Here is a 72,089-nt window from a genome sequence, read left to right as displayed (position 1 = left end):
CACGTTCGGCTTACTCTAGGGATAGACAGCCTTTGGCCCGGCCAGACGAGAAATCTGTAAGGGTGGGTGCCGTGTGATGCGTTCCCCTGTTACAAATCAGTAACACGAAGTAACAGGCAGTTCACAATATGCAATTAAACGATTGAGCTTTATACTTCTTAATTTCATCATTGGATGGCCCACATTCCAAAGCCTCCGTTATCTGCAGTAATAACCCAAACATTGCTGCTATAGGGAAATCATTAAATGAGCAGTGAAACATGTAATGATTAATGTAAACATTAAAGCGAAGCCATTACGTTAGCAGCGAAACCTTACAGCGCGTTACAGACCAAAGACATAGCTGGATGACACGTTCACTGTCCCATGTGAACATGGGTGACAGAAGGAGGAAAGAGGCGATGGGAGACAGGTAAGTTGCCGTGGTCAAGATCCGGGCCATATCCACGACAGTTATGTCTTTCTGAGACTGAGCCCTAGTTTCCAGTTAGAATTCGGAGTTTGCTCTTCGATGTGGAGCAGGTAGAGAAGTGCCAGATTCCTGGAGCAGTTTTCACCGTGCTCAGAACCAGTGGAGTTGCTCCAGTGTGTCAGGGTGGAAATGCGATAACATTCACAGAGGGCATTTCTGCCATTTTGTTCTGTCTTGTGTTTGAGAAGGACCTCTCAGTGGAGCGAGAATTATACCTGATTGTTGGTCAGTTCTGTAGCAAAAGTAATTTCGTCATGGACAGTCCTGTGAGATTATGTTACACAGACAGCTGGTGCTTAGATATCCCACGCAACATGTATAAATGACAAGAACTCATAGCTTTGCTGATCTCAGAGTGCCTTTAATCACGGTCATAGGAAATCGCAGCTTCTGCCTACTCGTCATGAACTATGTTGTCATTCGACCACCGTGCAATGACTATCTTTTACAGGGCAATGGACAGGGGCTGAATTACGTTCTCACCTTCCTGGTGACTATTCCAGACTTACCGTTCCTAATAAGATAGTCTGGTGTGACTTCATTTTCCTTGAAGGACAGGTAGATATGAGTGGTGATTGAGATTTAAAAGTCGTGAAGTTTATAGATGGATAACGGTAAACTTTCTCATTTAAATTTGGAGGGTGCATGTCCATGAGAGCATAAGATATAGGAGCAGAAGTAGGTGGAATGTGAAGACATAAGGAGGGGCAGGGGCATCTGGGACAGATCTCAGCTTCCTACTCAACAGATTTATAAAAATAAGGTTTAGTTTGGTCACTCACTTAGCAGATGGGTGGTGATCTGTCTTTGTTGCGTGAATGTACTTAATACCAGAGCAGAGAGGTCTAATTGAACTATGGAAACACAAGCTGGGAAAAACCTGATGCGCTGTGGTCATTACACCGGAGGGATACACAGAGACACAGACACAGACATGAAAATTAGGGGGAGAAATCCCCACTCCGCTGTGCAAGAGCGCTTTTCTTTTCAATATGAATTGCATGAATTCATAAAAACCTTGACTCCATACCCCATATACCCACAGGAATCGTTTACCCCTTTAATTGTTAAGTACTCGCCAAGCTCGGTCTTAAAGATATTCATTTCTAAGCTCCCACCTCCTTTTTGGGAATAAAGTTGCAAAGACACAGGAATGGCCCTGAAAGCGCACACCTGGAGACTCCGTGAAACGGTGGTCACACTGCTTTAAGACGAGTAATATATAATGGACTCCTGGCCTCACACTCCTCCTCCTTAAGACCTTGTACCTTTCTCTGCAGCTGTTATACTTTATTTTGCGTTCTGTTATTGTTTCAATTTGTATTACAACAATTAACTGGATATTACTGAACAGTTTGACAACCCACAGCTTATTAGGGAAAGTGAGCAGAAGATAAGAGAGTTGGTCACCCCGAGACTGCAGGAGTTAGACAAGTGGGTGACTGTCAGGGAAGGGATGGAAAGAGCTTAGATAGTAAAGAGCACCCCTCTGGCCATCTCCCTTAGTAATCACTATCTCCAGGGGGACGACCACGGTGATCGTGTCGCTGGCACATAGCCTGGTTCCGTGGTGCAGAAGGGAGAGAAGATGACGAATGCGGTAGTCATAGGAGATTCAATAGTGCAGGGAGCGGCCAGGGGATTCTGTCAGCCTTATAGAGATACCCGCATGATGTGTTGCTACCCAGCTACCAGGGCACGGGATCTCTCAGATCAGGTGCAGAGTATTCGAAAGGGAGAAGGTGAACAGCCAGAAGTCTTGGTGCATATTGGAAAAAGTGAGGAGGTCCTGATGAGGGAATTCAGGGAGTTGAGTAGGAAGCTGAAAAGCAGGACCTCCAGAGTAGCAATCCCGTGTCACGTGCTAACTAGCGCAAGAATAGCATCACCAGGCATAGTAATGGTTTGCTGAGAGGCTGGTATGGGGGGGGGGCAGGGCTTTGGGTTCCCGTATCACTGGGGCCTCTTCTGGGTGAGGTACGACCTATACAAAAAGAACGGGTTACACCAGAACCCAAAGGGGTCCAATACCCTAGCAGACAGGTTTAATAGAGGCGTTCGGGAGGGTTTACACTAATTTGGCAAGGGAGTGGGAACCGGAGTAATAGGGCTGAGGAACGGGATAATAGAAGTAAATCAAAGATAGCGTGCAACAGAGATGATAGAGGACAGGTAGGAGATGAGGCATAATCAGAGCCAGTGGGATGAGTTACAAAGCAATAGAGGTGGGGTGCACTTAAACCAGAAAGCAACAGATACTGGACTGGAAGTGTTATATTTGAATGCACGCAGCATCAGAAATAGAATGGAGATCTTGAAATTCAGCTACAGATTGGCAAATATGACGTTGTGGCCATCTCTGAAATTTGGCTAAAGGATGGCTGCCATTGGGAGCTGAACGTCCAACGACATACAGTGTGTTGGAAAGATAGGTTAGAAGGCAGAGGGGGTGGTTTGGCCCAGTGTATAAGAAATAATATTAAATCAGAGAGAGTACAGAGAAGATTTACTAGAATGTTACCTGGGTTTAAGCACCTAAGTAACAGGGAAAGATTGAACAAGTTAAGTCTTTATTCTTTGGAGCGTAGAAGGCTGAGGGGGGACTTGATAGGGGTATTTAAAATTATGAGGGGGATAGATAGAGTTGACGTGGATAGGCGTTTTCCATCGAGAGTAGGGGAGATTCAAACAAGAGGACATGAGTTGAGACAGGGGGCAAAAGTTTAAGGGTAACATGAGGGGGAATTTCTTTACTCAGAGAGTGGTAGCTGTGCGGAAAGAGCTTCCAGTAGAAGTGGTAGAGGCGGGTTCGGTATTGTCATTTAAAGCAAAATTGGATAGGTATATGGACAGGAAAGGAATGGAGGATTATGGGCTGTGTGCGGGTCAGTGGGATTAGGTGAGAGTAAGCGTTCGGCACGGACTAGAAGGGCCGGGATGGCCTGTTTCCGTGCTGTAATTGTTATATGGTGATATGGTTAAATCATTAGAAAGGGAAGACAGGATTGGAAGGTGTAGAGTCTCTATGGGTTGAATTAAGAAATGACAAGGGTAAAAGGCCCCTAATTGCAGTTGTATACAGGCCTCCAAACAGCAGCCAGGAGGTGGATTACAAATTACAGCAGGAGATAGAAAAGGCATGTCAGAAGGGCGATGTCGTGATGATCGTTGGAGATTTAAACATGAAAGTGGATTGGGAAAGTCAGGTCAGTACTGTATTTGTCTTCAATCGGCCCAATATTACATCGGAGACAATGGTGTTGAATTAAAGTGTTTGTTCAAGGAACTGTAACTAATGAAGTCAGACGGGTGTATAACCATTTCTCTGGAGACTGAACCTCTTTATAAATCAGGTTCGTTTTGAATTCATCAGCTCACAGTGTCTGCCGGAACTGTGAATTCAGGAGCAACAGAAGTCGCAGATTCTCACTGAAATGGAGCACCCGGTCATCTTGCGGATTGGAGTCGTTTACTATCCTTTTATTTCAGCCTTTGGAATTCCCGGTAAGCGGAGCGTCACCTGCCGTTGGTGGGAAATCGGGTTTAATTTGAATGTTGTGATTGTCTCCGACGCTGGTTTCCACTGCCACATGTCCAGTGCCAGTACTCCGCATTTCAGGACTGGAATGCAAACACGGTGTCTCAGCGAATCAGCCAACGCCTGTGGGATTCAATGGGTCAGGCGGCTGTCTTCCAGCGGTTTGAGTTCAATATTGCGACGTTCGGGTCTCTATGTTTCTGGTCTTGTAGCAGCCGCACTGCATTTACAAGTATTGTGTTTATACAGCCCGCGGAGATTATACCAACTGATTGTCTGCATGGGTATGAGAGCGGTTGTCCAAGTTGGGTGTAACAACCAAACCATCGACTGGTAGTAACACTTCAGCAAATGTGAGGATTTCCATGTTGTAGCCTGAAACATGAGGATTTTTAATAAATGCGTGCGCTGTGATTGCATGTGAAATAGTTGATGGACAATATAATGAAGTCGCTGCCGAGCCAGTTAACAGAACCCGTTGCTTCATAGTTATCAACACTGAGAAATGTGTTCAATTATATCTACATCCGATACCGTTACAGACATCTGTCTACGGCACCGAGCTTCTGCTGAACGTTGAATTCCTCTCCCCTGTCTCCTTGATGGATCTAGTGGGAGGTGTCGTGTCTGTTTGTGAGGTTGTGTCAGTTTGTGCTGTCTCTGTTGGAATAGGTCGATGTTCTTTCGGGTAAATCGAGCTCGTCAGCCTGGAAATGCAGTCCATCTAAGAGAGGGAAAACTCTGATTTCAAATCTCCGCTGCCTACTGACCATACCCACTCATGGGAAAGGCTTCGGGAGTAAACCCTGAGGACAAATCCGGAGCTGGAGTCCCTAAGGCAGTCCGACGTTGCCTTCAACCTCGTTCAACGACGACACCGGTGCCAAGTTGTATCAGCCCTTGCCCTTCCCTTGGACAACATCGGTGGCGTGGAGAGGGGAAACTCGCTGCATGGGCAACTGCCGGCTTTCCATACAAACCTGCCCAGGCCTGCGCCCTGGAAACCTTCCAGACGCAGATCCATGATCTCGCGAGACTAACGGATGCCACCAAGTCGAAGTTCTGTTGTAAAGTCAGTGAGGTGGCAAATGCTGGAATAGGAAGCCAACACGGGGAATGATGGAAGCATTGAGACCCAAGCAGCTTGTATAGAAAGAGAAACCATTTAACACTCGAATCAGGCGCCTCCCTGAGAACAGTTCAGGGATGAGAAGCTTTAACTGTATTTCCACGTATTTTGTTTTGTTAGGATGAGCGTTTCCAGCATTTCCTGTTTCTGTTCCGTCCTTCGACTATTCTGCTGACTGGGAGTCTAATGGAAGAATCCTCTCATCAGCGTCCGGATTTATTCATTTCATCCATGGAAGGCGCCGACAGAAAATCTTTCATTCAGTGGTACAGATAGACAATTCTGTGGACGTGAAAAGGAGACACGAATGACAGTTTGCCTTCCAGATGCCAGGGTCCGAAATATTGCTAGACACGTGCATAATATCCTTAAAAAGGAGAGAGAGAGTGGTACATAATTGTACCAACGACATAGGAAGAAAAAGGGAGGAGATCCTGAAAAAAATAATATAGGGAGTTCGGAAGGAAGCTCAAAGGTAGCAATCTTCTGTTTGCTGCCTGTGCCGTGCGATATTGAGGATAGGAATTGAATGAAGTGGCAGATAACTGCGTGGTTGAAGAATTGGAGGAGGGGACAGGGATTTAGATTTCTGAGTAATTGGTACTTCGTCTGGGTCAGGTGAGACATGCACAAAAGGAAATGGGTTGCGCTTGAATCCGAGGGGGACCAATATTCTTCCCGGCAGATTTACTGGAGTTGTTGGGAGAGGCTTAAGCTAATATGGCGGGGGCGGGGCGGTGGGGACCAGGGAGATCGAGTTGAGGACCAGCCAGGAGGTTTATAAGTAGATGATGGGTGTAACATGAATGTAAGGAAGGACAAGCCAATGATTGGGTACAAATGCAGACAGAGCAAAGAGTTACATTGTACCACAGAGGCAAAATTCAAATAGGGGAAGAGTGCAGGACTGAAAGCACTGTATTTAAATGCGCGTAGCATTTGGAATAACGTGGAAGAACTTGTTGCCCAATTAGATATTCGTCGGCATGACGTTCTGGGCATCAATGAGTCATAGCTGAAAGAAGGCCATAGATGTGAGTTTAAGATCAAAGGACATACTTTGTATCGAAACCACAGACAAGAAGGCATAGGCGACGGTGTGGGGCTTTGGGTAAGAGGTGGAATTACATTTTTAGAAAGAGCTGACACAGTGTTAAAGAATGTTGAATCTTTGCGGGTGGAATTAAGAAATCATAGGAACAAAAAAACAATTATGGGAATCATATATACGTCTCCAAATAGTAACCAACGTGTGGGGTTAAAATTTCAAAAGGAGCTGGGAAAGGCATGTAATGCTAATGATACAATGGTAATGGGGGACTTCAATAGGCAAGGGCATTTGGGAAGATCAGGTTGGTATCGAATCACCAGAAAGGGAATATGTTGAATGAGTACGGGATAGCTTTTTAGAGCAGCTTGCGCTTGAGCTGACTCGTGAAAAGGGTTTCTTAGACTGGTGTTGTGTGATAATCCAGGTCTTATTAGAGAGCTTAGCGTAAAGGAACCCTTGGGAGTCAGCGATCATAATATAATTCAATTCGAACTACAATTTGAGAGGGAAAAGCATATGTATCAATATCGCAATGGAATAAAGGAAATTACAGAGGCATGAGAGAGGAGCTTGCCCAAATGGATTGGAAGGGTATACAGCGGGGGTGACGGCAGAGCAGAGATGGCTGAAGTTTCTGGGAAATAGTTCACAAGGCACACAACAGATATGTCCTGCAGAGGAAAAGGTTCTCAAATGGCAGAGTCTGGCAACCGTAGCTGACTAAGGAAATTAAAGACTGCATAAAAGCCAAGGGAAGGGCATACAAGGTAGCAAAAGTTAATGTGAAGTTGGATGATTGGGAGGAATTTAAAATCCAACAAAATTTAACTAATAAACTATAAGAAGGGAAAGATATATGAAGACTGACGATCCAGCAATATAAAGCAGGATACCAAAAGCTTTTTTTCAGATATATAAGGAGTAAAGGGGAGATGAGAGTTGATATTGGACTGTTGTAAAATGATGCTGGTGAGATAGTAATGGGGGGCAAAGTAATGACAGATGAACTTAATGGATACTTTGCATCTGTCTTCACTGTGGAAGACACTAACAGTGTGCCAGCGGTCTGTGAATGTCAGGGAACAGGAGTGGGTGTCATTGCTGTTACAAAGGAGGAGTGCCAGCTGGCCCAGGTGGAGAGGTCACCTTGGCCAAATAGACCACATCCAGAGCCCCGAAAGGGTTCCTGAAGAGATAACGGATGCAATGGTCATGATATTTCAATAATCATTGATTCTAACATGGCCCTAGAGGCCTGGAAGTTTGCAAATGTCACTCCACTCTTTAAGAAGGGAGGAAGGTAAAAGAGAGAAAATTACAGGCCAGTTATCCTAACCTCAGTGGTTGGGAAGGTGTTGGAGTCAATTATTAAAGATGAAGGTTCGACGTACTTGGAGACAAAGTCAAAGTCAGCGTGGTTTCTGTGACGGGAAATCACGTCTGACAAATATGTTAGAGCTCTCCAAGGAAGTAACAAGCAGGGTGGTCAAAGGAGCGTCACTGGATGACATTTACTTGGATTTTCAGAAGGCGTTTGATAAGGTGCCATGCATGAGGCTATTTAAAAAGTTAAAATCCTATGGCGTTACCGGCATGGACAGAGGAATGGCTGACAGGCAGGAGGCGGTGAGTGAGAATAAAAGGGTCCATTCGTGATTGGCTGCCGGTTACTAGTGGTGCTTCGAAGGGGTCAACGTTGGGATTGCTACTTTTCACATTGTTTGTCAGTTTGTTCAAGAGAGGAGGCAGTTTGACTACCTGGAGTAAAAGAGAGGCAAGACTGTGCAGGCGCATGCCGTCAACCAGTAGAGCACGAAAGGTTTTAAAAGAAGACCACCATATCAGCGGGCAGTGGAGTGATAGGGCTTTGACTCAACGAACTTAGGCGGTAACGGGACGAGGCGAGGTAGGTCTACCTGTGTTATTTACGAAAAGGAGGAAGTATGTGTGTGTGTGTGAAGCCATTTTTCTGTGCTCGGTGTCAGATATGGGAGATCCTGGAGTCCCCCAGCCATATCTTCAGCAGGTGTGTCGAGCTGCAACTCCTAAGGGACCGAGTTAGGGAACTGGAGATGCAGCTCAATGACCTGCACCTGGTCAGGGAGAGTGAGGAGGTGATAGAAAGGAGTTATATACAAGTGGGTCACAGTCAGGAGGGGAAAGGGGAGAGTCAAGTACTAGAGAGTACCCCTGTGGTTCTACTCCTTGACAATAAGTACTCCTGTTGGGGGCAACAGTAGCCGTGCCTCTGGCACAGAGTCTGTCCCTATGGCTCAGACGGGTAAGGAAAGGAAGAGGACGGCAGTAGTAACAGGGGACTCTATAGTTAGGGGGTCAGACAGATGATTCTGTGGACGCAGGAAGGAAACTCGGATGGTCATTTGCCTCCCAGGTGCCGGGGTCTGGGATGTTTCAGATCTCATCCAAGATATCCTGCAGTGGGAAGGAGAACAGCCAGAGGTCGTGGTACATATTGGTACCAATAACATAAGTACGAAAAGGGAAAAGGTCCTGAAAGGGAGTTAGGACGGAAGTTGAGAAGCAGGACCGCAAAGATAGAAATCTCGGGGTTACTGCCTGTGCCACGCGGCAGTAACAATAGGAATAAGATGAGCTGGAGGTTAAATGCGTGGCTGAAGGATTGGAGCAGTGGGCAGGGATTCCGATTTCTGGATCATTGGGACCTCTTTTGGGGCAGGTGTGACCTGTACAGAAAGGACGAGTTGCACTTGAATCCCAGGGGTCAGTATACTGGCGGGGAGGTTTGCTTGAGCCTACTGGGGAGAGTTTAAACTAGAATTGTTGGGGGGGGGGGGTAGGAACCGAACTGAAGAGACTGGGGAAGAGGAGGTTGGCTCACAAGTAGAGAAAGCTTGTAGACAGTTCAAGAGGGAGGATAGGCAGGTGATAGAGAAGGGACGCGCTCAGACCGAAGGTTTGAGGTGTGTCTATTTTAATGCAAGGAGTGTTGTGAACAAAGCGGATGAGTTTAGAGCATGGATCCGTACTTAGAGCTTGGATGGCTCAGGGACAGGAATGGTTACTTCAAGTGCCGGGTTTTAGATGTTTCTGAAAGGACAGGGAGGTAGGCAGAAGAGGTGGAGGCGTGGTAATGTTAATTAGAGATAGTGCCACGGCTGCAGAAAAGGTGGACGCCATGGAGGGATTGTCTATGAACTCTCTGTGGGTGGAGGTTAGGAACAGGAAGGGGTCAAAAACTTTACTGGGTGTTTTTTATAGGCTGCCCAATAGTAACAGGGATATCGAGGAGCAGATAGGGAAACAGTTCCTGGAAAGGGGTAATAGTAACAGAGTTGTCGTGATGGGAGATTTTAGTTTCCCAAATATCGATTGGTATCTCCCTAGAGCAAGGGATTTCGATGGAATGGAGTGTGTGTTCAGGAAGGTTTCTTGACACAATATGTAGATAAGCCTACAAGAGGAGAGGCTGCACTTGATTTGGTATTGGGAAATGCACCTGGTCAGGTGTCAGATCTCTCAGTTGGAGAGCATTTTGGAGATAGTGATCATAATTTATCTCCTTTAAAATAGCATTGGAGAGAGACAGGAAGAGACGTTAGAAAAGCGTTTAATTGGAGTAAGGCAAATTATGAGGCTATCAGGCAAGAAATTGGCAACATGAATTGGGAGCAGATGTTCTCAGGGAAAAGTACGGAAGAAATGTGGCAAATGTTCAGGGGATATTTGTGTGGAGTCCTGCCTAGGTACATTCCAATGAGACAGGGAAGCTATGGTAGGGTTCAGGAACCGTGGTGTACAAAGGATGTAATAAATCTAGTCCAGAAGAAAAGAAAACCTTACAAAAGGTTCAGAGAGCTAGGTAATGTTAGAGATCTGAAAGATTATAAGGCTAACAGGAAGGAGCTTAAGAAGGAAATTAGGAGAGCCAGAAGGGGCCATGAGAAGGCCCTGGTGGACAGGATTAAGGAAAACCCCAAGGCATTCTACAAGGATGTGAAGAGCAAGAGGATAAGATGTGAAAGAATAGGACCTATCAAGTGTGACAGTGGGAAAGTGTGTATGGAACCGGAGGAAATAGCAGAGGTACTTAATGAATACTTTATTTTAGTATTCACTATGGAAAAGGATCTTGGTGATTGTAGTGACGACTTGCAGCAGATGGAAAAGCTTGATCATGCAGATAGAAATAAGATGTGCCGGAACTTTTAGAAAGCATCAAGTTGAATAAGTCGCCGGGACTGGATGAGATGTACCCCAGTCTACTGTGGGAGGCGAGGGAGGAGATTGCTGAGCCTTTGGCAATGTTCTTTGCATCATCAATGGGAGCGGGAGAGGTTCCGGAGGCATGGAGGTTTGCGGATGTTGTTCCTTTATTCAAGAAAGGGAGTAGAGATAGCCCAGGAAATTATAGCCAGTGAGTCTTACTTCAGTGGTTGGTAAGTTGATGGAGAAGATCCTGAGAGGCAGGATTTATGAACATTTGGAGAGGTATAATATATGGCTTTGTCAAGAGCAGGTTGTGCTTTTCGAGCCTGATTGAATTTTTTGAGGATGTGACTAAACACATTGATGAAGGAAGAGCAGTAGATGGATTTCAGCAAGGCATTTGACAAGTTACCCTATGCAAGACTTATTAAGAAAGTAAGGAGGCATGGGATCCAAGTGGACATTGCTTTGTGGATCCGGAACTGGCTTGCCCACAGAAGGCAAAAAATGGTTGTAGATGGGTCATATCGTGCATGGAGGTCGGCCACCAGTGGAGTGGTTCAGGGATCTGTTCTGGGACCCTTACTCTTCATGATTATTATAAATGACATGGATGAGAAAGTGAAGGGATGGCTTAGTAAGTTTGCTGATGACACAAAGCTTGAAGGTGTTGTGGATAGTGTGGAGGGCTGTCAGAGTCTATAGTGGGACATTAATAGGATGCAAAACTGGGCTGAGAAGTGGCAGATGGAGTTCAACCCAGATAAGTGTGAGGAGGTTCATTTTGCTAGGTCAAATATGATGGCAGAATATAGTAGTAATGGTAAAATTCTTGGCAGTGTGGAGGATCAGAGGGATCTTGGGTTCCGAGTCCATAGGACGCTCAAAGCAGCTGCGCAGGTTGACTCTGTGTTTAAGAAGGCGTTGGTATATTGGCCTTCATCAATCTTGGGATTGAATTTGATAGCCGAGACGTAATGTTGCAGCTATTTTGGATCCTGGTCAGACCCCACTTGGAGTACTGTTCTCATTTCTGGTCGCCTCACTACAGGAAGGATGTGGAAGCCGTAGAAAGTGTACAGAGGAGATTTACAAGGATGTTGCCTGGATCGGGGAACATGAGAATAGGTTGAGTGAACTCGGCCTTTTCTCCTTGGAGCGACGGAGGATGAGAGGTGACCTGATAAGATGATGAGAGGCATTGATCATGTGGATAGTCAGAGGCTTTTTCCCAGGGCTGAAATGGTTGCTACAAGAGGACTCAGTACGGAGGAGATATCAGGGGTAGGTTTATTTCTCAGAGAGTGGTGAGTGCATGCAGTGGGCTGCCGGCAATGGTGGTGGAGGTGGATATGACAGGGTCTTTTGAGAGACTTTTGGTTAGATACATAGAAAACTAGAGGACTATAGGTAAGCCTAGTAATTTCTAAGATAGGGGCATGTTCGGCACAACTTTGTAGGCCAAAGGGCTTGTATTGTGTTGTAGGTTTTCTATGTTTCTATGTAATTTAGATAATGGTATTGATGGCTTTGAGGCAAAGTTTGCCGATGATATGAAAATATGTGGAGGGGTAGGAAGTGCTGAGGAAGCAATGCAATTGCATCATGACAAAAAACTGGCGTTGGGAAATGTGTTAATACGTTTTGGTAAAAGGAACAATAGTGCGGACTATTACCTAAATTAGGAGAAGGTTCGAACATCAGGGAGGCAGAGGAACTTGGGAGTCCTCGTGCAAGATTCCTAGAAGGTTAACTTACATGTTGAATCTGTGGTGAAGAAGACAAATGCAAAGTTGGCATTTATTTCAAGGGGAATAGAATATAAAAGCAAGGAGATAATGCAGAGCCTTTATAAGACACCATTTGGAATATTGTCAACAGTTTCAGGCTTCATATCTCAGAAAGGACGGGTTGTCATTGGAGAGAGTCCAGAGGAGGTTCACGAGGATGATTCCGGGAATGAAGGTGTTAACATATGAGGGGAATTTGGCAGCTTTGTCCCTGTATCCACTGGAATTTAGAAAACGGCGGGAGGATCTCATTGAAACCTATCGAATGTTGAAAGGACTAGATAACGTGGAGGTGGAAAAGATGCTTCCTATGGTGGGGGTATCCAGAATAAGAGGCACAGCCTCAAAATTGAGGGGCGACCCTTTAAAACAAAATTAAGGAGGATTTTTTTTTAGACAATATTAAATCTGTGGAATGCTCTGCCACAGGCTGCGGTGGAGGTCAAGTCCGTGGCTATATTTGAGGGGGAAGTTGATCGTCTCTAATCGGTCAGGGCATCAAAGGCGAGAAGGAAGGTGTATGGGGTTAAGTTGGATATGGGATCAGCCATGATGGAATGGCAGAGCAGACTCGATGGGCTGAATGACGTAATTCTGTTCCCATGCCTCATGGTCTTATTGACTCCGAGGTGGTAGTTGCCGAGTTTACATCTTTCCACTGCCACTGCGTTATTAAGGAATCCGTATTCAGAACATACTGATTTCATTTTACTGTGTAAATTCCTGCTCTGTCTGCGCCCTCTCTCGACCCTTCCACCACTAAATGCAACTTCCTGTTCCCTGTCTCTCTTTCAGCGAACGTGCTGGCGATCGTGATCCTGTCCCGGGGTAACTGCGGCCTCTCCATATGTGTCACTCTCTACCTGGTGGGAATGGCCGCAGCCGATCTCCTGGTCGTTATCTCGGATCCACTGCTGAGCAGGACTGCTTGGTTTTATTTTCCTGGATCTTTCCTGTCCATTACTCCTGTGTGCAGACTCGGTGAAGGGTGGGTTTTGGCGAGTACTGGTTGACTGTCGCTTTCACCGACGATCGATTTGTGGCTATTTGCTGTGAGAAGCTGAAAACAAAATATTGCACGGAGAGAACGGCGGCTGTGGTTATCGGGACAGTGAGTGTACTGGCCTGTTTGGAGTGTGTGCCCTGGTACTTTATATACGGGCCTATGGTAATAATTGACGTTGTTCCCTGGTATTGCACGGAGAGAACGGCGGCTGTGGTTATCGGGACAGTGAGTGTGCGTTCCCTGGAGCTTTACTTTGGAGCCTTTGGTAACGATTGACGACGCTCGACGGTATTGTGTTTATACACCGAGCTACAAAAACTCTCCCTCATGGGCGGCATTTGAGTTGTTCCACCGCATTTTAACCCATTGTCTCCCGTTCTTTCTGATGTTGCTGTTCAATGTTTTGACGGTCAGGCGGATTCTAGCGGCCAGTCGAGCCCGCAGGCGGCTCCGGGGACAAAAGAGTGGAGAGAATGACAAGGACCGGGAGATGGAGAACCGACGCAAATCCATCGTTTTGCTCTTCAGCATAACCGGTCGTTTCATACGGTTGTGGGGAACAAAGGTGGCATTTTCTATTCATCAACGGATTTCAAAGAATTATGTTTCCTCTGCCAGGGATCTCCGTTTCCTCACAGAACTGACATCGGTAATGCTGCAGGTTCTCAGTTCCTTCACCAACACGTGTATTTACGCCCTGACTCAGAGCAAATTCCGAGAGGAGCTCAAGAATGAGGTAAGATACCCACTAAATCGGTTTCTGAAGTTCATTAAACGCGAGATATAAATGCGGTAACGTATTGCAATTCAGCTGCCTTGACGCTCCCTATTCTGTCCGTCCGCTTGTGGGTAAATGGAAACAACGTGATGAACAGAGTTACAAAACAAACAGGAGAAAATCTGCAGATGCTCGAAACAGCACAAGCAAAATCAGAGTCCTGACGAAGGGTATCGGTCCGAAACGTCGACCCTTTCTATAGTCGCTGCCTGGCCTAATGAGTTCCTCCAGAATTTTGTGGTGTTGCCTTAGAGTTACTAAACAGCTGATCCCGACAGAATCACTGGCTTCAGCATTCCAGAGAATTCTCCTTTGCCCCTCACTTCTCGCTTGAGGCGAACCTGTTCCCCCTTCTACCCGGTTCTGACAAAACTGCCTGATTCTGGGGTATATTTTCGTCTCTATCTACCACTCCTGGTCCCGTCATAAGCTGTCCTGTCCTTCGCCCTATTTTTCTCCTCTTTCTCTACCTGCCGGTTCTCCTACCTTGAACTATCTTCCAGTAACAGATGTTGTAAAGATGACGACAAGAGTACCAGTACCTTTACATATAACTGAGAGGGAGAGAATGGGGGGAGAATGGGAGAGTCGGAGAAGGCGAAAGAGAGTGGGAGAGAGGAAAAGAGAGAGGGGAAGAGCGAGTGAGATAGAAAGACCATAAGACCCTAAGACCATCAGATATAGGAGAAGAAGTAGACCATTCGGCCCATCGAGTCTGCTCCGCCATTCAATCATGGCTGATCCAATTCTTCTAGTCATCCCAACTCCCCTGGCTTCTCCCCATACCCTTTGATGCCCTGATTAATCAAGAACCTATCTATCTCTGCCTTAAAAGTACACAATAACTTGGCCTCCACAGCCGCTCGTGGCAACAAATTCCACAGATTTACCACCCTCTGACTGAAGCAATTCCTTCGTGTCTCTGTTCTAAATAGACGTCTTTCAATCCTGAAGTCATTCTCTCTTGTCCTAGACTCCCCTACCACGGGAAATAACTTTGCCATATCTAACCTGCTCAGGCCTTTTTAACGTTCGGAATGTTTCTGAGATTCTCCCTCATTCTCCTGAACTCCAGGGAGCTGCCAGGCGTTCCTCATACGATAAAAAGAGAGGGAGAGCGAGAGAGACAGAGAGAGACTGAGACATTGCAAGAGAGAAAGGAGAAGGAACGAGCGAGATGGAGAGAGAGCGAATGAGACATCGCAAAGGAGAGAGAGAGTGACAGAAAGAGAGAGGGGCATATATAGTGTGTGCACTGTGGACCCCAGAACAAAAGATACAGTGAAGCGAAATGGGAGCTCATATGGTCTGATCCTAGCCAGTAGCAATGTGATATTCGGCTGTGCCAATACGGAGCAGACCCTGGACAACGTACAAGAGAATAACGGATGAAAAGGACAGTCTGATAGTTTGTAAAAGCAGAAACAGAAACACGATAATTAATGGGACAATGGCTCAGTTAATCTTGAAATCATGAAGGTGGGAAGTTGAATGGTTACTCTAAACAAACACGACCGGGAAGATTATTTTTTTTAATTAGCAAGATGACAAGCTGAGCTGCATTTTGTATTCAGGTATTTTCCGCTGGAGATGAAGCTGAATTTAAGAATCCTTCTCCGAGTCCTTCAGTCAGGAAACTGCTCTTCGCTGTGGAGTGCATTCAAGGTTGGGTTAGAGCTGCAGGTCAGCGAGTAGCATTGAACGGAAGGTAGAGACGAAATCGGGGAATACTAAAAAGAAGTCCAGATGAGGCCACGTTAATGTGCACGGTGGTACTGAAGGGCTGAAGTGAGTATTTCAGTTCAGGGTGTATAACAGTTAGGGCAGACGTACTTAGATCCTGGATTACTACGTGACACAGTGATTCAGACATCAGGTATATCTGGTCGAGAGAAGGGCAGGACTGATAGCTAAACATTTCAGGGTTCAGACAGTCCAGAGGGAGGTAAAAGAGGTTAGGGAGCTGCACAGCTGATCAGACAGAATGTCACAGGGTCAAAGTTATCCCAGAGGCTCGTCAGTAAGACAATCTAGACAGAACTCAACAATAAGAAAGGTGCAGTCTCTGTGATGCTGTTGTACTCGTGGGCCCCCCCAATAAAAGTAAGGGTTAAGAACAGAAATATCGACAGGTTATGGGCTGATGTTAAAACAATAGAGCAGCTGTAATGTGTGAATACATTAAGGGACTGGGACTCCCTTACAGTCCGCAGCTTGGATGGGGCATTGTTTGTTTGGTGTGTTCAGGAAGGTTTCCTGAAAGAGCATGTAGATTGTCCGCCAGGACGTTTATGATTAATGCACTCTGATTTAATTTCTGGTATAAGTGTAGTGCCCTGGTTCACATCTTTACTGATAAATTGTAGGTATTTCATTCAGCAGCACTGTAACTTTGAAGTTCAAGATGAGTCCCAACTTGTGCACATTTGACTGTTCAATTAGAATGGGCTCTTTTCTTTTTATGATTCGTTATTATCCAATCAGTTAAGGTTCATAAATGCCATTCCTTTAATCATATGTAGTGTACTGTCTGTTATTTCCTGGCATTAATTTGTAACAGGGTAGCAAATTACACAGCATCCACACAAACAGGGGAGTGGGGGCGGGGAGAGGTGTTGGGACACACGCCTTTGGCGGGGCCAGAGATTGTCTTCCCTAGACTTGCGCAGCTGAGGAAACCAGAGTGTTTCATTGTGGGGGTGTCGTCCAGCTCGATTTCGTTGGATGCTGTGATTGTCCTGAGCATTGATCAGGTGAGTTGTGTGTTTAAATCTGGGATAAACTATTGTTCAGTAAAGTGATTACGATACGAGGTTATGGATGCTGCAGAGGAGAAACAAAACCCACCCCTAAAGGGGAAAAGGAATGTGAGACTTGGGTAGAGCAGACCTCTCTTTTGCTGGATGAGAAGCAGTGCTCTGATGACGAAAAAAAGACAGCGATAGGTTGAAAGTTTGACGGGGCCGGCTGTGGACGTGGTGAGACCCGCAAAGACACGGTGCCCCTTTGCTTCTTCTGCAGCCTACATACAGGCGCTAGAAAAGGTGCTTGGCGCGACAGGAAGCCAATTGGAGTTTGTGACAGTGTTTCAGGAGAAGGGGGAGAAGCTTTCTGCCTACATTTTTCAGCTAGAGAGGCAACTGAATTGCTTGCAGTGTAGAGGGGTCTTTCAAACGGCTGAGGGGAACCAGTTAGGAATGGGCCAAGTGGCAAAAGGTGCCCATTCACCAAACCTGATTGCTTGGGGTTTCCGAATGTCTCGTAAGATGCACCCCGCTCCCTTGTTTTGTCGAGCTGATCAGAAAAGTAAGAGAGAAGGAAAATGCGGTGGAAAACCTCCGTCCGCAGAGTACAGTCCTCGGTAGTGATCCCCTCAGCTGAGGTGACCACTGTTAACCCACCACGGGGAGTTCTGAAGAAGCTCTTTGCTAATTTTAGGACTGAGATGTCCCGGTTGTTATCAGCAGGTGCGCCCCTCTCCCTAACAATAGAACTGATAGGGAGGCGGAACCCCTAAAGGGGTTCATGTTCTGAGGGCTGCATGTGACCAGTGTCCCGCGAAAAAGGGAGCGACCGGTATTTTCTGTAATAACTGTGGTGAAGAGAGACACTTCAGGCGGGAGAGTGAATGATAGGAAACTCGTCGGAGAGGGAGACCCCGGGTACCTAAGTGGAGAGACCCAGTGACGGAACGGCCTGGCATTTCGGGGGGGGGGGGAAAGTTCCCAGCAATATATCGAGGAACACCCTAAAGCAAAAAACCCTATTCCTGAAGGCTTAGTGGGGCCAAGCTCCAGTGTGTCACTACGGATTGGGGGTATTTATGCTCGACCCATACTTGACATCATGAAATTGCTTTGCAAACGATGTTAATAATGAAAAAATTATTTCAAAGTCATGAGGACATGATTATTTGTGGGGGGCGGGGTGGAGAGAGTAGTACCCTAGTTCAGATCTTCACTGTTATGCTGTAGGTATTTCATGCAACAGCTCCGTAAAAGCTGCTTGCTCTGCTTTCAGCCTGTTTGGGTTATTGCTGAAGTTATTTCGTCAGCGGTTTGATCGAGGCGCGACTGCGCAAGCGCGTGGACGTCAGCCAGTGAGAACAGCGAGAGTTTAAAAGGAGACAGCTTTATAGTGTGGGTAACGTGTAGAGGGAGACAGAGTAGGAGGTCTTTGGTTCAACGGGTCGAGGCGAGGTAGGTGGCCTGTGTAGATTTCAGACAGGACGAATGCCGGTGTTCTGTGCTAGGTGTCTGATGTGGAAAGTTCTGGGCACTCCGAGCCTCCCAGACGGCCACATCTGCACCAGGTGCGTCGAGCTGCAGATCCTTAGGGATGGCATTAGGGAAATGGAGATGCATCTTGGTGACCTTCGCCTGGTCAGGGAGAGTGAGAAGCTGATAGATAGAAGCTATAGGCAGGTAGTCACACCGGGGCCTCGGGAGTCAGATAAGTGGGTAACAGTCAGGACAGGGAAGGGCAAGTATCAGCTGCTAGAAAGTACCCCTGTCATTGCCCCCCTTAACAATAACTACTCCAGTTTGAGTAGTTGGGGGGGGCGGGAATGGCCTACCTGGGGGGAGCAAAAGTGGCTGTGACTCAGAAGGGTAGGGAAAGGAAGATGATGGCAACGATGATAGGGGACTCTAAAGTAAGAGGGTCAGGCAGGAGATTCTGTGGACGCAGGAAAGGAACGTGGATGGTAGTTTGCCTCCCAGGTGCCAGGTCTGGGATGTTTCAGGTCGCGTCCACGATATTCTGAAGTGGGAAGGTGAACTGCCAGAGATCATAGAGACATAGGCAGGAAAGGGGAGGAGATCCTGAAAACAGACTACAGGGAATTAGGAAGGAAGTTGAGAAGCAGGACGCCACTGTCTGTGCCACGTGACAGTGAGTACAGGAATAGAGTGAGGTGGAGGGTAAATGCGTGGCTGGGGGATTGGAGCAGGGGGCAAGGATTCAGATTTGCCCCTTGCTCCAATCCCTCAGCCACGCATTGGGACCTTTTTTTAGGGCAGGTGTGACTTGTACAAAAAGGATGGGTTACACTTAAATCGAGGTGGGGGGGGGGGTCCAATATCTTGGCGAGTTAATTTCTAAAGGCTATTGGGGAGAGCTTAAACTGGAATTGCTGGGGTTTTGGAACCGAAATGAAGAGATGAAGGAAGAGGGGGTTGGCTCACAAATAGAGAAAGCTTGGAGACAGAGTGAGAGGGAGGATTGGCAGGTGATAGGGAAGGGACGTGCTCAGACCAATGCTTTGAGATGTGTTTATTTTAATGCAAGGAGTATTATGAACCAAGCAGATGAGCTTAGAGCGTGGATCAGTATTTGGGGCTATGATGTTGTGGCCATTACAGTGAATTGGATGGCTCAGGCAGGAATGGTTACCTCGATTGTCAGGCTTTAGATTTCTCAGAAAGGACAGGAAGGGAGGCAGAAGAGGTGGGGGCGTGGCACTGCTGATCATAGTGTCACGGCTGCAGAAAAGGAGGAATTCATGGAGGGATTGTCTACAGAGTCTCTACGGGTGGAAGTTAGGAACAGGAAGGGGTCAATAGCTCTACTGGGTGTTTATTCCAAATAGTAACAGAGACATCGACGAGCAGATAGGGAGACAGATTCTGCACAGGTGTAATAATAACAGGGGTGTCATGGTGGGAGATTTTAATTTCCTAAATATCGATTGGCATGTCCCTAGAGCGAGGGGTTGAGATGGGGTGGAGTTTGTTAGGTCTGTTCAGGAAGGTTTCTTGACGTAATATGTAGTTAAGCCAACAAGAGGAGAGGCTGTACTTGATCTGCTATTGGGAAATGAACCTGGTCAGGTGTCAGATCTCTCTGTGCGAGAGCATTTTGGAGATAGTGATCACAATTCCATCTCCTTTACCATAGCATTGGAGAGGGATGGGACCAGACAAGTTAGTAAAACGTTTAATTGGAGTAAGGGGAAATATAAAGCAATCAGGCAGGAACTTGGAAGCATAAATTGGGAACAGACGTTCTCAGGGAAATGTATGACAAGAAAGTAACAAATGTTCAGGGGATAGTTGTGTGGAGTTCTGCATAGGTACGTTCCAATGAGGCAGGCAAAGGATAGTACGGTACAGGAACCATGTACAAAGGCTATTGTAAATCTAGTAAAAAAGAAAAGCTTACAAAAGCTTCAGAAAACTAGGCAATGATAGAGATCTAGAAGATTATAAGGCTAGCAGGAAGGAGAATGAAATTAGAAGAGCCAGAAGGGGCCATGAGAAATCCTCGGCGAGCAGGATCAAGGAAAACCCCAAGGCATTCTACAGGTATGTGAAGAGCAAGCGGATAAGACGTGAGAGAATAGGACCAATCAAGTGTGACAGTGGGAAAGTGTGTATGGAACCGGAGGAGATACCAGAGGTACTTAAATACTTCAGTATTCACTACGGAAAAGATCTTGGCGATTGTAGGGATGACTACAGCGGAATGAAAAACTTGAGCATGTAGATATTAAGAGGATGTGCTGGAGCTTTTGGAAAGCAGCAAGTTGGATAACTCACCAGGACTGAATGAGATGTACCTCAGGCGAGGAAGAAGATTGCTGAGCCTCTGTTGATGACCTTTGCATCATCGATGGGAATGGGAGAGGTTTCAGATGATTAGACGGTTGTGGATGTTGTACCCTTATTGAAGAAAGGGAGTAGAGGTGGCCCAGTAAATTATAGACCAGTGAGTCTTGCTTCAGTGGTTGGTGACTTGATGGAGAAGATCCTGAGAAGCAGGATTCATGAACATTTGGAGAGGCATAATATGATTAGGAATAGTCAGTATAGCTTTGTCAAAGTCAGGTCGTGCTTTACGAGCCTGATTGAATATCAGAAGGATGTGACTAAACACACTGATGAGTTTAGTACAGTAGATGTAGTGTATATATATGGATAAGGCACCTCATGCAAAGCTTATTGAGAAAGTAAGGAGCCGTGGGATCCAAGGGGTCATTGCTTTGTGGATCCAGAACTGGCTTAAATACAGAAGTCAAAGAGAGGTGGTAGATGGGTCATATTCTGCATGGAGGTCGGTGACCAGTGCTGTGCCTCAGGGATCTGTTCAAGGACCCCTCCTCTTCGTGAGTTTTGTAAATGACCTGGATGAGGAAGTGGAGGGACGGGTTTGTAAATTTACTGAAGTCACAAAGATTGGAGGTTGTGGATAGTGTGGAGGGCCGTCAGAGGTTATATCGGGAAGTTGATAGGATGCAAAACTGGGCCGAGAAGTGGCAGATGGTGTTCAACCATCTACAGATAAGTGTGATGTAGTTCATTTGGTAGGTCAAATATGACAGCAGAATAGTATGGATGATCATAGGGATCTTCGGGTTCAAGTCCATAGAACACTCAAAGCTGTTACGCAGGTTGACTCTGTGGTTAAGAAGGCATATGGTGCATTGGCCTTCATCAATCCTGGGATTGAGTTTAGTATCCGAGAGGTAATGTTACAGCTATATCTGTATCTGGTCAGACCCCACTTGGAGTACTATGCTCAGTTCTGGTTGCCTCACTACAGAAAGGATGTGGAAACCATAGAAAGGTGCAGAGGAGATTCACAAGGATGTTGCCTGGATTGGGGAGCATGTCTTATGATTGAGTGGCCTTTTCTCCTTGGAGCGACGGAGGATGAGAGGTGACCTGATAGACGTGTATAAGATAATATGCATTGATCGTGTGGTTAGTCAGAGGCTTTTTCCCAGGGCTGAAATGGCTAGGGCACAGTTTTAAGGTGCTTGGAAGTAGGTACAGAGATGTCAGGGGTAGGTTTTTTTTTACACAGAGTGATGAGTGTGTGGAATGGGCTGTGAGCGATAGTTTTGGAAACGGATACAATTGGTCTTTTAAGATACTCTTGGATAGGTACATGGAACTTAGAAAAATAGAGGGCTATGGGTAACCCTAGGTAATGTCTAAGGTAAGGACGTTTGGCACAGCTTCGTGGGCCGAGGAGCCTGCATTGCGCAGTAAGTTTTCTGTTTTCTATGTTTTTTTTTTCTGTAAGGCATGATGTGGAATGTGTACCAACCTATTAGCCGTTGATTTTTCTTGGCGAGAGACAATAAGATTGGTCTTGGGCTTTTGTTTGAGCAGAGATGAAGAGGGAATATGCTGGGGAGAACCAGTCAGAGCATACAATCCAGTGGGAGACCTGTTTGTTTAAGATAGATTGCGAGCAACATTTGGAAGCTGGTGTGTGCTTTCACGTTGACTGAGGGCCAACGTGTGTGATGGAGTTGTTCAAGATAAGCTCCAACTTGTGCACATTTGTCTTTTTAATTAGAATTTGCCCATTTCTTTTTGTTCTTCTTTACTAACCCTTTAGTTAAGATTCATAAATATTATTTCTTTAATCATATGAAGAGTATTGTTTGTTATTTCATGGCATTAATTTGTAACAGGGTATAAAACCACATAGCATCCACACTAACAGGGGGTTTGGTGGGGTGGGGGCTCGTGCCCAAATTTCCCATGGTTGGTGGGACCAGAGACAGCCAAGGAAACCACTGTTTCATAAGATGAAGTGATAAGATGTTCAACACCACCTCCTCTCCAGACACCCGTTCTTCCCTGAACCTGCACCTACCTCCCCACCAAAGAAGGAAATATACCAGCAGGGACAGAACATTGACTGATTGGCAGGAGACAAAGTGTAGGAATAAAGGGAGCCTTCTCTGATTGTCTTCCAGTGGCTTTTGCTGTTCCACAGGTTGAGGAAGACAAATGCAATAATAGCATTCACTTCAAGAGAACCAGAACATAAAAGCAATGATGTAATGCTGTGGCTTGACGTTGGTGAGGCCCCACTTGGGGGCAAGTATGGGCCCTTTATCTGTGTTGGCATTGGAGAGCCTTCAAAGGAGGTTCAGGATTGAAAAGCTCGTCAGGTGAGGTGCATTTGATTGCTCTGGGTCTCTACTCATAGGAATTCAGAAAACTGAGGGGTGACCTCATTGAAGCCTATCGAATGGTGAATGGCATCCATAGAGTGGGTTATGAGAGGATATTTCCTATGGTGGGAAAGTCTAAGAGAAGAGGACACAGCCTCAAAATAGAGGGAAATTCTTTTAGAAAAGAGGTAAGGAGGAATTTTTTTAGCCAGAGTGTGGTGAATCTGTGGAGTTTGTTGCCAGACAGCTGTGGAGACCAAGTTGTGGCTTGTATTTAAGGCCGAGGTTGATAAATTTTGACCAGTCAGGGCACGAAGAGATACTGGGAGAAGGCAGGAAATAGGTCTGTGAGGGAAAGTGAATCAGCTAAAATCAAAGCGAACTTGATGGGCCAAATAGCCTAATTCAACCTCTATATTTCATGCTCTATCTCATTCTAGCTTACTTAATCTTCCCTCTCCTAATTTCTTTAAGTCCGCATCTATTGGTTTGTAAAGCTTCAGATTCCTGCAAATTTTTGCTATAGTGTATGCCCTCCCTTTTCTTTTTATGCAGAACGTGACTTCCCTTGCCAGACACGATTGCCTCATACTCCCTTTAGAATACTTCTCTGCCATTGTGATATACCTATCCTGTGCCTTTTGCATTGGCCATTGCCGCCATATTGTCATCCTGCAGGTTTCCCATTCTAATCAACTTTGGCCAGCTCCTCTCTCCTGCCTGTCGTTCCCTTGACTCCACTGTATTACTGATACTTTAGAGATAGTGCAGAAGAGGTTCATAGTGATTTTGCCTGGATTAGAGCTACCATGTAAGGAGGTCAGATAAACTTGGGTTCTTTTCTCCGAAGTGGAGGAGGCTGTGGAGAGAACCGACAGAGCTTGAAAAGAATTACGAGAGGCATGGAATAGATAGTTCGCAATTTTATTCCCAGGTGTCTAATATCAGAGTATACATTTAGAGAGATGAGGAGAGGAATTTCTTTAGCCAGAGGGTGGTGCACCTGCGGGACTCATTGCCACAGACAGCTCAGAGATCAAGTCAATAGGTATATTTAAAACAGAGGTTGTTCGGCACTTGATTAGGAAAGGTGTCAAAAGCTTTGGGGAGAAGAAAGGAGAATTAAACATAGAAAACATACAGCATAACACAGGCCCTTTGGCCCACAAAGCTGTGCTTAACATGTCTTTAGAACTACCTAGGCTACTCTATTTTCCTAAGCTCCAGGTAACCATCCAGGAGTCTCTTAAAAGACCCTTTCATTTCTGCCTCCACCACCGCCGCCGGCAGCCCATTCCACACTCTCACCCCTCTGCATGAAAAAACCCATGACATCTCTTCTTTACCTACTTCCAAGCACCTGAAAACTATGCCCTCTGGTGCTACCCATTTCAGCCCTGTGAAAAAGCCTCTGACTATCCACACGATCAATGCCTCTTGCACACCTCTATCAGGTCACCTCTCATACTCTGTCGCTCCAAGGAGAAAAGACCAAGTTCACTCAACCTATTCTCATAAGGCAAGCTCCCCAATCCAGGCAACATCCTTGTAAATCTCTTCTGCACTCTTTTGATGGTTTCCACATCCTTCATGTAGTGAGGTGACAAGAACTGAGCACAGTACTCCAAGTAGTGTCTGACCATTATCCTATGTAACTGTGACATTACCTCTTGGCTCTTAAATTCAATCCTGCAATTGATGAAGGCCAATGCACCATATGCCTTCTTAACCACAGAGTCAACCTGCGTAGTAGTTTTGAGTGTCCTATGTATTCGGACCCCAAGATCCTGCTGATCCTCCACACTACCAAGAGTCTTGCCTATAATGCTATACTCTGCCATCATATTTTACCTACCAAAATGAACCACCTCACACTTATCTGGGTTGAACTCCATCTGCCACTTCTCAGCCCACTTTTGCATCCTATCAATGTCCGCTGTAACCACAGCCCTCCACAATATCGACAACTCCCTCAACCTTTGTGTCATCAGCAAACTTACTAACCCATCCCTCCACTTCCTCATCCAGGTCATTTATAAAAGTCAGGAAGAGTAGGCGTCCTAGAACAGATCCTGGAGGCACACCACTGGTCACCTGCAGAATATGATCCATCTACAAGCACTCTTTGGCTTGTGTGGACAAGCCAATTCTGGACCCACAAAGTATTGTCCCCTTGGATCCCTTGCCTTACTTTCTCAATAAGCCGTGCATGGGGTACCTTATCAAATGCCTTGCTAAAATCCATATACCCTACATCTACAGCTCTGCTTTCACCAACGTGTTTAGTCACAACCTCAAAAAATTCAATCAGGCTCGTAAGGCACAACCTGCCTTTGACAAAGCCATGCTGGTGATTCTGAATCATATTATGCCTCTTCAATTGTTCATAAATCCTGCCTCTCAGGATCTTCACCATCAACTTACCAACCACTGAAGTAAGACTCCCTGGTCTATAACTTCCTGGGCTATCCCTACTACCTTGCTTGAATAAGGGAAGAACATCTGCAACACTCCAATCCTCCTGTACCTCTGCCATCCTCATTGATAATGCAATCATCGGCAGAGGCTCACAATCTCCTCCCTCACTTCACACAATAGCCTGGGGTACAACCCGTCCGGTCCCCGGTGACTTATCCAACTTGATGCTTTCCAATCATCCGTGCAATCCTTTTCCGTAATGAATACTGAAACAAAGTACTCATTAAGTGTCTCTGCCATCTTTTCTGGTTCCATAAACACTTCCACTGTCACACTTGATTGGTCCTATTCTCTCATGTCTTATCCTCTTGCTCTTCACATATTTGTAGAACGCCTTGGCGTTCTCCTTAATACTGTCTGCCAAGGCCCTCACATGGCCCCTTCTGGCTCTCTTAATTTCATTCTTAAGCTCCTTCCTGCTAGCCTTATAATCTTCTAGATTCCTACCATCCTAGTTTTTTGAACCTTTCATAAGTTCTTCTCATCTTCTTGACTAGATTTAGCCTTTGTAAACCACAGTTCCTGTACCCTACCATCATTTCCATCCCATTGGAACACATCTACGCAGAACCCCATGCAAATATCCCCTGAACATTTGCCACATTTCTTCCATACGTTTCCCTGAGAACATCTGTTTCCATTTTATGCTTCCAACTTCCTGCCTGATACCTCATAATTTTCCTTACTCCAATTAAACATTTCCCTAATTTTTCTGTTCCTATCCCTCTCCAATGCTGTGGTAAAGGAGATAGAATTGTGATCACTATCTCCAAAATGCTCTTCCACTGAGAGATCTGACACCTGACCAGCTTCTTTCCCAATACCAGATCAAGTACAGCCTCTCCTCTTATAGGCCAATCAATATTTGGGAAATTAAAATCTCCTACCACAACCACCTTGTAATCATTACTCCTTTCCAGAATCTGTCTCCCTTTCTGCTCCTTGATTCCCCTGTTACTATTGGATGGTCTTTAAAAAACACCCAGTAGTTATTGACCCTTTCTTATTCCTAACTTCCATCCACAGAGACTCCGTGGACAACCCCTCCATGTCTTCCTCCTTTTCTGTGTGACACTATCTCTGATCAACAGTGCCATGTCCCCACCTCTTTTGCCTTGCTCCCTGTCCTTTCTGAAACATCTAAAGCCTGACATTTGAAGTAGCCATTCCTGCCCCTGCACCATCCAAGTCTCTGCAACAGACACAACATTATAGCTCCAAGTTTTGATCCACACTCTAAGTTCATACACTTTATTCACAATACTCCTTGCATTAAAATAGACACACCTTAAACCATCGGTTTGAGTGTGTCCCTTCTCTGTCACCTGCCTAACCTCCCTATTGCACTGTCTCCAAGCTTCCTCTATATGTGAGCTAACCTCCCTTTCCTCCATCACTTCAGTTTGGTTCCCACCCCCCAGAATGGAGTGAAGAGGGAAAATAGAAGATAATGGGACAGCGACACACAGCGCTATGGTTTATGGGGGGCTGAATTAAGCACAGGCAGATGGGACAGACTAAGATGGGAGTTCTTGGCTGGCACGGGGCAGTGGGGCCCATCACCAATTTGTTTTCCAATCTTAGATGTCCATTGAAATTATTTTGCATTGGTACATGCTTTCAAACAATACATTTCAAAGTAAATTTCTTATCAAAGTACATCATCAACCATATACACTACTATTGAACGATTCATTTTGTTCTAGGCATGGCATCTCAATGCTCACCCACAGCCTGGGAGGGGGGGGGGAAATGGGACCAAATCCAGAAGGGAAGGGTGTGTCTGGAACCGTGTGGGAGCCCTACCTCCTTCCCCTCAATCCCCTTCTCCCTTCTCTCCCCTCCACTTCATAACTGTATGTTAGTGTGTGCCCATCACTGATTGCCCCTTCCCCCAATGCACTCACTGCTGCACACATCCTAAACTTCACAAGCTCCAATGATCCTAAAATGTTATGCCCTCATTCCTACACCAACTCCTTAGCCACATGATTAACAGTGTAATCTTCCTATATGGCCACACTGGCATGTGGCACAGGTAGCAATCCAGAGCTCCCAACCCCAGAGGTCCTGCCCTAAACCTTAGCACCTAACTGCCTTTGCAGAACCTCATCACTCAACCTACCCATGTCATCAGTACCAGCATGCACCATGACCTTTGGCTATTCACCTTCCCAGTTAAGAATTCTGTGGATTCAATCCAAGATGTCCCAGAGCCTGGTATCCAGGAGGCAACATACCATCTGGGTGCATCCCACTGTCCTGCCTGGAATTTCTACTGTTCTAACTGAGCAAATGTAAAGGGGGAAGGGGAATAAAGCTTCACCTACAGATTTTTTTTTTGTCTTCTCTAACTGAAGCCTCTCTTCGCTGAAACCTCGAAGAGATTCTGATCCGTGACTGGCATCTGGTCAAAGCTTGGGAAGTGACGCGTTCCGATGACTGAGTGAATCCCTTCCCACATTTCGAGCATGTGAAGGGTCTCTCCCCAAAGTGAACTCAGTGGTGTGACACAGGGGAGGATGACTGAGTGAATCATTTCATTCAGAGTGGGTGAAGGGCCTCTTTCCAGTGTGGACTCTGTAGTGAGACAAAAGGCTGGATGATTGAGTGAATGCCTTCCCACATTCAGAACACGTGTATGGCCTCTCCCCAGTGTGAACTCGCTGGTGTCTCTGTAGCGTAGATGAGAGCGTGAAACCCTTCCCACATACAGAACAGGTGAATGGCCTCTCCCCTGTGTGAACTAACTGGTGTGTCAGTAGGTGAGATGACCGAGTGAATCCCTTCCCACATTCAGAGCAGGTGAATGGCCTCTCCCCAGTGTGAACTAACTGATGTTTCCTTAGTGTGGATGAGTGAGTGAATCCCTTCCCACAGTCTGAGCAGGTGAACGGCCTCTCACCAGAGTGAACCAACTGGTGTACCAGTAGGTGAGATGACCGAGTGAACCCCTTCCCACATACAGAGCAGGTGAATGGTTTCTCCCCAGTGTGAACTCGCTGATGTACTTTCAGGTCCGATGACCGAGTGAATTCCTTCCCACAGTCTGAGCAGGTGAACGGTTTCTCCCCAGTGTGAACTCGTTGATGCTCCTTCATTTGGAATGACTGAGTGAATCCTTTCCCACATTCAGAGCAGGTAAATGGCCTCTCCCCTGTGTGAGCTCGATAATGTCTTTGTAGTGTGGATGAGTGTGTGAAAGCCTTTCCACAGTCTGAGCAGGTGAATGGCTTCTCCCCGGTGTGAACACGACGGTGTCTCTGTAGTGCATGTGAGTCTGTGAATGCCTTCCCACATTCAGAACAGGTGAACAGCCTCTCCCCAGTGTGAACTCGCTGATGTGCATTCAGTTGCGATGACCGAGCGAATGCCTTCTCGCAGTCTGAGCAAGTGAACGGTTTCTCCCCAGTGTGAACTCGCTGATGTACTTTGAGGTCAGATGACCGAGTGAATTCCTTCCCACAGTCTGAGCAGGTGAACGGTTTCTCCCCAGTGTGAACTCGCTGATGTACTTTGAGGTCAGATGACCGAGTGAATTCCTTCCCACAGTCTGAGCAGGTGAAAGGCATCTTGTCGGAGTGAATATGTACACGTTTGTTCAGTTGAGATTACGGAGTTAATCCTTTTCCACATTCAGAGCAGGTGAATGGCCTCTCACCAGTCTGAGCAGGTTAATATTCTCTCACTGGTGGATTTTCTAGTATCATTAGCATTGATGAAAGAATGAATTGCTTCCCAGTCAGAACAGGTGGAGCATCTCACTATGGGGTGAACTTGCTGATGTATCTTCAGACTGGATGATTAAGAAGATCACCTCCCATACAGAGCAGGTGAATGGCCTTTCCCCACTGTGAACTCACTGGTGTGTCTGCTGGCAGGCTTCGAGTAACTCTCTTCCCACACAGAGAAGGAGAATGATACCTCACTGTGATCAATTTTCGGGCAATTCAGGAAGTCAGGTGTCAGACGTCTTTAATGCCTCGCACAATCAATGCAGTTGAAGAACTGATCTCTAATGAATAACAGAGAACTACATTTCAGACACAAAGTACATTTCCAGCTGGAATGAGATACTTCTTCATCTCCAAGGATCGACAACTGATATATCAGTTTTGCAAGGAAATATCTGGTCACTCCTTAAATATCTGGACAGAGTCAGCAAAACTGATGTGTTGTTGTGTTTGGGACTCTCATACACAAATTTTCTGCTACTTCAAACCTGCAAAATATTTAAAAAAAAGACATGAAATGGTGAAAGAGTACTTCAGGTGAGATTTTTGTCTGCTGTGAGCTCACACGTTCACGTTGCTACAAAGTTCAACTCCAGTTGGAGGAGCTCATCTTCTAACTGGGCACAGATCAGGCATCCTAGCTGACCATCGAATTCTCTGATTGAATCCCTGTATCAGAATGGGACATATCTGCCCTTCATCAATCAGTGAATGACTCAGTTTGTCTCTCTCCATTAGTATTATTTCAATTTCTGGTCACGTCCCACAGCTCTACAAAGAGCACTTGTGAATATACATCTGATCCTGGAGATGTTCTAATCACTCAAATCCTCTCCCAACAAGTGATTGACAGTGTTAACTCAGCAATGCAAATACCAATGAATATGATGGGGGGGGGGGGCAGTAATCTTTCTTATTGGAGTGTGGGATGTTTGTAACGTGTAAGCTACAGGTCACTTGTTATCCAGGACCAAAGGTGTTTGTTATCATTATGTACCCAGACAGAATAGCACAAAACAAGTTCTCATAGGTAGAAAGGTCCAGAACAAGGGGAGGTGGAATAAAAGTGATTTTCAAAGAATTAAAGCAGTTAGAAAGATTTGTTTTTTAAAAAATGCAGCACTAAGTGACATTTTCATTGACTGGAAGGTAAAATGCCCATCCAAGATTAACTGGGATTTATATTTATTTCCAAGTTCCTAATCATTCGATTTATATAGACGGAGGTCGGCAGTGTTTGGGACATCAATCCGCTCCCATTTCCTCCATCTGTGCTTCCAAATGCCCTAAGGACAGGCAGAGGAAACACCAGCAGTGTCACCCATGGCAGCCTCTTTACCCAGAAATCCCACGACCAAGAAACTGTCTACCCATCACTCACAGGGTCTGGGTACAGATCGTGGGGCTGAGAGGGGGAAAGGACCGGGACTGTCCCATCGACCAGGACCACAGCATGTAAAGGGATCACAGTATTTGTCTCTCAGTCATGGCTTGAATGCCAGTGCTGAAAGTCACTGGAGCCTGGAACCCCACTCCTACCTGTGGCGAATGATTATGAGCCTCTCATCCACTGAACACCATCTACAACCACTCTTTGCTTTCTGTGGGCAAGCCAGTTCTGGATCCACAAAGCAATGTCCCCTTGGATCACATGCCTCCTTACTTTTTCAATAAGCCTTGCATGGGGTACCTTGTCAAATGCCTTGCTGAAATCCACATACTCTACATCTACTGCTCTTCCTTCATCAATGTGTTTAGTCACATCCTCAAAAAATTCAATCAGGCTCGTAAGGCACAATCTGCCTTTCACAAAGCCATGTTGACTATTCCTAATCATATTATGCCTCTCCAAATGTTCATGAATCCTGCCTCTCAGGATCTTCTCCATCAACTTACCAACCATTGAAGTAAGACTCACTGGCCTATAATTTCCTGGGCTATCTCTACTCTTTCTTGAATAATGGAACAACATCCACAACATCCGGAATCCCTCCAGTCTCCACTGATGATGCAAAGATCATCACCAGAGGCTCAGCAATCTCCTCCCTTGCCTCCTACAGTAGTCTGGCATACATCTCCTTTGGTCCCAGTGACATATCCAACTTGATGCTTTCCAAAAGCTCCAGCACATCCTCTTTCTTAATACCTACATGCTCAAGCTTTTCAATCCATTATAAGTCATCCCTACAATTGCCAAGATTCTTTTCCGTAGTGAATACTGAAGCCAAGTATTCATTAAGTACCTCTGGTTCCATACACACTTTTCCACTGTCACACTTGATTGGTCCTATTCTCTCACATCTTACCCTCTTGCTTTTCACTTGTAGAATTCTTTGTGGTTTTCCTTAATACTGTCCGGCAAGGCCTTCTCATGGCTCCTTCTGGTTCTAATTTCTTTCTTAAGCTCCTTTGCCTTATAATCTTCCCAATCACTATCATTACTTAGTTTTTTTGAATTTTTCGTAAGTTCTTCTTCTTTTACAACAGCCTTTGTAACACCACGGTTCCTGTACCCTACCATCCTTTCCCTATCTCCTTGGAACGAACCCATGCAGGACTCCACGCAAATATTTCCTGAACCTAACCAGGTTCATTTCCCAATAGCAGATCAAGTCCAGCCTTTCCTCTTGTCGGCTTAACTACATATTGTGTCAAGAAACCTTCCTGAACACACCTAACAAACTCCGCCCCATCTCAACCGCTCACTCTAGGGATATGCCAATTGATATTTAGGGAATTAAAATCTCTCAACACTTATTATTACACCTTTCCAGAAACTGTCTTCCTATCTGTACCTCGATGTCCTTGTTATTATTGAGAGGTCTGTAAAAGACACCCAGCAGTTATTGACGCTTTCCTGTTCCTAACTTCCACCTACAGAGACTGTAGACAATCTCTCCATGTCTTCCTCCTTTTCTGCAGCCGTGACACTACCTCTGTGAGGAGTTGAGGATATATAAAAAAAATCATTTTGAACCTATGTAACCTCTGGCTTAAAGAATAATTGGAACTGACCAGGAATTTTTGAACTGAAGTAAACTCTGTCTTCAGCAGTAAGCAAATAAACCGGCTTATACTAGTTCTCTTTTAATTTGCAGAGAGACATTGAGAATTTGATAAATTGTACCCTCGTTTGAGTAGGGGGGGGGGAGGGGAAGACTCATTGATAAGGACAGGAATGAATATCCATCTGTAATTAAAACCTTGATTTAGCAGAGTCTCTTATCTGTAACTAAGTTTTGCACCAATAGACTTGGTGGGAGTACCAGTTCTAATAACATCTACAACAGTAATGTATGGGACTTACTATGTATAAATATACGACTGTAACCTAAGTAGTTCCACTTGTTAGATGGTGGCAGTATAACTGGGTCTCAAACTCCTGCAGGAGGATGCGCAATAAACTGTTGCAACTATAAGAAGCTGGTCTCACGAGTTTTATTCAGATTCAACTTTAACATCTGATTAACAATGCCGCACCCCCACCTCTTTTGCCTTCCTCCCTGTCTTTTCTGAAACATCTAAAGCCTGACACTCGTAGTAACCATTCCTGCCCCTCAACCATCCAAGTCTCTGTAATGGCCAGAACATCATAGCTCCAAGTACGGATCCATGCTCTAAGCTCATCCACTTTGTTCATAATATTCCTTGCATTAAAATAGACACACCTCAAACCACTGGTCTTGTTATGAGTGATGAACAGACCTGATGGACAATGGGGTGCAGAGTTAACCATTCCCCTCCCCCCGAGAACTACGAACTATTGCTGTTGTCACACTGCTCATGATAGAGAGAGACGAAACACAGGCACGAACATTCGCTACAGATAAGAGGGAGAGAGGGACTGTTGACTTATTATGACTCTTCCTGGATTTATTCACTTACACTACAAGGACGTTACTTTGCTCGTTAACATTCCTCAGGAGACAGCAGGAGTGGCCTGATTTGATGAACACAGTCATTCAGAATTGATGGATAGCTGAGACCCCTTGAGTGGGGATAAGAAGACAGGTCTGGAGAGACACGCTTCAGACACACCAGTGGACACTGATTGAGTGTTGGAACCCACAGGAAAGGTGGGGGGCTTCAGAGACCGAACCAGGAGATTGGTCAGTAAAACTCACAGAGTTACAGCAGGGCCGGTGGGGACTTGTGTGTGTGTGTCCACTCATGCCAGAGTGACGAGTCCACCACAGAAGAACGGTCTAGCAGAAGGATGGAGGGGTCATAGCTGAATGACCACCACAACAACGGTGTAACGGAATCAAAAGGCAACAGGAAGGTTTGCTGACTGCAGCTGCTTAATCTCTCGCTCTCTCTCTTTCTCCAACGATTACAACACAACAAGCATAACTACCTCAGCACTCATGAACTGAACTGAACTTTATACTTTTCTATGACAATTCATTTACCCCTAGACATCGATAGAGCTTGTTTATTATTGCTGATTATTATTCCTACACTTTTAGGTTTATTACTGCTAACTTGTGTTATATGTATATTTGCATTATTGGTATTGTTTTGCTTATTTTACTAATAAACACTTTTGAATATAGTACCACCAGACTCCAACGGACACTTCTATCTTTGCTGGTCTAACATCCAGTTTCGGGGTACGTAACAAATTGGGGCTTCGTCTCGAGATTTGATTACCAAATTGGGGGGCCAGTGAATCGGGATAATAGTCCCTTATCTGCTCTGGTTGTGTGGATAACCCGACGGGGAACCAGCAGAGATGGAGATAGACAAATTTCTAAAAAACCCGACTTCGGGGGCATTAGAGGATGCCAGGAAAGTGGAATTGGTGAGTGTTGTGAGATGACTGAATCTCTCGGCGGTGAAACCGGCGACGAGAAAACTGGAAATACAGAGAGCAATAGCTGAGTATTATGTATGCCAAGGTGTGTTTCCGTCAGGGGCTTTGGACCTGTTCCCAGAGAGGAAACCAGCCAAGGGTGAGGTTCAGTTACAGATGGAACAATTAAGGTTGGCTGAGGAGGATAAAAAGAGGGAGCATGAACTCCAGATGAGGCAGCTGGAGGTAGAGAGGGAGAGGGAGGTGGCTGCAAGACGGAGAGAGGAGGCTGAAAGGGAGGAAGAAGAAGCTGAAAGGCAGAGGGAGGAAAGAGAGAGAGGCAGCATGAGCTGGAAATGGAGAAGTTAGAGGCATCGCAGGGAAGAGACTGGGCAGCCAACCCAAATGAGGGGTTCAAGATTGGTCAGGAGATCCAGTTGGTACCTCCATTCGAGGAGATGGATGTCGATAAGTTCTTCCTTCATTTTGAGAAAGTGGCTGTGAATCAGAACTGGCCTAAGGGGAAATGGGCTGTTCTGTTACAGAGCGTACTTAGGGGGAAGGCTCAGCAAGCGTACTCGGCATTGTCCATAGATGAGTCTAAGGATTATGAGGAAGTAAAAAGAGCTGTACTGAGGAGTTACGATTTGGTGCCAGAGGCATACCGGCAGAAATTCCGGAACTTGAGAAAGCCATGGAACCACACGTATTTAGAGTTTGCCCGTGAGATGCAATTGTATTGTGATCGTTGGAGCGCCTCAGAAGGTGTTGTTGGAGATTATGATAAACTGTTACAGTTAATACTGATGGAGCAGTTCAAAGGTTGTATCCCTGAGAGTATGAAGATGTACTTGGATGAGAAGGAGACAGAGACTGTCTGTGACTGCCAAGTTAGCAGATGAGTATTCTTTAACCCACAAGTCAAAGTTTTCCTCAAACAAGAGCTACCAGAGAGGCAGTAGGGACGGTAGAGAAAGCCCGCTGGCTAAGACAGAGAATAAGTTGGGAGCTAGTGGAAAAGGTAAGGAGGAGGAAAAACAGGCTGGCAGGAAGGTTCCTAGCTTTACATGTTATAATTGTGGGAAAGCTGGTCATATAGCATCTAAGTGCTTTGCTCTGAAGAAGGAGACAGGAAAAGGGAAAACAGCAGTCCCTACAGGTTGCATTGAGCTGGTCAGCAGATCGATGAGGAAGGCAAAGGTAGACAGAGCTCAAGAGGGGCGTGAGAAGTTTATCTCGGAAGGGATGGTGTCTATGAAGGAAGGAGAAACCCCAGTTCCAGTGCAGATCTGGAGAAATACTGTGGCTGATCAGTTATTGATTCTAAGGAGGGTGGTAGATTTCAGTCCCGAGACTGAGACTGGGGAGGTTGTGTTAAGAGGTATTGGAAAAAGGACGGGGGCTACCTTTGCACAGGATATTTCTGAAATGTGACCTGGTATCTGGACCAGTCGAAATAGGGGTGCAGTCGAAACTACCAATGGACGACGTGGACGTCCTACTAGGTAACGATCTGGCAGGTGGTGACGTGCATTCAGCAGTGAAGCTGACAAGTAAGCCTGTAAGTGCTGAGGACCCGCCCATAGATTCCAAGATTTATCCCGCATGCGCAACCACTCACAGCATGTCTAGAAAGGCGGCTAAGAAAGGAGCCAGTCTAAATGAGTCCAGTGTTGATTTAGCGGAGACATTTTTGCCGACCTTGTATGAAAAGGGGTTACCGGATGAAAAGGAAAAGGATAGTGGATCTAAGGAGAGTAAAGGAGAGAAGGTAGATCTACCATTAGCAAGGAGGGACTTTATGAAGGAACAGAGTCGTGATGAGGAGCTTGTGGTGTTGAAAGAATCAGCCCTTTCTGAAGTAGAGATTGATAAAGAACCAGAGGGATACTATCTGAAGGAGGGAGTGTTAATGAGGAAGTGGAGGCCGACCACGGTGCCAGTCAATAAGGACTGGGCGGTGGTACACCAGGTAGTAGTTTCGAAGGTTTATCAGGATGAAATTTTGAACTTGGCTGATAAGGGACCTCTAGGTGGACATTTGGGAGTAAGGAAGACAGTAGATAGGGTTATGAAAGATTTTCATTGGCCAAATATGAGGAAGGATATTGCTGACTATTGTAAAAGGTGCCATACTTGTCAGGTGGTAGGAAAGCCAAATCAGGTTATTCCTAAGGCACCCCTCAGATCCATACCCGCCTTTGGGAGCCTTTTTCCCGAATCATCGTGGATTTTGTGGGTCCTTTGCCTAGAACTGCGAGCGGGCGGCAGTATGTCATGACCATGATGTGTGCTGCTACTCAATTCCCAGAGGCTGTGTCCCTTGGGAACATTAGGACTCCTGCAGTGGTAAAGGCCCTCACTAAATTTTTCACCACGGTAGGGTTACCTAGAGAGATACAGTCAGATCAGGGAAGTAGCTTCACGTCCCGTACATTTCAGCAAATGTTGACACAAATGGGAGTTAAACAAATTCTAGCCTCTGCATACCACCCGGAATCTCAAGGAGTGTTGGAAAGATTCCATGCGACCATGATTAAAACTTACTGTTAGGAAAACACTCGAGACTGGGATGATGCATTACCACTTCTGTTATTTGCAGTGAGGGACACGGTTCAGGAATCTCTGGGGTTCAGTCCATTTGAGCTTGTTTTTGGTCACAGGCCAAGAGGACCTCAAAGAAAAATGGTCTAGTCCGAACGTGCAAGTCAATGTGATTGACTATGTTTTGAGGTTCCGTGAAAGGCTCCATAAAGTTTGCGAGTTTGCAAAGCAAAATCTTAAAGACTCCCAGCCTACAATAAAACAATGGTATGATAAACGAGCCCGAGAGCAAGAATTTCAAGTGGGCGATAAGGTTTTGGTCCTGTTCCCTGTAGTTACCAACCCCCTACAGGCAAGGTTTCAAGGCCGTACAAAGTGATTAAGAAACTAGACTCGCTGAATTATGTGATCGAAACACCTGATAGGCGAAAGCCGAGACAGTTGGTGGACCCCCACGGTGGTCGGTGTTGTCGCGAAGACCGATGAGGCAGAAAGGATTGATAAGGAAGGGCCTGAGCATTTTGAAAAGATAAGCATAGTACCCACCAGACTAGAGAACACTGTTATTTTGGCCAACTTTGCTGATAAGGTCAGTCATTTGGAGCCTGCACAAAGAGAGCAGCTGACACAGCTAATTAACCGGCATGCAGATTTATGCCCAGATATTCCCAGGAGGTGCAAAGTAACAGAGCATGATGTTATTGTTACCTCAGCCCAGCCGATTAAACAATCCCCTTATCGGATGAATTTGGAAAAGAGCAAGCTAGTGGAAAAAGAAATTGAGCATATGCTAGCTGCTGGTATTATTTGTGAATCTTCGTCTGCATGGGCATCTCCATGCGTGGTTGTACCGAAGCCGGACAGTAGTATAAGATTCTGTACAGATTACAGAAAGGTGAATGCCATCACACAAACAGATGCTTATCCTATCCCCAGGGTGGATGATTGTACTGATAAAGTGGGTAAAGCAAGATACATCACTAAGATTGACCTGCTAAAGGGATACTGGTGTGTTCCTTTAACTGACAGGGCTCGAGAAATTTCAGCCTTTGTCACACCATCAGGGTTCTATGAATACAATGTGTTGCCATTTGGAATGAAAAATGCTCCAGGGACATTTCAGAGAATGAATGACGCAGTGATTAGAGAGTTAACAAACACAAAAGCTTATATTGACGATGTAGTGGTCTGGAGTGATACATGGGATGAACACCTTGAGGCTGTGGAGAAGCTGTTTAAACGAATGTCTGCAGCCCATCTCACAGTGAACCTCGCAAAGAGTGAGTCTGGCCATGCCACGATCACGTACCTGGGGTATGTGGTAGGACAGGGGTAGTTGGCTCCTGTGCAGGCTATTTCCGAGATTCCTGCCCCAACAAATAAGAGGGCATTGAGAAGGTTTTTGAGCATGGTGGGGTACTATTAAATTTTGTAAGAACTTTGTGGATATTGCCCTCCCGCTTTACAAAACTCCTACGGAAGGAGGAAAAATTTAAGTGGAGCAGTCCTTGTCAGGAAGCTTTTGAGAAGTTGAAAACCATACTGTGCCATCACCCTGTGTTAAAAGCACCTGACCTTTTGAAACCTTTCTCCCTGGCAACTGATGCAAGTGATGAGGCTGCAGGGGCAGTCCTATTGCAGAAAGCAGGGGATGGGGTGGAACACCCCATGGTGTATTTCTCTCGAAAGTTCAATGTGCATCAGAGAAATTACTCCACTGTGGAAAAAGAATTGTTGGCACTTATCTTGGCAATACAGCATTTTGAGGTCTACATTTGTTCTGCACAGAGACCATTAATTATTTATACTGACCACAATCCCTTGGTATTTTTGGCTAACATGAAAAATAAAAATAGGAGGTTACTAAGTTGGAGTCTGTTGTTACAGGAATTCGATATTAAGATACAATATGTAAAGGGGAGTGACAATGTAATTGCTGATTGTCTATCCAGATGTTAATTTGAAAATGTATCTGTATTGTAGTTAAGACCACTTCTATATTTAGTTAAACTCTGTAATTCAGTAATATGCTTTATTAGATAATTTTCACCTTGGTGAAAATTTCCAGAAGGATGGGGGTGTTATGAGTGATGAACAGACCTGATGGACAATGGGGTGCAGTGTTAACCATTCCCCTCCCCCCGAGAACTACGAACTATTGCTGTTGTTATGCTGCTCATGATAGAGAGAGACGAAACACAGGCACGAACATTCGCTACAGATAAGAGAGAGAGAGGGACTGTTGATTTATTATGACTTTTCCTGGATTATTTACTTACACTACAAGGACGTTACTTTGCTCGTTAACATTCCTCAGGAGACAGCAGGAGTGGCCTGATTTGATGGACACAGTCATTCAGAATTGATGGATAGCTGAGACCCCTTGAGTGGGGATAAAAAGACAGGTCTGGAGAGACACCCTTCAGACACACCAGTGGACACTGATTGAGTGTTGGAACCCACAGGAAAGGTGGGGGGCTTCAGAGACCGAACCAGGAGATTGGTCAGTAAAACTCACAGTGTTACAGCAGGGCCAGTGGGGACTTGTGCTTGTATCCACTCATGCCAAAGTGACGAGTCCACCACAGAAGAACGGTCTAGCAGAAGGATGGAGGGGTCATAGCTGAATGACCACCACAACAACGGTGTAACGGAATCAAAAGGCAACAGGAAGGTTTGCTGACTGCAGCTGCTTAATCTCTCGCTCTCTCTCTCTCCAACAATTACAACACAACAAGCATAACTACCTCAGCACTCATGAACTGAACTGAACTGAACCTTATACTTTTCTATGACAATTCATTTACCCCTAGACATCGATAGAGCTTGTTTATTATTGCTGATTATTATTCCTACACTTTTAGGTTTATTACTGCTAACTTGTGTTATATGTATATTTGCATTATTGGTATTGTTTTGCTTATTTTACTAATAAACACTTTTGAATATAGTACCGCCAGACTCCAACGGACACTTCTATCTTTGCTGGTCTGACACTCAATTATGGGGTACTTAACAGTCTGAGCACGTCCCTTCTCTATCACCTGCCTATTCTCCCTCTTACATTGTCTCCAAGCTTTCTCTATTTGTGAGCTAACCACCTCTTCCTCCATCTCTTCAGTTTGGTTCAGTTTGAAGCCCCAGCAATCCTAGTTTAAACTGTCCCCAATAGTCTTTCCAAATCTCTCCACTAGGATATTGGTCTCCCTAGGATTCAAGTGCAACCCATCCTTTTTGTACAGGTCACTCTTGCCCTAAAAGAGATCTCAATGATCTAGAAATCAAAGGAGGCATGGGATCCAAGGGGATATTGCTTTGTGGATCCAGAACTGGCTTGCCCACAGAAGGCAAAGAGTGGTTGTAGACACGTCATATCCTTTATGGAGTTCAGTGACCAGTGGTGTACCTCAGGGATCTGTTCTGGGACCCTTATTCTTAATGATTTTTATAAATGACCTGCATAAGGAAGTGGGGGGGGGGGTGTGTTGTGGATAGTGTGGAGGGCTGTCGGAGGTTACAGCAGGACATTGATAAGATGCATAACTGGGCTGAGAAGTGGCAGATGGAGTAAGTGTGAAGTGGTTCATTTTGGTAGGTCAAATATGATGGCAGAATATTGTATTAATGGTAAGACTCCTGGCAGTGTGGAGGATCAGAGGGAACTTGGGGTCCAAGTTCATGAGACGCTCAAAGCAGCTGTGCAGGTTGACTCTGTGGTTAAGAAGACATATGCTGTATTGGCCTTCATCAATCGTGGAATTGAATTTAGGAGCCAAAAGGTAATGTTGCAACTATATAGGACCCCACTTGGAGTACTCTGCTCATTTCTGTGTCACCCCACAACAGGAAGGACGTGGAAGCCATAGAAAGGGTGCAGATGAGATTTACAAGGATGTTTCCTGGATTGGAGGGTGGGGGGGGGCATGCCTTATGAAGACAGGTTGAGTGAACTCGGCCTTTTCTCCTCGGAGCGACGGAGGATGAGAGGTGACCTGATGAGGTGTATAAGATGATGAGAGGTATTGATGGTGTGGATTTTTCCCAGGGCTGAAATGGCTGCCACAAGAGGGCACAGGTTTAAGGTGTTTGGGAGTAGGTACAGTGGAGATGTCAGGGGTAAGTTGTTTTTTTTTACTCAGAGAGTGGCGACTGCGCGGAATGGGCTGCCGGCAATGGTGGTGGAGGCCAATACAACAGGGTCTTTTAAGAAGCTTTTGGATAGGTACAAGGAGCTTAGAATAACAGAGGGCTATGGGTAACCCTAGTAATTTCTAAGGTAGGGACATGTTCGGCACAACTTTGTGGGCCAAAGGGCCTGTATGGTGCTGTAGATTTTCTATGTTTTCTGAATATGAATCCCTGCGCCCCCTCCCCCCCCCAGCTTCAAACCCTCAGCCATGCATTTATCCTCCACCTAATTCTATTCCTGATCTCATTGTCATGTGGCACAGGCAGTCATCCCGAAATTACTACCGAGATGTCATTGATACCATTATGTACCACAACCTCTGGCTGTTCCCCTTCCCACTTTAGGATATCATTGACGCGATCAGAAACATCTCTGATCTGGTTCCTGGGAGGCAAACTACCATCCGTGTTCCTTTCCTGCATAAACAGCCTGTCTGACCCCCTAACTATAACCCACTACCACTGCTGCCATGTTCTTCTATTCCCTACCCTTCTGAGCCATAGGGGCAGACCATGTCCCAGAGGCACAGCCACTGTTGCTTCCCCCAGGTAGGCCATTCCCCCATCCCCAACAGTACTCATGCAGGAGTACTTATTGTCAAAGGGTACAGTCTCTATCCTCTGATTCCTCCCTTCCCTATGTAGGGCTCTCAGTACCAGTAACTGTGTTGTTAACTGTTCAGGCTAACAAAACGGCTTCTCTGTAATGTTACTTAATGCTATATTGGGTTTCTGTTTCTGCAATTATGTTTGGGTTATAATTGCAGAAAAGGGGGAACTAACCAATGGAGAATTATTATGCTATCTTGTACGTGTGAGCTGAACAGGAGTTCGCAAGCTTTTTCTGGAGGCAAGTGAGGAAGACGGACATGTGGGGAGCGGACAGTGGTTCCAGGGCAGCAGATACTGGACGTTGGTGGTTTGGACGGCAGCTGAAGGCTTGGAAGGTTGTGGATGGAACCAGAGGTGTGAGCTCCAACATATTAAAATATTATGTGCACAAACTGATAAACTTGCTGATTTGGCTCCTTTAGGTTATCAGTTTCTACCATCCCATCACTAAGAAATAACTATAAAGTTGCAATTATTTACTCGCCTTTGGTGTATTGTCTGGTACTTGTATGTATGGGGGGGGGGTGCCATTACACTGTATTTACACCGAAGTACTGCACTATTGGCGGGCGATGGCAGTTCACGCTAGGTTAACGGGGGGGGGGGGGGGGGTAAATTGGGGGTACGGATGCTACACCTCTCCTGACTGTTACCCACTTATTTGACTCTCCAGGCTGTGACCAACTGCCTACAGCTCCTATCTTTCACCTCACTTTCCTTGACCAGACGAAGGTCATCGAGCTGCATCTCCAGTTCCCTAACATGGTCCCTAAGGAGCTGCATGTCAACGCAACTGGTGCAGATGTGGCCGTATGGGAAGCTGAGAGTCTCCCGGGCTTCCCACATCTGACACTGATCACAGAACGCTGGCCTCTCACACATTCTTCCTGTATGTAATCTACACAGATAACCTAACTCACCTTGACCCGCTGAGCCAAAGCCTTCCTACTGTCTCCCTCTACTCCATAGCCCACTCTATAAAGCTATCTCCTTTTAGAACCATAGAACACTACAGAAAACAGGCTATTCAGTCCTTCTAGTCTGTGCCAAAACTTTATTCCACTAGTCCCATTGACTTGTACCCAATCCATAACCCTCCAGACCGCTCCCATCCATGTATCTACCTAATTTATTCTTAAAACTTAAGAGTGAGCCCACATTTAACACGTCAGATGGCAGCTCGTTCCATACTCCCACCACTCTGATATAAAGAAGTTCCCCTAACACCTTTCCCCCTTCACCCTAAAGCCATGACCTCTTATATTTCTCTCTCCTAATCTAAGTGGAGCCTACTCGCATTTACTCTGTCTATACCCCTTATAATTTTGTAAACCTCTATCAAATCTCCCCATTCTTCTACGCTCCAAGGAATAAAGTCCTAACCTGTTCAATCTTTCCCTGTAACTCAACTCCTGAAGACCCGGCAACATCCTAGTAAATCTTCTCTGCACACTTCCAATCTTACCGATATCCTTCCTATAGTTAACTGACCAGAACTGCGCACAATACTCCAAATTTGGCCTCACCAATGTCTTATACAATCTCACCATAACATCCCAACTCCTATACTCAATACTTTGATTTATGAATGCCAGGATGCCAAATGCCTTCGTTACAACCCTGTCTACATGTGACGCCACTTTCAGGGAATTATGTATCTGAACTTCCAGATCCCTTTGTTCCTCCGCGCTCCTCAGTGCCCTACCATTTACTGTGTATGTCTTACCTTGATTTGTCCTTCCAAAATGCAACACCTCACACTTGTCTGCATTAAATTCTATCTGCCATTTTCTGGCCCATTTTTCCAGTCAGTCCAGATCCCTCTGCAAGCTTTGAAAGCCTTCCACGCTGTCCACAACACCTCCAATCTTAATGTCATCTGCAAACTTGCTGATCCAATTTACCACATTATCATCTAGATCAACAAACAAAATTGGTCCCAGCACAGATCCGTGAGGTATACCACTAGCCACAGTCCTCCAGTCTGAGAAGCAATCATCCACTACCACTCTGTCTTCTCCCACACCGCCAATTTCGAATCCAGTTTACAACCTCTCCATGGATACCGAGTGTCTGTACCTTCTGAACTAACCTCCCATGTGGAACCTTGTCAAATGCCTTACTAAAGTCCATGTATACAACATCCACAGCCTTTTCTTCATCTACTTTCTTGGTAACCTCCTCGAAAAACTCTACAAGATTCGTTAAACACGATCTACCATGCATAAAGCCATGCTGACTATCTTTAATCAGCCCTTGGCTGTCCAAATATATCCAATCTCTCAGAACCCCTTCCAATAATTTACATACTACTGATGTCAAGCTCACTGGCCTGTAATTACCTGGTTTACTTTTGGAGGCTTTTTTAAACAACGGAACAACAAGAGCTACCCTCCAATCCTCCAGCATCACACCTGTGGCTAAGGATATTTTAAATATTTCTGCGAGGGCCCCTGCAATTTCTACACTAGTCTCTCTCAAGGTCCGAGGAAATATCATGACAGGCCCGGGGTTTTATCTACCTTTATTTGCTGTAAGGCAGCAAGCACCTCCTCCTCTTTAATCTCTATATGTTCCATGACACTACTGCTTATTTCACTTCCTTCCATATACGCTATGCCAGTTTCCTGAGTAAATACTGAGGCAAAAAACTGTTTAAGATCACCCCCATCTCATGAGGCTCCACACATAGATGACCACTATGATCTTCTAGGGGACCAATTTTGTCCCTTTCTATCCTTTTACTCTTAATATACTTGTAGAAATCCTTCGGGTTTACCTTCACGTTATCTGCCAAAGCAACCTTACGTCTTCTTTTTGCCTTCCTGATTTCCTTCTTTAGTATTTTCTTACATTTTCTATACCCTTCGAGTACCTCATTTGTTCCTTGTTGCCTATACCTGCTATACATCTCCCTATTTTTCTAAACCAGATTGCCAATATCCCTTGAAAACCAAAGTTCCCTATGCCTGCTAACTTTGCCTTTAATCCTGGCAGGAACATGCAAACTCTGCACTCTCAAAATGTCGCCTTTGAAGGCCTTCCACTCACTGAACACATCCTTGCCAGTAAACAACTTATCCCAATCCACTCTTCCTAGATCCTTTCTCATTTCCACAAAATTGGCCCTTCGCCAATTTAGAACCTCAACTTGAGAACCAGACCTATCCTTATCTATAATTAACTTGAAACTAATGACATTATAGTCATTTTTTACAAAAACATCTAGAATCCGTGGAAAGTTAAAATCCCCTATTAGAACTTTCTGTTTCTTACATCGATCTGCTATCTCTCTACAGATTTGCTCCTCCAACTCTCCCTATTGGGCAGTCTATAATACAACCCTATTAGTGTGGTCACACCTTTCTTGTTCCTCAGCTCCTCCTATGTTGCCTCTGTAGACAGGATAGCCAGGAGTGCTTGTCTACGCACAGCAGTGATACCCTTGGACTCACTTTACACCACATGCTGTCAGAGCAGCGCTGCCAGGATAATCAAGGACAAGAACCACCCAGCCAACACACTATTTGTCCCACTTCCCTCCAGAAGGTTCCGGAGGTTGAAGATTCGTACGGCTAGATTTATGAACAGCTTCTTTCCAACTGTGATAAGACTGCTGAACAGATCCTGACCCTGATCTGGGCCATACCTTCCAAATATCCGGACCTGACTAGCACTACCTTACTTTCCCATTCCTATTTTCTAATTATGATTTATAATTTAAATTTTTATTATATTTACTTCGATTTGTACTTCAGGGAGTGCGAAGCGCAGAAACAAATATCACTGTGATAATTGTACGCTCTAGTATCAATTGTTTGGTGACAATAAAGTATTAAGTATTAAAGTATTACTTTCCCTGACTAGGAATGCCACTCCTCCCCCTATCATGTCTGAAACAACGGAACCCCGGAACATTAAGCTGCCAGTCCTGCCCCTCCTGCAACCGAATCTCACTAATAGCAATCCCATGTGCCAATCCACACCCAAAGCTCATCTGCCTTATCTACAATACCCCCTGCATTGAAATAGATGCACCTGAGAACAGTTCTATCACATACACATCTTTGTTTTCTGTCTAAACATGCAGTCCTCGCATGACCGTTATCCTCCTCCACTTCACTACCTGCTCTAACACTCTGGTTCCCCTCCCCCTGCAAATCTAGTTTAAACCCTCTGGAGCAGCACAAGCTAATCTACCCACAAGGATGTTAGTCCCCCTCCAGTTCAGGTGCAAACCTTCCCATCAGAACAGGTCCCACCTTCCCTGGAACAAAGCCCAAGTGTCCAGAAACATGAAGCCCTTCCTCCTGCACAATCTCCTTAGCCACGTCTTCCTATTTCTAGCCTCACTAGCATGTGGCACAGGTAGCAATCCTGGGATCACAACCCTGTAGGTCCTGTCCTTCGACTTTGCACCTAACTCCCTAAACTCTCTTTGCATGACCTCCTCCTCCTTCCTATCCAAGTCATTGGTCCCTACACGGACCACGACATCTGGCTGCTCACCCTCCCTCCTGAGAATACCAAGAACTCTATCCGAGATATCGCAAACCCTGGCACCAGGGAGGCAACAGACCATCCGGGATTCTCAATCTCTCCCACAGAACCTCTTATCTGTCCCTCTAGCTATTGAATCCCCTATCACTACTGATCTCTTCTTTTCCCTCCTTCCCTTCTGAGCTGAGGGTCCAGTCTCGGTGCCAGAGACACGACCACTGCAACTTGTCCCTGGTAGGTTGTCCCCACCAACAGTATCCAAAACAGTATACTTATTATTGATGGGAACGGTCACAGGGTGCTCTGCTCTTTCTATCTATTCCCCTTCCCTCTCCTGAATCACCCAGCTACCTACCTCCTGTCTTTTAGGGGTGACTGTCTCCCTGAAACTCCTGTCTATTTCTGCCTCTGCCTCACAAATGATCCGAAGTTTTCTAACTCGGTTTGTCAGGAGCTGCAGCTGGATGCACCTTTTACAGGTGTAATCAACAGGGACAACTGTGCTATCCCTGACTTCCCACATACTGCAAACGGAGCACTCGACTGCCCTAACTGCTGCCTCCATTACCTACTCCTGTTAATTAATTAAAAGAACTTACCCGGCCTTACCTCACTGGGAGCAAGCTCGTCCTCGGTCTCTGCTCGCCGAAGCCTCTCGAGCCAAAGCCTCAAAGCTCTACTCCTACCCTGAGCCACTCACACACTGGCCACTCCTCTTCAGTTACCCTCCTTTTATATGTCCCTGCCAATTACCTCAAGTACTCACTCCCCTCTAATCAACACTGTTTAACCCTTCAGTTGCCCTCCACGCTCCTTTTAAAGCACACTCACCTCAGCTGCTTCCCAGTACTCAGCGCTCTCCCGAGCCCCTCGCTCCTCCTCCTGCTGCGACTCTTCTCACTGGCTGACGTCCACGTGCTTGAGCAGTCTTGCTACGATCAAACTGCTGAAGAAATGGAATTGTTTAAAGAGATGGGGAGGGGTGTAGAGTTCAGCGCAGTTTAGAGTTGGGGGTGCAGTGGTTGGAGAGGTTTACAGAGATGGGAGGACTGTCAGGGTTGGAGGGGTTTACACATGGGGATGGGTGTAGTGGTTGGAGGGGTTTACAGAGATGGGAGGACTGTCAGGGTTGGAGGGGTTTACACATGGGGATGGGTGTAGTGGTTGGAGAGGTTTTGAGAGATGGCGAGGTGAGTAGGGGTCAGAGAGGTTATGAGATAAGTGGGGTGTAGGGTCGTATGGGTTTACAGAGATGGGGAAGGTTGTTGGGTTTGTTGGTGTTTACATAGACGGGGAGAGATGTAGGGGTTTTACAGAGATGGGGAGAGGTGTAGTAGTTGGAGGGGTTTACAACGATGAGGAGGGGTGTCGGGATTGGTGGGGTTTTGAGAGATGGGGGTGTGTAGGGGTCAGACAGGTTATGAGATGAGGGGTTGTAGGGTCATTGAAGGGGTTTACAGAGATGAGCAGCTTTGTAGTCATTGAAGGGGTTTACAGAGCTGGGGAGGGGTACAGTAGTTGGACATGCTTACAGAGATGTGGAGAAGTGTAGGGATTGGAGTGGTTTATAGAGGGGAAGAATTTAGAGTGGTTTACAGAGAAGGGCGGGATGCTGGGATTGGTGGGGTGTACAGAGGAGAGGGTTGGAGTGGTATATAGACATGGGGAATCTGTTGGGGTTGGAGGTGTTTATGGAGATGGGGAGGCTTTTGAGAGTTGGGGAGGGATGTAGGGATCGGAGAGGTTCAGAGTTGAGGGTTGGGATTGGAGAGGCTTACAGAGATGGGGAAGGGTGTAGGGGTCGAAGGGGTTTTGAGAGATGGGGAAGGAGTGGGGGTCGAAGGGATTTTGAGAGATGGGGAGGGTGTAGGAGTCGAAGGGGTTTTGAGAGGGGGAGGGTGCAGGGGTCGAAGGGGTTTTGAGAGATGGGGAGGGTGTAGGAGTCAAAAGGGTTTTGAGAGATGGGGAGGGTGTAGCAGTCGAAAGGGTTTTGAGAGATGGGGAGGGTGTAGGAGTCGAAGGAGTTTTGAGAGATGGGGAAGGTGTAGGGGTCGAAGGGATTTTGAGAGATGGGGAGGGTGCAGGGGTCGAAGGAGTTTTGAGAGATGGGGAGGGTGTAGGAGTCGAAAGGGTTTTGAGAGATGGGGAGGGTGTAGGAGTCGAAAGGGTTTTGAGAGATGGGGAGGGTGTAGAAGGGGTTTTGAGAGATGGGGAGGGTGTAGGAGTCGAAAGGGTTTTGAGAGATGGGGAGGGTGTAGGAGTCGAAGGGGTTTTGAGAGATGGGGAGGGTGTAGCAGTCGAAGGGGTTTTGAGAGATGGGGAGGGTGTAGCAGTCGAAGGGGTTTTGAGAGATGGGGAGTGTAGCAGTCGAAGGGGTTTTGAGAGATGGGGAGGGTGTAGGAGTCGAAAGGGTTTTGAGAGATGGGGAGGGTGTAGGAGTCGAAGGGGTTTTGAGAGATGGGGAGGGTGTAGGAGTCGAAAGGGTTTTGAGAGATGGGGAGGGTGCAGGAGTCGAAGGGGTTTTGAGAGATGGGGAGGGTGTAGCAGTCGAAGGGGTTTTGAGAGATGGGGAGGGTGTAGGGGTTGAAGTGGTTTACAGAGATGGGGAGGGTGCAGGGGTCGAAGGGGTTTTGAGAGATGGGCAAGGCTATTGGGGTCGGAGGGGATTAAGAGATGGGGAGGGATGCAAGGGTCAGAGGGATTTACCGAAATGGGGAGGGCTGTTGGGATTTGTGAGGTTTTTTTGAGATGGGAATAGGAGTAGGGTTGGAGAGGTTTACAGAATACAAACCACATTTAGTCTGGCCTCTACTCTTTGACCAGTTAGGCATGCCTGACCCAACTAGCAGACAAAGCATAAGGCCTGACTCCAGCCAACATTACTCTATGGGTCACTGAGGCACAAATGCCAAGGAAGAATCAGCTTTCACTCTAACTATACCAAAAATCTTGCCCTCAGCTGTCTGTGGCAGTGAATTCCACAGATTGACCGCCCTCTGGGTAAAGAAGTTCTACCCCTTCTCTTTTCTAAATGGGTGTCCTCTATTCTCTGGTCCTGAAGTTCCTCGCTCTAGGAAACATTTGCTCCTTATCTGTTGTTGCCTGAGTGAAGTCACCAGAGTAAAGTACTGACAGATTTGAAGCAGCTTCTTATTCGACAACAGAAGATAAAGCAAACATTTTATGGAGATGCTTTCAGTCAAAAGGTCTGCCTATGCACAGCACTACACACATTATTTGTGCTAAAGATCAAAGAAGATTCAGATCAGGTCAAACAAATTTATATTTACAATCTTCCCACCATCACACCCAACACAAGTGTTTACCACTCTTGCATCCATGCAATGAAATGTCGACTGGACCATCAGGTAAGTGCCTGTTTCATGGTCTGTGAACCTCTTGTTCAGAAATGCATTACAATCAAATCTACAATTCAGATCTGAAGCCTGGTGGCCAAAGTTATCTGCTAACCCCAAAAATTGCTACAACAGTGGTTCTCTTGGAGGAATAACTTATCAGCCTCTGCTTTAACTTTATCCAAAGTCTTGCCCCCAATATCTGGCAATGAATTCTATAGATTCACCACCCTCTGGGTAAAGAAATTCCTCCTCTTCTCTGTTCTAAATGGGTATATTCTAATGCAGTGCCCTCTGGTCCTAGACTTCCCCACAAAAGGAAACATCCTTTCCACATTTCAATATTTGATGGTTCGTTCTTTCGTTCTTTCTTAAATTTTAGAACATTTGATGGTTCTTAACAAGATTCCTCCTCATTCTTCTGAACTCAGCAAGTACAGGTCTAGAGTCATCAAGCTCTCCGATGCCAGCATATCCTTTCTTGGATAAGGACCTAAAAATCCTCATAGTACTCCAAATGTGTTCTGACCAATGTCATCACTAATAAGTAGTGTGGAGAATATCAGATTCAACATCAACCCCTGCTAAACACCAGATCAATGGCAGCCAACCAGAAATGGCCCTTTATTTCCACTCTGTCTCCTCAGTCAGCCAATAGTCTAGCCATGCTGGTATATTTCCTGCAATACCATGGGCTCTTATCTTGTTTAGTGACCTCATATGCGGTATCTTATCAAAAGCTTTATGAAAACCCAAGTTTATCCTGCCATTATTCCCTGAAGAAGTCCCTTAAGTAAACCATGCTGACTGGCCTATTTTATTGTGTGCCTCCCCCATACCCCTACAGTTTATCTTTAAAAATGGACTCTAACATCTTGCCAACCATAGTACATTACAGCACAGAAACAGGTCTTTTGGCCCTTCTTGGCTGTGCTGAACCATTTTTCTGCCCAGTCCCACTGACCTGCACCCAGCCTCTATACACCTCTCATCCATGTACCTGTCCAAGTTTTTCTTAAATGTTAAAAGTAAGCCCGCATTTACCACTTCATCTGGCAGCTCATTCCACACTTCCACCACTCTCTGTGTGAAGAAGCCCCTCTCCCCAATGTTCCCTTTAAACTTTTCCCCTTTCAACCTTAACCCATGTCCTCTAATTTTTTCTCCCCTCTCAGTGGAAAAAGCCTGCTTGCATTCACTCTATCTGTACACATCATAATTTTATATACCTCTATCATCTCCCCTCATTCTTCTATGCTCCAGGGAATAAAGTCCTAACCTATTCAACCTTTCTCTGTAACTCAGTTTCTCATGTCCCGGCAACATCCTTGTAAACCTTCTCTGCACTCTTTCAACCTTATTAATATCCTTCCTGCAATTCGGTGACCAAAACTGCACACAATACTCCAAATTCGGCCTCACCAATGCCTTATACAACCTCGCCATAACATTCCAACTCTAATACTCAATACTTTGATTTATAAAGGCCAATGTACCAAAAGCTCTCTTTACTACCCTATCTACCTGTGACATCACTTTTGGGGAATTTTGTACCTGAATAGGTCCCTCTGTTCTACTGCATTCCTCAGTGCCCTACCATTTACCTTGTATGTTCTACCTTGGTTTGACCTTCCAAAGTGCAATACCTCACACTTGTCTGTATTAAACTCCATCTGCCATTTTTTCCAGCTTGTCCAGATCCCTCTGCTGCTGGAGACCTTTAATTTCCTGTCTTTTACCTCCCTCCCTTCTTAAGAGTAGAGTGACGATTTTTCAGAAGCTACTGATTCTTTAAAGTTCACCACTAAAGTCTCATACAGGTTGTTGCCCATCTGGTCCAGGTGACATCCACCTTCGGCAATTCAGGTGTTGAAGGACGTTAGTGATTGCAACTTTTGCGTTCTGCTGGCAAAATTCGTACTTAGTTTGCTCATCCTTCCTTTTTTCCCCATTACAACCTCACCAGTATAAATCACCATCACCTTCAATGTCTACTTTTGACTCTACTCTTTATATCTCCGAAAAATAAAAAAAGGCACCCTCTTTTATGTTATACACTAGCTTACCTTCGTATTTCACATTTTGTCTTCCTATTGCTTTTTGAGTTGGCTTTCATTGGTTTGTAAAGCTTCCCAATCGCTATATTCTCAGCACTCCCTTTTCTTTTCGTGCTGACTTTGACTTCCCTTGTCAGCCATGATTGCCTCATCCTCTCTTTAGAATACTTTTTCGTCTTTGAGATGGATCTATCCTGTGCCTTCTGCATTGGCCTCAGAAACTCCAGCCATTGCTGCCATGCTGTCATCCTGCTAGTGTGTCATTCCAATCACCTTTGGCTCTATCGTTCCCTTTTTCCCAAAGTAATACTGATACATTGCAGAGGGTCCAGAAGAGGTTCACCAGGATGTTATCTGGAACACAGTCATGAGCTAATGTGCAAGGAGAGTTCAGACAAACCTGGGTTGTTTTCTCTGGAGTGGAAGAGGCTGAGGGGAGATCTGATAGAGCTTGATTTGCATTACGAGAGATACAAATATGGAAGACTGCCGGTATTTTTACCCCCATGTCAAAACATCTCATGCACATAGAGGAACCTCTGGAATCCATTGCCACGGACAGTTCAAAGAGCAAATCATTGGGGATATTTGTTTGATTAATGAGGAAGAACAATGGTTAGTTTCTCAAGAACTAAAGCTGATGGGAGGATTTTGCTTTTTTTTCCTCCCCTCCCCCATGCTGCACTAATTAACATTTTCATTAACTGAAAGGTAAACTCATCATCTGAGATTAACTGAGAACTGTATTTCTGTCCCGAGATCCTAATGCTTGGATAGCTGGAGGTCCCGTATAAAAGTCTTATCCATAAGCTAAGGATGCATAGAGTTGGGGGTGATGTTTTAGCATGGATAGAGGATTGGCTAACAGAAAGCAGAGTTGGGATAGATGGGTGTTACTCTGGCTGTCAATCAGTGGTGAGCGGTGTGCTATGGGGGTGGGTGCTGGGCCCACAGCAGTTCATGATATACATTAACAATCTAAAAGAGCGGACCCAGTGTAGTTTATCTAAGTTTGCTGATAATACTAAATAGAATGAAAAAGGAAAGTGTGCAGAAGAGATAGAGAGTCTGCAGAGAGATGTAAATAAGTTAAGTGAGTGGGAGATCTGGCAGATGGAGTACAATGTTGGTAAATGTGAGGTCATCCACAATGGAAGGCAAGTTGGAAGAGCAGAGAATTATTTAAATAGTAAAAAAAAATTGCAGCATGTTGCTGAGCGCTTGTGCATGCATCACAAAAGGTTGGTTTGCAAGTGCAGCAGGCTATCAAGAAGGCAAATAAAGTGTTGGCCTTCACTGCTAGAAAAATTGAATTTAAGAGCAGAGAGGTTATGCTGCAACTGTACAGGGTACTGGCGAGGACACACCTGGAGTTCTGCGTGCAGTTCTGGTCCCCATACTTGAGGAAGGATATACTGGCTTTGGAGGCAGTGCAGAGGAGAATCACTGGGTTACTTCCAGAGGTGAGGAGGTTAGACCATGAGGAGAGGTTGAGTCACCTGGGTGTGTTCTCACTGTAATTCAGAAGAATGAGAGGAGATTGTACAGAAGCATATAAAATTATGAAAAGATAATTATGATAGATAAGACAGAGGCAGGAAAGTTGTTTCCTCTGGTAGGAGAGACTAGAACTAGGGGACGTAGCCTCAAGATTCGGGGGAGTAGATTTTGGGACGGAGATGAGGAGGAACTGCTTTTCCCAAGGTGGTGAATCCATGGAATTCTCTTCCATATTTAAGACAAGGTTGAGTACATTTTTGCATTGTAGGGGGATTAAGGGTTATGGGGAAAAGGCAGGTAGGTGGAAATAAGTCCATGGCCAGATCAGCCATGATCTTATTGAATGACAGAGCAGGCTCAACTGGCCAGATGGCCTACTCCTCCTCCTATTTCTTACTTTCTTAAGAGCTCGACAGTGTTTAGAAGATCTATCCGCTTGCATTTCCTCCGCCTGTGCTTGCAAACGGGGAAAACGCTGGTAATTTCACCTATGGCTGCCTTTCTTCCCAGAAGTCGCTACGAACAAGAAACGCACCTGTCAACCAAGAACCCAGCGATGCGCATGCGCCGCTGAAATGGTGCCAGCGCCTTGGTTCATCGGCGGAAAATCTCCCCAGGGCCCGGGGACGAATCGTCGGGCCGAGGAGGAGGGAAAGGACCGGCACCCGCAGGGTGGCTGGACAGCACAAAGTGCCGCAAATCTCCGTCGCGTTTGGACGCCCGTGTGACTAACCTCCCCGCCGACCGAAGCCACGCTCCTACCTGCGGCCGATCATTCCGTGCCTCCTTGTCGACTGAGCGCATGCGCGATATCCGGGAACAAGCTGGGATCCGCACGCATGCGCGATAACCGGGAACAAGCTGGGATCCGCACGCATGCGTATTTGTGCGCCTGGCCGCGTTACCGTCCTGAGTTGGGCTCCGCTCGTCCCTCGGCGGCCGCTTTCTCCCGCCGCGATCATCTCTGGCGGTGAGGCCGGTCCACTTCCTGATGTTGTCCTCTGTCTAATTCCTTCTACTCTGCCTTCAAGTTCTTGAGATGTGTCCAAACTGGCGAGGTTTCCTTTGGACAACGGTTCCCAGAAGTATTGGCTTCGTGCCAGTCTTTTCTAGGATGAAATTGTTGGATCGCCTTTCAATAAGGATCCACATCTCCAATGCTGTCTACTTTTCATCAGCTGCTTCCAGAATCCACGTTTCACAGCCATATCGGGTTACTGGCCAGACAAGACTCCTGACAAGGTGTCAGTGCTCACAGAGCTATCTTTCCAGATGTCCCAGTGTCTGGTAGCGCTTGTGCGTGCCGTTGCCAGCCCTCGCCTTATTTCCTTGCTGTATTTGTTTGTGCAGTAATCATTGGTTGGGGTTCAGAACCCGTCAATGTTCGCTAAGCACTCAACAACTACCTTACGCAGCAATGCACTAAAAAATTAACGGGTATTCCGTGTGTCAAGTGTCAAAGTACAAAGCAGATAGAAAAGACACGGGATTCTGCAGGTTCTGGAAACGGAGCATCATCAAAATCAGGTTTATTATCACTGGAATGTGATGTGAAATTTGTTAACTTAGCAGCAGCAGTTCGATGCAATATATAATATAGAAGAGAAATAATAAAATAATAATAATAATAATAAATCAATAGGTAAATCATTTATAGTACACGTATTGAATTGATGAAAAATCATGCAAAAAAACAAAATAATATACATTTAAAAAAGTGAGGTAGTATCCAAGGGTTCAATGTCCATTTAGGAATCGGATGGTGGAGGGGAAGAAGCTGTTACTGAATCTCTGAGTGTGTGCCTTCAGGCTTCTGTACCTCCTACCTGATGGTAACAGTGAGAAAAGGCATGCCCTGGGTGCTGGAGGTCCTTAATATTGGACGCTACTTTTCTGAGATACCACTCCCTGAAGATAGACAATAAACAATAGGTGCAGAAGTAGACCATTCGGCCCTTCGAGCCTACACCGCCATTTTGAGATAATGGCTGATCAATTACTATCAATACCCTGTTCCTGCCTTGTCCCCATATCCCTTGATTCCCCTATCCATAAGATACCTATCTAGCTCCTTCTTGAAAGCATCCAGAGAATTAGCCTCCACTACCTTCCGAGGCAGTGCATTCCAGACCCCCACAACTCTCTGGGGGAAGAAGTTTTTCCTTAACTCTGTCCTAAATGACCTACCCCTTATTCTCAAACCATGCCCTCTGGTACTGGACTCTCCCAGCATCTGGAACATATTTCCTGCCTCTATCTTGTCCAATCTCTTAATAATCTTATATGTTTCAATCAGATCCCATCTCAATCTCCTTAATTCCAGCGTGTACAAGCCCAGTCTCTCTAACCTTTCTGCGTAAGACAGTCCAGACATCCCAGGAATTAACCTCGTGAATCTACGCTGCACTTCCTCTACAGCCAGGATGTCCTTCCTTAACCCTGGAGACCAAAACTGTACACAATACTCCAGGTGTGGTCTCACCAGGGCTCTGTACAAAAAAAGAGCAAGAGGATTTCCTTGCTCTTGTACTCAATTCCCTTTGTAATAAAGGCCAACATTCCATTAGCCTTCTTCACTGCCTGCTGCACTTGCTCATTCACCTTCAGTGACTGATGAACAAGGACTCCGAGATCTCTGTGTATTTCTCCCTTACCCAACTCTACACCGTTCAGATAATAATCTGCCTTCCTGTTCTTACTCCCAAAGTGGATAACCTCACACTTATTCACATTAAACACCATCTGCCAAGTATCTGCCCACTCACCCAGCCTATCTAAGTCACCCTGAATTCTCCTAACATCCTCATCACATGTCACACTGCCACCCAGCTTAGTATCATCAGCAAATTTGCTGATGTTATTTTTTATGCCTTCATCCAAATCGTTAACGTAAATGGTAAACAGCTGTGGTCCCAATACCGAGCCCTGTGGCACCCCACTAGTCACCACCTGCCATTCCGAGAAACACCCATTCACCGTTACCCTTTGCTTTCTATCTGCCAACCAGTTTTCTATCCATGTCAATGCCTTCCCCCCAATGCCATGAGCTTTGATTTTACCCACCAATCTCCTATGTGGGACCTTATCAAATGCCTTCTGAAAATCGAGGTACACTACATCCACTGGATCTGCCCCGTCTAACTTCCAGGTTACATCCTCGAAAAACTCCAACAGATTAGACAAGCATGATTTGTCCTTGGTAAATCCATGCTGGCTCAGCCCAATCCTATCACTGCTAACTAGATATGCCACAATTTCATCCTTAATAATGGACTCTAGCATCTTTCCCACCACCGATGTCAGGCTGACAGGTCGATAGTTCTCTGTTTTCTCCCTCCCTCCTTTTTTACAAAGAGGGATAACATTAGCAATTCTCCAATCCTCAGGAACTGATCCTGAATCTAAGGAACATTGGAAAATGATTACCAATGCATCCGCAATTTCCAGGACCACCTCTTTTAGTAGCCTAGGGTGCAGACCATCTGGACCTGGGGATTTGTCAGGCTTCAGTCCCATCGATCTTCTCATCACCGTTTCCTTCCGAATGTCAATCTGTTTCATTTCCTCTGTTACCCTATGTCCTTGGCCCATCCATACATCTGGGAGATTGCTTGTGTCTTCCTTAGTGAAAACAGATCTAAAGTACTCATTAAATTCTTCTGCCATTTCTCTGTTTCCCATAATAGTTTCACCCAATTCATTCTTCAAGGGCCCAACATTGTTCTTAACTATCTTCTTTCTCTTCACATACCTAAAAAAGCTTTTGTTATCTTCCTTTATATTCCTGGCTAGCTTGCGTTCGTACCCGTACCTCATTTTTTCTCCCCGTATTGTCTTTTTAGTTAAGTTCTGTTGTTCCTTAAAAACTTCCCAATCATCTGTCCTCCCACTCAACTTAGCTCTATCATATTTCCTATTTTTTATAAATGACCTGGATGTAGAGGCAGAAGGATAGGTGAGTAAATTTGTGGATGACATGAAGATTGGATGAGTTGTGGATGGAGCTATAGGTGGTCGAAGGTTACAAGAGGATATAGACAGGCTGCAGAGTTGGGTAGAAAAATGGTAGTTGGAGTTCAATCCGGACAAATGTGAGGTGGTGCATTTTGGAAGGACAAACCAGAAGACTGAGTACAGGATTAGTGGTCAGTTAATTAAGAGTGTGAATGAACAAAGGGACCTTGGGGGTTCAAATCCATACATCCCTCAAGGTTGCTGCACAGATTGATAGGGTAGTTAAGAAGGCCTATGGGATGCTAGGCTTCATTAACAGGGGGATTGAGTTCAAGAGTAGAGAGATCATGTTGCAACTCTACAAATCTCTGGTGAGACCACACTTAAGAGTATTGTGTTCAATTCTGGTCACCTCATTATAGGAAGGATGTGGAAGCTATGGAGAGGGTGCAGAGGAGATTTACCAGGATGTTGGATGGTTTGGGGAACAAGTCATATGAAGCAAGGTTAGCAGAGCTGGGATTTTTCTCTTTGGAGCATAGAAGAATGAGAAGGGACTTGATAGAGGTCTACAAGATTATGAGAGGCATAGATAGGGTGGATAGTCAGTACCTGTTTCCCAGGGCACCAATAGCAAACACTAGATGGCATATGTACAAAATTAAGGGAGGGAAGTTTAGGAAAGACATCAGGGGTATGTTTTTTTACACAGAGGGTTGTGAGTGCCTGGAATGACTTGCCAGGGATGGTGGTGGAGGCTAAAACATTAGGGGTACTTAAGAACCTCTTGGACAGGCTCATGGATGAAAGAAAATGAGGGTTATGGGGTAGTGTGGGTTTAGTACTTTTTTTTAAAGGATTATATGGGTCGGCACCACCTGGAGGGCTGAAGGGCCTGTACTGTGCCGTAGTGTTCTATGGTAACAGTGGATTAGAAGCTGTCCTTCAGCCTGTAAATATGCGTGGAAAGTGGCCAGTGAGTGAGTGGGCCAGTGAGTGAGTGGCTTTGACTCGAGAGGCTTCGACGAGGAAAGGTTGAGGATGAGCTGGTTCCCATTTAGATTTTACAATGCCTCCTGAGACGGTGATGTGCCTCTCCTGTGAGATGTGGCAGTATTGAGGGAACTCCCCTCTCCCGCAGAGTCACATCTGCCAGAATTGCTTGCGGCTGGGCGATCTGGAAGACTGTGTGAGGAATCTGGAGCAGCAGCTGGATGACCTTCGACTCATAAGGGAAAATGAGGCCGTCATAGATGAGAGCTACAGGGAGGTAGGCTGCCGGAAGCAGGTCGTTGGGTGACAGTCCGAGGGAGGAAAGTGAAGGAGAGTAGACAGGTAGTGCAGAGCACCCCTGTAGCCATTCCCCTGAATAATAAGTTCACCATCCTGGGCGCTGTTGCTGAGGATGACCGACCATATGCGAGCCACGGTGGCACTGAGTCTGACCCTGTGGTGCAGAAGGGTGGGACGGAGAAGAGAAGAGCTGTTGTCATTGGAGACTCTATAGTCAGGGGAGCAGACAGGAGATTTTGTGGATGTGAGAAGGAAACCCGCGTGGTTTGTTGCCTCCCTGGTGCCCGGGTCCGGGATGTCTCTGACCAGGTGCATGACATCCTGGTACGAGAGGGAAAGCAACCAGAAGTCTTGACACATTTTGGTCCAGTGACATAGGCAGGAAGAGGGATGAGGTCCTGAAGTGTGAATTTCCGGAACTAGGCAGAAGGCTGAAGAACAGGACCTCAGGGTGGTGTTCTCAGGATTGCTGCCAGTGCTACGTGATAATGATGGTAAGAATTGGAGGAGATGGCAGTTGAATGCGTGGCTGAGGAGTTGGTCCAGGGGGCAGGGTTTTAGATTTTTGGATCATTGGGATCTCTTCTGGGGAAGGTGGGACCTGTACAGATTGGATTGGTTGCACCTGAACTCGAGGGGGAGCAATATCCTTGCAGATAGGTTTGCTAGAACGGTTCGTGTAGTGAACTACATTACCTATCTGGACACGCTCCCCCCCCCCCCACCGCTGACTGATCCCGTGGCTCCTCCCACAGGCCCCTGTATAAAGGTGGTTGGAGGCACGGCTCCACCCTCAGTCTCCAGGATGTTGTGTGGGGATCTCTTGCTGCTGACTGCTCTATTCCAGCAAATAAAAACCTACACTTCACCTCACGTCTCCGAGAGTTATTGATGGTGCATCAGTTCAGGAGGGTTTAAACTAATTTGCAAGGGGGATGGGACCCGGAGTGATAGAGCAATGAAAGAAGAGCATGGAATAAAGCCAGATCTATCATATACAGAGGCTTTGAAAAAAGATAAGCAGAATAAAGGCTGTAAAGGTAGTAAGGTAGAAGGGCTAAAGTGTGTGTACTTCAAAGCAAGAAGCATCAGGAACAAAGGTGATGAACTGAGAGCTTGGATACATACATGGAATTATGACATAGCGGCCATTACGGAGACTTGGCTGGCACCAGGGCAGGAATGGATTCTCAATATTCCCGGATTTCAGTGCTTTAAAAGGGATAGAGAGGGGGGAAAGGGAGGAGGGGTGGCATTACTGGTCAGGGATACTATTACAGCTGCAGAAAGGGTGGGTAATGTAGCAGGATCCTCTTTTGAGTCAGTATGGGTGAAAGTCAGGAACAGGAAGAGAGCAGTTACTCTACTGGGGGTATTCTATAGGCCCCTTGGTAGCCACAGAGATACCGAGGAGCAGATTGGGAGGCAGATTTTGGAAAGGTGCAAAAATACCAGGGTTGTTATCATGGGTGACTTTAACTTCCCTAATATTGATTGGCACTTGATTAGTTCCAAGGGTTTAGATGGGGCAGAGTTTGTTAAGTGTGTCCAGGATGGATTCCTGTCACAGAATGTTGACAGGCCAACTAGGGGGAATTTCATACTAGAATGTATTAGGTAACGAACCGGGTCAGATCACAATCTGTCAGAGGGTTATCACAGTGATCACCACTCCCTGGCCTTTAACGTTATCATGGAAAAGGATAGAATCAGATAGGACAGGAACATTTTTAACTGGGGAAGGGCAAATTATGTTATAAGGCTGGAACTTATGGGTGTGAATTGGGATGATGTTTTTGCAGGGAAATGTACTATGGACATGTGGACAATGTTTAAGGATCTCTTGTAGGATGTTAGGGATAAATTTGTCCCAGTGAGGAAGATAAAGAATGGTAGGGTGAAGGAACCATGGGTGACAAGTGAAGTGGAAAATCTAGTCAAGCGGAAGAAGGCAGCATACATGAGGTTTAGGAAGCAAGGATCAGATGGGTCTACTGAGGAATATAGGGTAGCAAGAAAGGAGCTTAAGAAGGGGCTGAGAAGAGCAAGAAGGGGGCATGAGAAGGCCTTGGTGAGTAGGGTAAAGGAAAACCCCAAGGCATTCTTCAATTACGTGAAGAACAAAAGGATGACAGGAGTGAAGGTAGGACTGATTAGAGATAAAAGTGGGAAGATGTGCCTGGAGGCTGTGGAAGTGAGCGAGGTCCTCAATGAATACTTCTCTTCGGTATTCACCACTGAGAGGGAACTTGATGACGGTGAGGACCATATGAGTGAGGTTGATGTTCTGGAGCATGTTGATATTAAGGGAGAGGACATGTTGGAGTTGTTAAAATACATTAGGATGGATAAATCCCCGGGGCCTGACGGAATACTTCCCAGGCTGCTCCACGACGTGAGGGAAGAGATTGATGAACCTCTGGCTAGGATCTTTATGTCCTCGTTGTCCATGGGAATGGTACCGGAGGACTGGAGGGAGGCGAATGTTGTCCCCTTTTTCAAAAAAGGTAGTAGGGATAGTCCAGGTAATTACAGACCAGTGAGTCTTACGTCTGTGGTGGGAAAGCTGTTGGAAAAGATTCTTAGAGATAGGATCTATGGGCATTTAGAGAATCATGGTCTGATCAGGGACAGTCAGCATGGCTTTGTGAAGGGCAGATCATGCCTAACAAGCCTGATAGAGTTCTTTGAGGAGGTGACCAGGCATATAGATGAGGGTAGTGCAGTGGACGTGATCTACATGGATTTTAGTAAGCATTTGACAAGGTTCCACATGGTAGGCTTATTCAGAAAGTCAGAAGGCATGGGATCCAGGGAAGTTTGAGTAAATTTGCTTGCCTGCAGAAGGCAGAGGGTCATGGTGGAGGGAGTACATTCAGATTGGAGAGTTGTGATTCGTGGTATCCCACAAGGATCTGTTCTGGGACCTCTACTTTTTGTGATTTTTATTAATGACCTGGATGTGGGGGTAGAAGGGTGGGTTGGCAAGTTTGCAGATGACACAAAAGTTGGTGGTAATGTAGACAGTGTAGAGGATTGTCGAAGATTGCAGAGAGACATTAATAGGATGCAGAAGTGGGCTGAGAAGTGGCAGATGGAGTTCAACCCAGAGAAGTGTGAGGTGGTACATTTTGGAAGGACAAACTCCAAGGCAGAGTACAAAGTAAATGGCAGGATACTTGGTAGTGTGGAGGACCAGAGAGATCTGGGGGTACATGTCCACAGATCCCTGAAAGTTGCCTCATAGGTAGATAGGGTAGTTAAGAAAGCTTATGGGGTGTTAGCTTTCATAAGTCGAGGGATATAGTTTAAGAGACGCTCTATAAAACTCTAGTTAGGCCACACTTGGAGTACTGAGTCCAGTTCTGGTCGCCTCAGTATAGGAAGGATGTGGAAGCATTGTAAAGGGTGCAGAGGAGATTTACACTCTCTCTCTCTCTCTCTCTCTCTCTCTCTCTCTCACACACACATACTCTCACTCTCACAAGCACTCTCTCACTCTCTCTCACTTTCACTGTCTCTCTCACACTCTCACACATACACTCACTCTCTCTCTCTTACACACACATTCTCACTCTCTCTCTCTCACACACACTCTCACTCTCACTCCTGAGTCACCACATGGTCTCCACCTCCTGGAGCTGCCTATTACCCACACTATGATCCATTACTCTCTGGGATCAGTCTGCCACTCTTTCACACTCCTGAATCAGCCAATTGCAGTCCCTCTTTCTCTGCATCAGTTACACACACTCCCTCTTGCATCAGTCATTTCCCTCTCCCTCCTCCCTCTCACTCCCTCACCCTCCCTGCCCTACTTCCTACCTCTCCCACTCCCTCTGTGCCTCTCCTTCTCCATCTCTCCATCTTCCTTTGAGCTGCTTTCCACTCTCTCCCTTTCCTATCCCTCCCTTCCCTCTCTCTCTGTCCCCACCATCCCCCTCTCTCTACCTCCTGCAACCTCCCTCCACCTCTGTCCCCTTCCCCTACCTCCATCTTCTTCCCTCTCCTTCTCTTTCTTTCCCTCCACTCCCTCTGCCCTTCTCCCCTCACTCTCCAGCGCTCATTCACCCAGGACACCCTTTCACACTTCCGTATTTCCAGACCAGTGCATTACACTCCGTCAGTCCACTCCTCAATCATCCATCACTCCCTTGGATCAGCCCATCACCTTCCCTCTCAACCCCTCTCAGAGAGGCACAGTAATCTTTGCCGTTCTGTATCCTTTGCTCTTCCCGACGTGGACAATTCTCACTTTGACAAATTGCCAGTGACTTGGACAAAGCAACGTTCATCTTTCTATTCTCTAACTTGAGGGCCCAATTGGCACTCATCTTGGGATGACTCAAACTTGGATGTGCTGCTGAGACTTTGTAAGGCTTTGCTCAGACTGTATTTGAAGTATTTGGGCCGTATCTAAGGAAGGATGAGCTGGTATTGGAGAGATAGAGAAGGCTCATAGGAGGTTCATGAGGATAATCCCAGGAATTAAAAGATCAGTCTGTAAGTAGCATTGGAAAACTCCAAGCCTGTGTTCAAGGGAAGGCCTGGATAGAAAGAATTTAGAGAGGATGTTTCCATTAGTAGGAGAATCTAGAGTCTGAAGTTACAGCCTCAGAATAAAGGAACATCCTTTTATAAAAGAGATGAGCAAGAATTTCTTTAGCTAGAAGGAGGTGAATCTGTGGAATTCATCGGCACAGGTGCCTGTGGAAGCCAAGTTACTGGGCGCATTTAAAGCAGAAGTCAACAGTTTCTTGATTGGTAAGTGAGTTGAAGGTTACAGAGAGAAGGTGGGACAATGGGAATGAGTAAAGATCAGCCATGACTGAATGGCGGAGCATACTTGATGGGCCAAATGGCCTATTTCCACTCTAAATCATGGTTTTATGGTGTCCTGGCCTTTTCTGCGTGTGACAGCTTTGATCCCCGAGACCGCCAAAGATCATTTGCAGACATTAACACAAGAGATATATATTGTAGAATTTTTATTTGATAAAGAATCACACAATGGATTACAAACTTCACTATTAATGATCTGTGATCTCTCTGATTTTCGTTGTGTTACACTGAATGTCCAGCTATTGCTGAATTGCTCATGAGGCAGACATTAATTAGCAAAATTTATTGGCAATTGATTGACAAAATTATCTTCAGTATATCTGTAAATATATGCAAACAGGGTAACCCAAAGCACATGCAAACTGCATTAAAGATGTGTTCAAGAAGTATCCGATGATTAAGTCCATTTATGTTACTTGGATTGCATACAAACCAACAAATCAAATCTGTAAAGCAAAAAACATAAGATCTACAGGAGGAAGTCACTTTCCAATGGACGTCATGCATAGATTTTCATCAATGCTTACAAAGTTTAAAATCATTAATAAGATTTTTTTGTTAATTGCAAGACAGGAGCCGCTATTTCTGATTCCTGTGGTTTTTCTCAAATTCCTTCCTAAAGCAAAAGGGATTTGCTTCCAAACTCTTCAACCATCTGAGGTGAAAGAGGCACTGTTGTGCTTTTTTCACCACACGGCTGGTGATGTGTCTGCCGAGGAACTTGAAGCTGTTCACCCTCTCAGCCCCAGATCCATTGATGTCAATAAGGGTTAGCCTGTCTCCCTCCTGTAATCCACAACCAGCTCCTTTGTTTTTGTGACACTGAGGGAGAGGTTGTTTTCCTGACACCACTGTGTCAGGGTGATGACTTCTCTGTAAATTGCCTCGTTATTATTTGAGATAAGGCAAATCAATGTGGTATTGTCAGCAAATTTAGTCAGCAGATTGGAGCTGTGGGTGGCGACATAGTCATAGATATCCAGAGATTAAAGGCGGGGGCTTAGGACACAACCCTGAGAGGCACCTTTGTTGAGGGACAAAAGGGCAGAGGTGAAGGAGCCCACTCTTACCGCCTGTTGGCATTCTGACAGGAAGTCCAGGATCCAACTGCACAAGGCTGAAGTCTCCCAGCTTCTTGTCAAGCCTGGAGAGAATTATGGTGTTGAATGCTGAACTTTAGTCCAAGGACAGCATTCTCATATAAGCATACGTAGGTAATTTCTAAGTAAGAACATATTCGGCACAGCGTTGTGGGCCGAAGGGCCTGTATTGTACTGTAGGTTTTCTATGTTCCTGTGTTTCTCCATATGTGTAAAAACAGTGTGTAGAACTGAGGCTATTGCATCATCTGTCGATTGGTTCTGTCAGTAGAAAAAGAATGGGGTTGAAGGGTTAATGCATCAAACGGAATGTTGGCCTTTATTGCTAGAGGGATTGAAATCAAGAGCAGGGAGGTCATGCTGCAACTATACAGGGTACAGGTGAGGCCGCACCTGGAGTACTGTGTGCAGTTCTAGTCTCCATACTTGAGGAAGGATATACTGGCTTTGGAGACAGTGCAGAGGAAGTTCACCAGGTTGATTCCAGGGATGAAGGGGTTAACCTGTGAGGAGAAATTGAGTCACCTGGGACTATACTCTGGACTTCAGAAGAACGAGAGGGGATCTTATAGAAACATACAAAATTTTGAAAGGGATAGATAAGATAGAAGTAGAAAAGTTAGTTTCATTGGTAGGTGAGACTAGAACTAGGGGGCATTGCCTCAAGATTCAGAGGAGAAGATTTAGGATGGAGATGAGGAGAAACTGTTTTTCCCAGAGAGTGACGAATCTGTGGAATTCTCTGCCCAGGGAAGCAGTTGAGGCTTCTTCACTAAATATATTTAAGATATAGTTAGATAAATTTTTACATAGTAAGGGAATTAGGGTTATGGGGAAAGGCAGGTAGATGGAGCTGAGTTTATGGACAGATTAGCCATGATCTTATTGAATGGCGGGGCAGGCTCGATGGGCTGGATAGCCTACTCCTGATCCTATTTCTTATGTTCTTATGATGGAATAGCAGAGAAGGTTCAATGGTCTGAATGGCCTATTTCTACTCCAAGGACTGAAAAAGGAATATGTTAGGAGAGAAGGGTGGATCATGGGAAAAAGGGAAGAAGGGACACATGAGGCAGGTGAAGAGAAGGGGGTAAGGGGGAATGCAAAAGGAGAGAGGGTGAAGGGACAAGCAACTGTTACTTGCTGTTTGACTTGCGTGGGAAAACACGCTGCTGATTTATTTGCTGACTCGGTCTCTTCCTTTTTGAACCAGCGTTCCGTAATTCTTCTAGCAAAGCGATCACCACTCGGTCGTTCTCCGCTTCATCAGTTTGATTTGTTCCCCTGCACTGGTTAAAGATCCTCACGTTCAGTGTACGTTGCAGTTGCCGTACTGATATCCTTGTTCCTTTCTTACCGGACAGCAACTCTTTCATGTATGCAACGGAGAAGTCCACCTTGGTATTCACTGGGGTTACTGGGGTTGAACTAAGCATACCCGGCATTCCTGATGAGGTACAGCAAGCAGCTGACCAGATCAGCCCAGGCACCACAACCCTATTCTTCATTTTCCCCCCTGTGTAATTAGCAGAGCCCGTAACCACGTACATCTCTCTGCTATTGTTGTTGCATTTGTCCGCCAATTTTTTAATGTAATACTCCGCGTTATGAAACCATAGCTGATTATCATTACCAATCATAGGGATTGCATTAGTGAGGGTACAGCTGGCTTTCTGACTACATTCATTGAAGTCAAACGGGTACAGATGACCTCGGTGATAACTTGACTTAGCGTAATCTGAATTCACCGCTTGTTTTTGACTGAAGTGTTTCTCACTTCTTCTCATTTCAGGTCCGTCAGTCGGATCATCAATCTAAAACCAGCAGAAATTAGTCCAAAGTAAATATTCACTATTTATAAAATTAGCTAAGAGAGGTCTCAATCAACTTCAATTCATCAAGCAAGGATACTCATGACTAGTGGTTAACAAAGTCTGATTGTAACCTGTGCAAAGATCAGTTCTGACCCTCTGTGTGACAGTTACTAGTTTTGTAGTAGTTCCCGTTAGTGGAGGACTCAGTAACCAGTGGTACAAGACGGAGATGAGGAGATGGAGATGATTATGGCAATAAGGGCCAATGATGGGTAACTCGTTGCCCATAGGAACAGGCCCTTCAATCAGGCCCTTCGAAAAGAATTCTGTGTCATCAGGGAGAGAAAGTTGCAGAGATATGTGGAAAGAAGAAAAGTCAGAGTGTAAGGGTGCTCAGTATCACCGACACTAAGACAAACCTCTAGAGCAGGGTCCTAACTGGTTGTGTCTTGGTCTGATATGGTAATTCGAATTGCAGAGAGTAGTGGACTCTGAACAGTACTGTAGTCACTTTATGCATTGCACCACCACAAAAACTTCACAAGATATATGAGTTACGATAAAACTGATTGTGATATGGGTCTCTATCGTGGACTGAGAGTGGGAAGGGGACAGTGAGAGACGAATTCATGGTTGGGAAAAGGAGAAGGGAGAGGGGAGCACCAGAGAGACATTTTGTACTGATCAATAAGCCAATTGTTTGTCATCAAATTACCTTTTCTGGTGTCTTAAGGCTGAGTATGTTTGCACCCGCACCACTCCTGCCCAGCACTCCTTCTCTCCACCCGTCCCCTACCCCTCCCGCAATGCTCCACCCTCACTGTTCCTAGTATCCTTTGCTCCTGTCAGACTTGCAAACTGGCTCTCTGTTTTTATTGTGAGTGCTGTTTATCTGATGCTTTGTGCCTATGACACTGCTGCAAGAAAGTTTTTTTAAATTTCACCTGTCTGTACATGTACTCATGTAGACGACTATAGACTCAATACTGAAAATCACGTAACTACAGATGCTGAAAATCTGAGGTAAAAATGGAATATCCTGGAAATATTCAAAAAGTAAGGTTCAAAAAGTAATCTGGGAAATTATAGGCCGGTAAGTAGGTAAGTTATTGGAAGGAGTACTAAGAGATAGAATCTACAAGTATTTGGAGGACAGGGACTTATTAGGGAGAGTCAACATGGCTTTGTGTGTGGTAGGTCATGTTTAACAAATCTATTAGAGTTTTTCGAGGAGGTTACCAGGAAAGTGGATGAAGGGAAGGCAGCAATGTTGTCTACATGGACTTCAGTAAGGCCTTTGATAAGGTCCCGCATGGGAGGTTAGTTAGGAAGATTCAGTCACTAGGTATACATGGTGAGATAGTACATTGGATTAGACAATGGCTCAATGGGAGAAGTCAGAGAGTGGTAGTGGAGGATTGCTTCTCTGAGTGGAGGCCTGTGACTAGTGGTGTGCCACAGGGATCAGTACTAGGTCCATTGTAATTTGTCATCTATATCAATGATCTGGATGATAATGTGGTAAATTGGATCAGCAAATTTGCTGATGATACAAAGACTGGAGGTGTAGTGGACAGTGAGGAAGGTTTTCAAAGCTTGCAGAGGGATCTGGACCAGCTGGAAAAATGGGCTGAAAAATGGCAGATGGAGTTTAATACAAACAACTGTGAGGTATTGCACTTCGGAAGGACAAACCAAGGTAGAACATACCAGGTAAACGGTAGGACACTGAGGAGTGCAGTAGAACAGAGGGATATAGGAATACAGATACAAAATTCCCTAAAAGTAGCGTCACAGGTAGATAAGGTTGTAAAGAGAGCTTTTGGTACACTGGCCTTTATAAATCAAAGTATTGAGTATAAGAGTTGGAATGTAATGGCGAGGTTGTATAAGGCATTGGTGAGGCCGAATTTCAAGTATTGTGTACAGTTTTGGTCACCAAATTACAGGAAGGATATTAATAAGGTTGAAAGGGTGCAGAGAATGTTTACAAGGATGTTGCCGGGACTTGAGAAACTGAGTTACAGAGAAAGGTTGAATAGGCTAGGACTTTATTCCCTGGAGCGTAGAAGAATGAGGGGAGACTTGATAGAGGTGTATAAAATTATGATGGGTATAGATAGAATGAATGCAATCAGGCTTTTTCCACTGAGGCTAGGGGGGAGAAAAAAACAAAAGTTTAAAGGAAACATTAGGGGGGGGTGGGCTTCTTCACGCAGAGAGTGGTGGGAGTGTGGAATGAGCTGCCAGATGAAGTTGTAAATACTGGCTCACTTTTAACATTTAAGAAAAACTTGGACAGGTACATGGATGAGAGGTGTATGGAGGGATATGAGCCAGGTGCAGGTCAGTGGGACTAGGCAGAAAAATGGTTCGGCACAGCCAAGAAGGGCCAAAAGACCCGTTTCTGTGCTGTAATGTTCTATGGTTCTATCGTTCTATTCAGAACGATATGTCATGTTGTTATATTCTATGCCATTTAAAGCAAAATTGGATAGGTATATGGACAGGAAAGGAATAGAGGGTTATGGGCTGAGTGCAGGTCAGTGGGATTAGGTGAGAGTAAGTGTTCGGCACAGACTAGAAGGGCTGAGATGGCCTGTTTCTGTGCTGTAATTGTTATATGGTTATATGGTTATCTGTTTACATTTGGGGAATGGTTTTGATGGGATAATTCTCTAGACTTGTTAGGTGGAATAGTCTGCTCCTGCACTGTAACATTCCACGTTCCTCAGCATTTTCAGAGGGGACAGTTTGTATTGAGAAGGTGTCCATAATGTAGCCACTGGATGCACAGGGTTATGCCATTCAGCCCCTCAATCCTGTCATAAAATTCAGTAAGCCTATGGGTATTCTTTCATTTCTGTGTTATTTTCCTGCATGAATCCAATATCCATGACTTCCCTTAATATGTACAAATATGTCACTCTTAGAGTATTTCAAACACTGACACTGAATGTACATTGCTCTCAATTCCAATACCTGCAGTTTCCTGTCTCCAATCTGTTCATAGTTCGACCAATTTGTAAACAGTTCCTTTACACACACTAATACATACAAACTTACACTCACATACAAAGCATTTCACACTCATTCTTTCACTCGCACACACACTCATACCAACTCTCCTCTCTCGCTCTCTTTCAGATACACACACACGCACACTTTCTCTCTCACACACATACACATACAAATACATTCTCTCTCTCTCACTCTCTCTCACACACACACACACACACACACACATACACGAATTATAACTTTTAAAATTGTAAATTGTAATGTGACAGAATTTAACCTAAGTGATCCCAGGTTTGGATAGAGGCTTACAAGGAATATGTGTTTTATATCAAAGTGTATGTTTACGGCAGAAATATTTTGGCAGCAGAGAAAAACAGGACAGAGCTGTCATGGGGGAAGAAACCTCTAAAGACAAATGGAGAATAAATACCAGAAACTAGAGACAGATGCAGATAAGGAAGGATTGTTACGGGATGGAACAAACTAATTACTGGTCTCTGTTAAAGTATAAGAGTGGTTCGATTTGAGCTATAAGATTAAAGCTTCCTACCAACTTAACATATGGAGATAGACGTTCCTTGCAAGCAATAAATGCGCATATAGTTTGATCCACTCTGAATTTGTTGAAGTTTGTTACTGTAAATTAGAAGACTTAGCTGATTGGTAGATGACAGAATTTGGCAGTTCCTCCAAGACTCGCCTGTCCAGGTGTGGCAGCAACTCTGAGAATCCCAAGGATGGGACTGTCTAGGACAAAACTCCTTGGAATTAGCAATCACAAAAAGAAAGAGAGTTACTTTCACTTCTGCAGATTTTCCCTCTCAGCAGCCAGTCTTCAGCTCTGTCTTCCTTTTGCCCTACACACTGTGATCAATGCTATGGTCTTGTGTGGATCAGCTTCTCTCACTATGATTCCGATGCATTTGGCATGACAACAGAAACTTTGAGGAATAAAAATAGTGAATAATTCATGTCAACCCGGCATCTGGGTTATGTGGAAAAAGGTGAGCAAACAAATTGGATGGTTTCGTGTAGGAAACACTTACACAGGTTGGCCTAGTGTCGGCGATACCTGAAATTTTACTGAGAAAGGAAATTTGGTAATCTATCCAATAATGAAAAGGTGTCAGAACTAAATACTGAAATGTATTAAACTCTACAGAGCACTGATGTGAAAATTGTTAAGTTGGTGGAATATTGGTAAATGTAAATGAAACAATAAAAAGATAAAGTAAAAGGTGGGGCAGGGTGAAACTTTTGCTGATCCAGAAAGAAAAACTTACTGATTTGTAGACGCAGTGGAATTTGGATTTGACTTACTGGATGTATCGGTTTCAGTTCCAGTGTGAAAAACTGGTTATTGAAAAGAATAAACAGGAGGAACCAGTCCAGTAGCTGAGGGCAAAATGGAGGAGCTGAAGAAACAAGTGCAGTGACTTAAAGATGACTATGAATATGATACAAGAAATCGGTAAATGAAAAGTAACACAACACTGGAGATCGTACAAACCCTTTAAAACAGATGCAAAAGCTGCAGAGCCAACTTGCTGCACAGAGAGGAGTAATATGTGCTTTTGGATCTGGAAGAGGAGAGCAGGAATATGAATTGGAGTGATTGCGCCCCCCCCCCCTCCCATATTTACTATCGGAGAGGGTGGAGCTGGGACAGAAACTCAAAACCAAAATACAACATACAATACTCTGGTCGGGCCACGGCAGATGGAGAATATTGCTGAGGATATACATTCCTGGGGAAGATTTTAGAGAGCTGTTTCAAGAGAGCAATGCACAATCTGCTCTCTAGTAATGTTTAATTATGCATGATGAAAAACTTCCAACATTTCTTTATTTTAAAGTATTAAAATAACTTATTTCCTCAGTTTTGTCTGATTGTAACTGAAATTACAACTGAAACTCCTGTTAATTGTTTAACCCTTAGAAATTTTCTGAAATGGTTTAAAGTGTGATTGGTTGGAGCATGAGAGAGAGAGAGAAAGAGAGAGACAGAGAGGGAGAGGGAGAGGGGTAAAAAGCAAAGCAATTGATATTGGGAAGTTCAAATTAATCTTGTGCTTTAGACCAGAGTGAAATAATTTATTCTGGACTGAATTTGCTTTTGTGATTTAAAAACGTGTTAATATGTCAGGACCCCTATGCAGCAGTTTTCCCCCTCCATGGTTCTTTGTAAAATGTGCAAAACCTGAGAATTCACTGTTTATTTAAGTTTTGCAGTTATTTGTGAAGGTTCTGAAGGAAGAAATGTAACGCATAGATTTCTGTTCTGTCTTGCCTGTGGTTTTTGGGTTGTGTTTATTTGTTTTCCATGTGATTGATTTAGGGAAACTGATTACACACTGGCCATGTGAAATCTAGCTTAGGAAGATGGAAAGTTGTGCATCTGTATTCCATCTGTATTCTATGTCCACATTTTTGAAGGAAATGGGATTTGGGGAAATTGTTCATTGGTAGACAGTTAAATTGGGAATTTGAAGTTAACAATTTTGCAAAGTTTGGAATATTTGGGAACAATCCTAAAAGCTGCTTCACTAACAAGACTGCTTTCTTTTATAAGATAATAAAAGCTGTTACTCAATACTTTTGACATGTTGATTTTGAGTTTGATGCAATCAGTGTTTTGGCATGTAAATTGCAAATGGAGGAAGGTAAGAGTTGAGTCCTGGGGACTCAACTCTAATACAGTCCATGGTTGACCTGCTGTTGACTTCCCCAAGCAAGGGAGCTGGTGAGCAGGACTCCGTCACCTTTTACGTGAACTAAGAAAGACCATGAAGTATCAAAGTAGAAATGCAGTTTATATGACCAGAAGTTAATTGTCTTGGACAAACCATATCCTTGCAATTGATTAAGACTCGGATTGAAGAAATACTTCGCTGCAGAAGAAATCTGTAGACAGTGCATGATTTGAGCTTTATAGAAACGGGGAAAACAAGGGTTCATACCCTGGCGTCAGTTGGCCCCTTTGTACACTTACAGATGGATTTTACTGATTTGTCTCTATGGGAAGGGTCTAACTATGTATTAGTCATTATAGATCTCTTCAAACGATGGGTTGAAGCATTTCCTTGTTGAATGAACTGTTACAGTGGCAAAATGTTTGTTAAAGGGAATAATCTTGCGATTTGGGATCACCTGGACACAATCTAGGGACAATGGTACCTATTTCACTGGTAAAGTCATTAAATTAATATGCAAGTCCTTACAGGTGGATCAACATTTCCATTGTAGCTACTATCCTCAATCAGCGGGCCTAGTGAAAAGGATGAAATGAATAATTAAAACAAATTTAGCAAAATGTGTGAGAAAACGGGACTGAAATGGAAACAGGTTCTGTTTTTAGTTCTGATGACTTTTCAAGCCGCTGCTAATAGAACCATTGGCTTGTCCCTACACTAAATCACTGTGGAATAGCCCTTG

The 72,089-nt window shown here is 45.2% G+C and overlaps 2 protein-coding genes across 9 annotated transcripts; both read right to left on the bottom strand.

Annotated features, from left to right (window-relative positions):
- Positions 1–23,774: 23,774 nt before the first annotated feature.
- LOC132385628 (zinc finger protein ZFP2-like) lies at positions 23,775–53,432 on the bottom strand. 8 transcript variants are annotated; one of them, XM_059957801.1, is made up of 4 exons: positions 53,393–53,432; positions 52,498–52,644; positions 46,549–46,663; positions 23,775–29,566 (listed from the first exon to the last, which is right to left on the bottom strand). In XM_059957801.1, exon 4 carries the CDS (start codon positions 28,914–28,916, stop codon positions 27,885–27,887), a length of 1,032 nt encoding a protein of 343 aa, XP_059813784.1. In that variant the 5' UTR covers positions 28,917–29,566; positions 46,549–46,663; positions 52,498–52,644; positions 53,393–53,432; the 3' UTR covers positions 23,775–27,884. The 8 variants fall into 8 exon arrangements, with proteins under 8 accessions (XP_059813784.1, XP_059813783.1, XP_059813785.1 ...); XM_059957800.1 differs by having other exon boundaries at positions 46,549–46,660; XM_059957802.1 differs by lacking the exon at positions 53,393–53,432 and adding an exon at positions 53,364–53,386 and having other exon boundaries at positions 46,549–46,660.
- Positions 53,433–64,519: 11,087 nt separating this feature from the next.
- LOC132385636 (endonuclease domain-containing 1 protein-like) lies at positions 64,520–65,606 on the bottom strand. Its single transcript, XM_059957821.1, has one exon. The coding sequence runs from the start codon at positions 65,604–65,606 to the stop codon at positions 64,956–64,958; it is 651 nt and encodes a 216-aa protein (XP_059813804.1). The 3' UTR covers positions 64,520–64,955.
- Between the last annotated feature and the right edge of the window lie 6,483 nt (positions 65,607–72,089).

This window comes from Hypanus sabinus (assembly GCF_030144855.1).
Source record: "Hypanus sabinus isolate sHypSab1 chromosome X1 unlocalized genomic scaffold, sHypSab1.hap1 SUPER_X1_unloc_2, whole genome shotgun sequence".
NCBI lineage: Eukaryota > Metazoa > Chordata > Chondrichthyes > Myliobatiformes > Dasyatidae > Hypanus > Hypanus sabinus.
The sequence above is the reverse complement of the archived record's forward strand: the minus strand, read 5'-3'. Positions and strand labels throughout refer to the sequence as shown.

Coding starts and splice junctions, on each gene's coding strand:
- LOC132385628 (XM_059957801.1), bottom strand. CDS start 28,916: ATGCCTTTCACCTGCTCAGACTGTGGGAAGGAATTCACTCGGTCATCT.
- LOC132385636 (XM_059957821.1), bottom strand. CDS start 65,606: ATGAGAAGAAGTGAGAAACACTTCAGTCAAAAACAAGCGGTGAATTCA.